At 32.5% G+C, this 72089-nt stretch overlaps 2 protein-coding genes across 2 annotated transcripts; one reads left to right on the top strand and one right to left on the bottom strand.

Annotated features, from left to right (window-relative positions):
• Positions 1 to 31400: 31400 nt before the first annotated feature.
• Positions 31401 to 33246, bottom strand: LOC133196584 (putative nuclease HARBI1). The gene is made up of 2 exons (XM_061332449.1): positions 32567 to 33246; positions 31401 to 31782 (listed from the first exon to the last, which is right to left on the bottom strand). Exons 1-2 carry the CDS (start codon positions 33109 to 33111, stop codon positions 31488 to 31490), a joined length of 840 nt encoding a protein of 279 aa, XP_061188433.1. The 5' UTR covers positions 33112 to 33246; the 3' UTR covers positions 31401 to 31487.
• A 19661-nt stretch (positions 33247 to 52907) lies between these two features.
• Positions 52908 to 55281, top strand: LOC133196070 (protein draper-like). Its single transcript, XM_061332017.1, has 7 exons — positions 52908 to 52999; positions 53088 to 53140; positions 53352 to 53516; positions 53963 to 54016; positions 54095 to 54191; positions 54286 to 54322; positions 54607 to 55281. The coding sequence occupies exons 1-6, from the start codon at positions 52908 to 52910 to the stop codon at positions 54290 to 54292; spliced, it is 468 nt and encodes a 155-aa protein (XP_061188001.1). The 3' UTR covers positions 54293 to 54322; positions 54607 to 55281.
• The last annotated feature ends 16808 nt before the right edge of the window (positions 55282 to 72089 follow it).

Raw genomic sequence — 72089 nt, 5'->3', positions numbered from 1 at the left:
TATCATTTATTTAATTAAAGGTCAAGATAAATGCATCGAAAAAAATCTTCTCTAAATTTGAGGTTAGATTAGATTGAAATTCATCAAATGAACTAGCTTTTGGAATTAGTATATACGCATTGATGACGTTTCTAAAATTTCCTGGTTTTGAAAATTAATAATTCATTAAATTATAATCAAACATCGCAGGAATAAAAGTGTTAAGAATAAAATTTGGGAATTTTCGGAAATCAGATAATTTGTTGCACTTCCTTGTAAAATTTGAAATGAATTAGTTGTATTATTCTGCCATGAACGCAAGAAAGGAATAAAACGTACGAACACATCGATCAGTTGTGAATGTTTTGATTATTCTGTGACTTTTCAAATTTTAAATGTAGTAATGATACTTTAGATACTTACTTGCTTGTGCTCTTTAAACAGTTTAAGGGTATTCTGTCAAAACACATCTGGTGTTTGCAAAGTAAGCTAAGTGAATGACCACTTTAATTTTGTAATGAAAAAGATGATAAAATATTTATCTCTTTGTGCTTTAACAAAATAAAGAATCTATATATCTTTTAGAAAGATCCGTGAATGCTGCAAGGACTACAAACTCATTGAAAACATGTGTGTTGGTATATACCTTTGATTACGATAAGCAAGTGTAAAGCATACATCTTCTGTTAATTCTAGTAATATTCTATGTAGATATTGACACTTAACGAAAATGTTGGTAACATATGGCTTTTTTGATAATTCAAAATTTTTAGTGTGTGAATTTTTCTTGAAAATCTTGCACACGCTAGGATATATTAAAAGTTTTGTTTTCAAATGAAAGTTTCATGTAATACGGAACTTTCAGAATGTGATCCTGGTAACCGGGGCTATAATTGTACCTTGACTTGTACACCCAACCACTATGGACGAAAATGTTTTAAGAAATGTGACTGTTCCCCGTAACAGTATTGTAATAGAGAAAAGGGATGTCTGTGTAATAGCACCAGTGGTAACTGTACAGATCCTGGTGATAAACCCTTTCATTTGTTTATGCAGACAAAAGGTAGATTCTTATTTCACATTACTAAAAACAAGTGAACACTTAGGAAAAAATACATTAAATACTATCACATTATTATAATAAATAGAATTTTATCTATAGAATCTCTGCTTGACATGGCATTTAAAAAAATACAAACAAATGCTTAACATTCCTTAAGGAGGTTCGATCCTGAGCTTTTGGGCAGACTTTGGTCTGGACCTTTATTTATAAAATTCTGCATCATTTTTTAGTGCAAACATTAAATCTGGATTCTACAATGCAAATTAAACTATGTCCAATGAAAAAAACCGCGATAAAATTCCACTAAGATAGGATTTAGCCAGGAACTATATTTTTTGGCGGAAGGTTTTTTATGGAGAAAATGATCAATTTTTCCCTTTTGAAATATATACAGTACTATTAAGTTTAGATTCCTATTTTTCCATGCTGGTTGCACACAGAACTGTTTTTGCAGTGAAATGTTTTAAGATGGTTCTGAAATACCTATTAAATCATTTCTTATGAATTCTTTCATTATAATGTGACAAATATAGTAAATATATTCTGAAAGTCCAGGAAAAAATTTAGCCAATTTTTACATAAAATTAATACTTTCTTAGCAATATCTAAAAATTTACATCATATACCCCCACTTTTGTTTTTCTTTTCTGAATACATAAGATAACTTTGTTCAATCTGCCTAAATTCAGCAAAAGTTTGAGACTTTAAAATAATTTTCTTGCTTGTAAAAATTTCTAATGACAGATAAATAGGATATTTTGAGTGCAGAAAGGTCAAATAATTGATTATGTGAAGCAATTTGAAACTTTTTCTTCGTTACAATTTTAAAGTGTCTTTTTTAAAAATACTAATAATTTATTTTGTCCCATGATTTATGTGGATAAAATCATTGGAGTGAAAACGTCAAAGATATGATTTTTTATTAAGACACAAATTTCAGTGCAAAAAGGTCATATTAAATGTACTCTAGCGCCAAAAGAAGCATATTGACCCCCATTTTTGGTTTTGATTTTTAATTAAGCTATGTGTGTAGAAACTAAAATATACTTGACAAAAAAAGTTTAAGACTTTAAATATCAGGATCCAACCTCGTTAACTTATCCTTCACTTGATCCGTACATGAAACATCATACAAGTCCAGAGGAACTTGGTCAAAATCCGAAATTATGCCCTGAATCCTACATTGACTTTCCAAATGAACGAAAGGTCGTAAATTAAATTAACTGTGATCTTGTCAATATGTTAATAACGGGGTTTTCAAAGAAAAATATTTCCCTCTTGTTGGAAAGCATAATTTCGTTAAGTACTTTCATTATACAATTAATTACCCCTCGCTGACCTGACCTGACCTCGGCCGCTACGCGGCCTCGATCAGGTCAGGTCACCTCGTGGGCCAGGTCTCGGGTCCTTATTTCACCACGTTAACCTTATAAGGGGTAATTAATTGTTTTATTATACCGATATAAGTTAAGACAATTTTCGTAGGCTTAATTACTAAAATAATCAATTGTGTATTAGACCTACGAACTGTTATTATCAGTGTTTCATCGGGATCGGGATTCGCTAGTGAAGTTGTTTACTTTTCGCCTGCAAGTCTTGTAAGTTTTTGCACCACCGATTTATTAAAACACTCTTTGATTATCAGTAATATGCATTTTTATAAATTCACAAATACCATTCCCGAATACAATGACAATCTGGTGCAGACTTTTACTATACAAAAGAGCCGAGTCTGCATTCGTTGAATTTGACATTGTAACGAAAGTTTATATGAAAACGATAAATTTTATGAGGCATCAAAAGGACAATCGTATTCCGTATCATAAAAAGACAATACATATTTTTATTACGGCATTTTCTGGAATGAACAGTCATTACTGTATGCATTAATTTTTTAATTTGAATGGAATTTAGATTCACAGGTCATTTTTAAGCAGTCATTATTTATAATGACCGGGTCATAATACCCTACGTGCAATGATTCTTAGGTCATTATTGCTGTAAATGGTACTTTTTGGAGTCATAATTGAGTTAAAAGCCTTCTAACAAGCCAATCAAATTTGAGTATTTTTAATAGACGTATACTAAAATGATTTATGCTTGCTTATTACATTTTGTTTTATACAAAAGTTAAATAGTAGTTTGATTATTGTATAATAAAATTAAAAAAATAAGCTAATGTTAACTTTCCGGGGCTTTGTTTGTTTGTTATTAAATTCCTTCTCGAGAATTTTTCTCTCATGGAGACGCAACCATTTGCCGGCGGAGGGCTGCAAATTAAAACCTTTGCACGGCACTCAGGGCCATTGAGCAGTGAGTGACCTTTATCGTACCAACACCTACTGCGACACGGGTCCTCGGTTTATACGGTCTCATCCGAAGGACCGGTCTCCACGTCCCGCAGTGGATTCGAACCCGCAACGTAAGGATCAGCTACTTACTCCGCGACTCAAGAGCAGACGCCCTAACCACTGCACCACGCAGGCGACGTAACTTTCTGGTTAAAAGAATTCATAATACATCGCTTATCCTTATGTTATATTATCTCCAGATAGCATAACAAATACACCGCTTATTATTTAAGCGGTAGCTTAACCGAGGACCCGTGTCGCAGTAGGTTTTGGCACGATAAAGGTCACTCACTGCTCAATGGCCCTGAGTGCCGTGTAAAAGTTTTAATTTGCAGCCCTCCGCCGGCAAATGGTTGCGTCTCCATGAGTGAATACACCACTGTAATGAAAAAAAAAAATATTTGTGACCGCTCTCAATTGATCCAACCAATTTAGGAGAGAATGGTCATGTTGTTACTGAAAGAGAGTTGAAAATTTTCTGCTGTTAAAAATTGAAAATATGACTGATTTTCCTTCTCTCTCTCTCTCTCTCTCTCTCTCTGGCTAAGGATGATATTGTCGTCCTCCATAAATCATAATCTGAATTTTTATATTTGAATAATCAGTAACATTTCAGTTATTGTATCAATACATCTAAAGATTCACAATTCTGTCGTGAATGTATTTGCTTGTCTTTTATTTTTGCAATAACAGTGGCTTTCATATTGTCTCTTCATTCTTCTACATTTCAATAGAACTAGAAACTGTGAAAACAAGAGTTGGGACAACAACAACAGGTGCTTATATATTGAAGACAGTATGTTATTTTTGAAAGGAAGGCAAACAGTTTATATATATATATATATATATATATATATATATATATATATATATATATATATATATATATATATATATATATATATATATATATATATATATATATCGAGAAGTAATTTTAGCAATTTTATAATGTCAAGAAAGATAGCTATAAAAACCGATACGGAGTAAATTTTTAACGATATTCAATTCTAGCGATCTCAGAACCCTCGATAATAAAGCAAAAATTAAATCCACGCCAAAAATACTGCTTATACAGTATTTTGCATGGAATGATCCTTTGTTTAACAATTTTTTTTTAATTCTGTGATCATGAATATATCAAAATTGATAAACAAACTGAAGGTGATACATTAAATAGTATTAATATTACAGAGCAGATGAATTTAAACCATTGATGTGACGGTTTATACATTTTCAAAGATAAAGAGATTTAAATGTCACCAAGTAAAATGATTATAAAATTTTACTTCAATTAGTTCGTGATTCAACAAATTTTCTTCCATTGCATTTTTTGATGAAGGTGTTCAAGGCCTTAAATAGAAATAATGTCAAATAGTACATGACTTAATGTCTAAAATAACTTATAATTGTAGCTTACAATAAAACAATCCAAACCAATCATTTACTCGCAGTTACTATGTCATCGGTAATATCAGGCGTTTTCTTGATTGCTACTGGGATCTCCTGCTTAAGGTATGGTGTGGACTAATGAATAATTTCAGAAATAGATTGACTGATTGCATTTCACCATAAGATATTTCTTTTAAATATTCTATTTCTTTACCATCATTTTTAAGTATTTGGTTGAGAAAAAGATTAAGAGAAACAAAGGAAGGTAAAGACAACTCAATTTACAAATTTGTTTTTATTTCATCAGTCATTTAATGTTCTTTCTAAATAGCATGAAATAAGTGTTCCTATATTAACGTAATTCTTACTGTACATTCCAGATGTGGGAAATTTTAACATTCATTTAATCTTCAAACTATTAATATATAAATAAAATCAATTTTGATACGCAAATGATATATGATTATGACTGTTTGATGGAATTGCAACAATTTTCCTATTCAGTATTTTACAGATAAAAACTCGAAAAGTTTTCAACTCTTCTTTTAGTAGTATTCTTTCAATGTAAATGAAATGACCTAAAGTAAGGTGTGAATTCGTTTTATTGAGGTCAAGGTATTTGTAATGAAATTGTTCTGACTTTTTATTCACAGAGAGATATATACTGGGAGACCAACCATTGTTATACGTCGAAGAAACGTCCTCTGGTACTGCTCCACAACCCCATCAGACAAGAGATGAGGACATATATGCTCATACAACATCGGGAATTTATAACTATTTAAATCTCAGAGTACAACTTAGCAGTTTATCTGATAGTGACAACCAGAATGAAATACCGGGTCTGTCTCCAGATACAATTTCTGAACAAAGTCAGGAAAGAATCCAAACAATAGAGAAAGAATCACAAACAGACATTCACACAGACAGCGAGAACTCAGAGGACGTTTATTTTGATGTGAGCTACGCAGGGCAAATTTTAGATTTTTTGCATAAAGGCGAATCATTTGAACGAACGTGTTCCTTAAAATCAGACACAGACGTAGATGATGGCGAGTACTGTGACGTGAATTACACAGGACAACATTCATTTGTTTCATACGGAAGTGAATATCATAAACAAACCAATTCTTCGATGTCTGAATTAGCCGTTGATAACGACAGTTTAGCAGAGTATGTAAATTGTGTAAATATTTCACAGATTAGTGAATCTGTTGACGATGTCTATTCTTCAGTACAAAAAAACATCAAAAAGACACAATTTCAGTGAGAATTTTAGAAAAAAAAATGTTAAAAAATATTTAAAAAAAAAGAAAATTAAACGATACGAAATGCAAAAATTAAGATGTTTTATAACAATCAGTGCACATGCGAAGTAGCATAGACTTACCTCTTCAATGTCAAAAATATGCTGAACATGTATATTGACACTATTAACTATTTTGTAAAATTGTTAAAGTTCAAGGTCAAGGATCACAAGGTCAGTAAACATGGCAGTTGACAAAAGGCATAGTGCTAAGCAATATATGTAAATTATTGTCAAACAAGTTGATGAAACAAGAATATCAGCAGTCTCGTTTAAAGTCATTATTTCGTAAGTTCTATGGTCGATACAATTACCTTGTCAGCAAATGCAATTTATCAATGAGTCAAATGCTGACTGACGTTTTTCATACTTATTGTTAGGCCATTATTTACACACTGATTTTGTCGGCGGATTTTTCCGTTATTTCCCGATCATGACAAGGAGCACACGGCGGGTGTGACCGGTCGGCAGGGGGATGCTCACTCCTCCACGTCTGCTCTGCTCCTATTTTGTAATGTTTTATGGACTTTTGAGCTTGAATACTGTTCGTTATCTCCATATATTTCATGTACCAATCCGTATCTCTACTTGAGATACAAGGTTTGACAGACGGACAGCTAGACAGACGGACAGCTAGACAGACAGAAAGACGCCGAGTTAAGTGATCCCTAAGAGTCGCTCTGCTCTGCAATGTAAATGCCACTGGGAACAGGAAAACCATATAAACTTTATCTGCATGGTTACATTCACTTATTAACAAAGAATTACCAAACAATAATAGACTACTTTAAAGCTTACGTTTTTCAATTAGACGGAGAGGTGAAGAGAGATTATGACAAATTAACAAATACTGTATCCCCCTCTACCCTAAATACATATTTGTTGACTATGTTTTGTTTTGATGGCAAAGCGGGAAAGATCACTCAAACAAGTTTTATATGAAAAGGCTGACAATAACGAAAAGTAAGTGATCTAAAAAAAAAAGAAAATTACAAATAACCAATTTGTGAGCAGGGCATGAAACATAGACCTCGGGAAATTCCAGAAACGGGATAAGGTGCCTAGGAGGAGTACGAATCCTCTGTTGTATGGTCACAGCAGTCGTAAACCCTATATATTGGTCAGGTAGACGGAATGTTATTTATCATCTTTATAAGCTTGAAATGCGTCACTAATGTCAAGTACATCTATAGAACGGAAATGTTAATACGTGTTTTAAAGATTGACATGCATGTTTGTTCAAGCATGAAGTAATTATATTCGTATGATGGATTAAATTTTATATAAAACATTATATCATCATGCATACCTTATTTTTTTAACATAATTATATAATTGATTGATTGTATGTTGTTTTACGACTTGTTCGAGAATTTTCACTCATACAGAGAAGTCACCATATACGGTTGGTTGGTTGTATTTTGTTTTACGTCCCATTCGAGAATTTTTTTCACTCATATAGAGACGTCACCGTATGCCAGTGAAGGGCTTAAAATTTAAACTTGTATTCAGCAAGGCCATTGAGCAGTGAAGGATCTTCATCGTGCCAATAAACAACGAAAATTGGTCTTCATCGCAAATGATGAGACAAAATTATAAGATAACTTAAACTAAAGCAATAAACTGCAAAGCTGCAGAAAATTTTGGTGGAATAATAATCGACTTTATATTTAAAGCTTGCTGGAATAAATTTCAATTCGATTGACGTTGTTACGGGAATTTTCCTGTTTCCTCCTCCATTCTATAATATTTCCTGACATGTATAATTTTCTCTTCAGTTTTAGATCATACAGGAAATACAGCCACATTCAGGAAAAAAGAGTTTATTTGGTTGTTTACACCAAAGTAAGAGGTCACTGCTAAACTGTGAGAAGAAAGATAGGATTTCAAAAATACAAATACTGAGCTTTGATAGGTAGCCAATTTATGAGTTATTCTGCAAATATTGTAATCTAAGAAACTTAAAATCTACCATAAACACATACGCAACGTGTGACACTTAATGTTCACGTCACCATGATAAGCAATCCTTCCCTTAGAAAAACTACTATAGTCAACTACAGTCTACTATAGTTAAATATAGTTTATCATAGTTAACTATAGTTTATTATAGCATCAATGTTTTTACTGTAGAAAATCAAAGTTTTTACTATTGTAAATCAAAGTGTTAAATTATGGATCTCAGATTTTTATATTTTATGCTCTCCATTTCATACATTCACTTTTTTTTTTTTACTTTAAATGACACAATAACTTGTATATGCACATATTATTTGCAAATTTTACATTAAAGTTTTCGATTTTTAAAACTTTGAAATCCTAAAAGAAAAACCTTTTATAGTAAAGTGTCATAGTAAATGAAAGTATCAAACTATATTTACTTTAGTTAACTATAGCAAAGTTTTGTTAGAGTTATGCTAAAATTTAGCAATTTTTAGATGTTCATAATATAGGACTGCTTTTGATTGACCGAGTGTTTGTATCTTTACGTTTCTTGGAAGATTATTTCACTCATATGATGCCGGTGAAGGGCTTCAAAAGACCTGTACCGGGCACTCAGGGTCAGGCACTCAGGGACATTGAACAGTGAGGGATCTTTTCATGCCAACGCCTGCCGGCCTCGGTTTTTAAGGTCTCGTCCGAAAGACCTAAACTTTCACTTCAATGTTCCGACAGCTTTGCAAAGGAATAGATGCTTCCTATTTTAAATGGAATTAGGTTAGTTGGCCGGGACTTGAACCTTAACATTTCGATCACGGAGCAAGCGCTCTACCGACTGAGCTAGCATGACAGTTGACTGCTTTCGCTTCATATAAGAGTATGAAATTTCAATGCTCATTTCAAATATTTATAGTTTAGTAATAGAAAATATGTGAGGCAAATAGTCTCAGGATTTTTTAAAAAAAATTATTATACTTTATCAGATCTTAAAGAAAGTGTCACTATCGTTACTATGTACAAAGCTTAAGTTGACACATGGGCATTTGTGCAAAGTGAATTATATCATGCTGCAATAAATAAGAACAGAATAGGAGCAAAAGTGCTGCTGCTACAAAAGTTCTCTCTCGGGTTGGGGCTTACATATGGAACCCAGAGCCTAGAAAGGTGCCTATTTTTTTTTTTTTTATTTCAGAAGGATCAGTTTCACTTGCCTGACTGAGTGTTTATTGTAGAACCTTATTTAATGACATAAAATCGTACCTCTACCAGTTGATGAATTAAGGAACATTGCAAACTATATTATATAATAACTCTGAATTATGGTAATTTTCAGTACTTACTTAAGTACATGTAAAAAATAAAAAAAAAATCATTTAATTTTTTAAACAAAGATTTTGATTTTTTTTGCAAATTTATTTAGTTGGCAAAAGCTGTCGTTTTGATCAGAAATCTGGATAAAAGGAATTTATACTAATATGATGAGTTTATTATGAACAATAAACAATAAGTAAATAAATAAATAGAATAATGAATAATATCATCAATCTATAATATATGTGATAATTTTAACTTTTGAAGGCTTGGGATTCTACTACAGCCTCTGGATGTTGGGCAGAATATACTGTGCGTGTACATAAATTAGCGTATTCAAAATTTAGCGCAATCACTGGGTATGGAGTTGTTAGCGAAATCATGAATTAGCGCTATACATGTCCGTACAGTATATTGTATTTATAAATGATTTCTTAGCGGCATTCATGAATAAGCACATCGTTGTCTGTGCCAAAGCCGCTAAAATATGAAGCCCGCTGTTTAAAGTACACATACAGTAATATGTCCGTGTGTCGAATTCTTTGTCTAAATATCAATATCATTTTGATTATCGGTGATATGATTTCAATTCATGACCATCCTGTCAAAAGTTCACAGTTGCCTAGAGCCTTACAAATTGTTAATGTGTAGTAACTTCTACTTGTGCTTTAAGAATTATAGATAATCACATCAGTTATAAGGACAGGACTGACTTAATATTAGCGTTTTACTTTTCCGAGATGACTCTTATGATTGGGATCTTTCTATTATCATTAAACTAATTCCGATTTACGTCCTGTTACATCTATTTATGCTGACATTATTATGACCATATTTGATTATACTTTTTAATGTCACTTGTTCCCTGGTTGGAGGAGTTTGGAATGATAAAAATTGTCTTTCCATCAAAAAAATATTGTACTAGGTACGAAAGCGTCATTTAGATATATATACAATGTATTTAAGGATCATTTTACATTTCGTCCACTAGAGTCGCGAAGTAAGGAGTTGATCCTTACGTCGCGGGTTCGAATCCCACTGTGGGACGTGGTGACCGGTCCTTCGGATGAGACCGTATAAACCGAGGTCCCGTGTCGCAGTAGGTGTTGGCACGAAAAAGACCCCTCACTTCTCAATGGCCGTAAGTGCCGAGCATAGGACAAAATTTGTAGCTCTCCACCGGCAAGTGGTGGCGTCTCCATATGAGTGAAAAATTCTCGAGAGGGACGTTAAACAACATACAAACAAACAAACAAACAAACATTTCGTCCACTTGTCATAATATCAGCAAAGGTGTCTGACTGAATTAGCTATAAACTTTTTACTATATCATTAACACTAGATTGTACTAAGTGCAGTTAAGTTATAATAATTTCTAAAACGAGACAAGCTATTGACAAACAAGTTGATGAAACAAGAATATCAACAGTCTCGTTTAAAGCCATCATTTCGTAAGTTCTATGATTCATACAATGACCTTGTCAGCAAATACAATCTATCAAAAAGTCATATGCTGACCGATTGTTAGGCCTTATTTACACACTGAATTGTCGACGGAATTTTTTGTTATTTCCCGATCGTGACAAGGAGCACACGGCGGGTGTGGCCGGTCGGCGGGGGATGCTCGCTCTTTGCACCTGATCCCACATCTGATGTTTTTGGAGGTCATTGTTTGCTTTGCTCCCGATTTGTATTGTTCGAATGGAATTTGAGCTTGATTACTGTTCGTTATCTCCATATTTCATTCATGCTAATGAAAGAAATTTACACGGTCTACAAATAGAAATATATGTAAAAAAAGTAATGAATTGATTTGAAATACAAACTATATTTAACAAAGTAATGATGTTGACTGTTCCTAACATGTCGTAACCTATTGTTCCAAGAGTAATATTCAAAATATTGTGTCCTTGCATTGATATAAAGATTATCAATCGAAAAAAAATTAGAGGCACGAATACAAAAATGCAAATACAATCTTCATGGGCTCTTGCATAGTGCGAAACATCAAGAAATTCTGACATTTTAATGATGTACAACATATGTTCAGAACTAAAATTATTACCTTCAATGACAAAGTTTTTTTTATCACTAAAAAAGCATTTTTCCACCCCATTTGTCTGTCTGTATACATAAGTTCATCTCTTTTTTATGTTGCCGTGTAAAATACTTTGAAGGTTAATTTCGTAATATGAGTATATGACTTTGAAATAACAAATTCTATATACGTATATCTGATATAATATGACATGTCACAAAAAAATCTAAAAGTAGACTTCAGATTTCCTGGCCTCAAGACCATAAATTGAGAACAAACTTAAGTCAGTTTATGGTCTTTGGGCCTGGTCTATGAAATGATTAATCACAAAGGTTTTTTTCTATATTGAGAAGTTAGGAATCTTCGAAGATAACATGGGCATATCTATAGCAACAACGATTTGGAATTCCGAACTGAAAAACAACTTAAGCCAGAAGTGAGGACACAACTACGCCCTCAGAAGACCATTGTAACTTTGCACCATACATTGGATTTTACTGTTATAGTAACCCTGAATTGTTTTTATTTTCACAAAGGATCTCATATATATATATATATATATATATATATATATATATATATATATATATATATATATATATATATATATATATATAATCTGTTTGTCTGGGAGATATATCATTATTGATGGCGTATTTAAAAAAAGCAAATCAGAGATAGCTCATATGTACTTAACATGGATACTATCAAGCAAATTAATGTGATTTTGTTGACACAAAATGAATGTCACCTATATATATTTTAGAAAGTGTCGCACATTTCGATTGACTAAACTCAGATAAATACACAAAAAAATCACTTAGAAATCATTGGTACATGATAAAGGTTTTTCTGAGTTTAAAACAATATTACCTGATGTACTTTGATCCGATGAGTATAGTATCCACTTCCGAAATCCAAGAGTATCATTAAACAAATGCATATTGCTTAAAACATCTATAATCTATTTTCCATCAGTATTCTAAAATTTTCTTTTATGATGAAACAGCTGGAGTTGCTTTGTTGTATATGTTTTTTATGTATTTCAATAATGTCATGTCCAGGGATGGGCACGATTACTGAAAAATGTAATCGATTAATAATCGATTACTTAGAGGAATTTTGTGTAATCGATTATTAATCGATTACACTCATTTTTGTCCTGTAATCGATTGTAATCGATTACTTTGGAAGATGTAATCGATTAATAATCGATTACTGCCAAGTTTTTATCCCTTCAAATATCAAAGCAATATTTAAATGGTAATGTTGATGATATATTCCACTGAAGTTTGAATGTGTTCCTGCAGTTTCAGTGCAGATTCTTTTAAGGTTTTATTCTGGCTAACATTCTCACTAAATGCCCAAATGAGGGATTCTGTACCATGAAAAGTGGAAACATGATTCCTACAATAAAATATGTCAAGGAATTAATCATTCCTTTCAACCTTGGATCTGAACCTCCATATTCAGATTTGACTTGTTGCAAAAATTATTTATTATAAAATAATTTTATTGTGAATAACTTCATTAGAAGTATTTGGGCTGCCCGTATGTTGACAGTACACATTAAACATTCTTGTGTCTTCTTTAAAAAAAAAGTAAATTAGAACTCTTAGTAATAAACATGTAAATCAAATGTGTCTTTAAGTAATTAAACTAATAGCACAATTTCATTCTGTATTGAAATAAGTGTTTTGAGAGCTTTTATTTGTTTTAATAATATTGTTTTCTTCAATAGAACTATGAATAATAAAAGTTAAATACTAGGTAGTTCACAGTTTACACCTCATTATCTGCAAGTCAGGGATGTCTCAGTCAATTAATTAGCCAAGATAAGCAAACACAGTGACACTTACTCCCTCTCTTACAGACACTTATAACCCCTCACTGATACAAAAGAAACCTTACAATTTTGAATGAAAACATGAGAATGATTTTGCCAATTTTAAAGTCACTAAAGCAACAAGTTTGAAGTTGTTTAAACATTTTCAGATATGAATAAGTATTTCCATCTTTTTTTCGAGTACAATGTAGTTTATTTACCAAATTATTTATATTTAATACAGCACTTAAATCTGTTTTTGCTATTTATAATTTTCTATTACAACCACAAAGTTTTTCAGTATTTGAAATATGAAAAAGGACATGCAGCAAGAGGACCATAGGTCAAATGTAAAATGCACACAAAAAATCTATATATTTTATTAATAAATAGTTGAAATACACTTCTGAATTATTTAATACTAGACCAGTAGGTCTATAATGGAAATTTTATTGAGAACATTATTAAACTTATGATAATAAAAGTTAGGTAATCCAAACATTACACTAGGTTGTTTATATTTGATATTTGTGTGTGAATGACAAGAAATAATTCTCCAAAATAACATCCATTTATATATAAAATAATCGAAAGTAATCGAAAAAGTAATTATAATTACATTGAAAATTTTAGCTGTAATCGATTAAATTACGATTACAAGTAATCGGAAATCTCTTCGTTTACAGATTACTGTCGATTACTTGAAAAAAAGTAATCATTACAATCGATTACGATTACTCGATTACGATTACCCCATCCCTGGTCATGTCAAAGGCTTACTGGTGGTAATATATGCTCAGATAGTCATGGGTAAGTACATTTATCTAATATTGTCATGTCTATTAATAAAATTGGAATTAATACCTGTTCTAATTATGATACAAAAACAAAGTATCTGTACATATATATTGTTTCATTTTTATAGCTTCAGGACATGCTGTTCAGATTATGTTCAACTTGGAAACATTTGTGTTGGTAATGAAGTTTTTTTTTTTTGAATGATAAATATTACTAAGAATCTAAAAGAAAAGTTTGCTTCTAATGTGAGTGATACAAGGATATGTAAAAAGATTCAATTAACTACAATAGTATAATATATTTTCCAAAGCATATATTCAGAGAGTCTTCGTAAAGATGCCGCTACAATATAAACAGGCATCTAGGTAATTAATAATTGTTTGCCAAAGAAGAAGAAATGATCGAAAGAAACGAAATCCATTTGGCAACTTGTTTTCAGAATGTGAACCAGGATATAGAGGTTTTAACTATTCCCTAACCTGTCCTCCCAATTACTATGGAAAATATTGTTATCAGAGATGTGACTGCTTACAAACACAGTATTGTGATAAAGGGAGAGGATGTCTGTGTAACGAGACCATTGAAAACTGTGCATATTCCGGTAAACGTATATTTTCCATTCCAAATATTTATTTCTCGTATTTAAGTGCAGCTGAAATGTTTTAAAATCCAACCTGTAGATATAATTTTAAATGTTAACATTGACAGAACTCTTGTCTCCAATATACAACTGTTATGATATGATTTCCAATGAAGAATTTGCAATTGGAAAATGCGTTCACTTATCGGAGAAAATTTCATTTAAAGACAGCATGTATGATATAAAGAATGCATTGTTGCCAATGAGAACGACAAATTTAAAATCTTTAAAAGAAGTTTAAAATTTTCCTCAGAATCATCTTTCTAAAAGGCATGACATATTGTATATTTGCAGGATATTTAATGTTCTTAAGTAGGATACATAATTTATTGCACGAGTGGGATAGGATTTTTTTCTCATACTTTCAAATTTCCAAACAATCTTGTCTTTCGAGAGAAATGAATTCCATATTCAACTGAAAAACATTGAATTTCTTGTATTATATTTTTTCCCCTAAACTTTCCCTCTGCCACCGTCACTGTGTCGTAGACTGTGATGTCATAAATGAGCGATTGTGAGACGTCATAATTACACGACTGTGCGAATGAAAATTATAAGCATGGATTTTAACAACAATTTGAAGGAACTAATGAAAATTTAGTCTCTGTCAATTACCTCTCGAAATTTTATAACAGGTTATACATTTTTTATAACACACTTCGTTAAGGGAAGGAAAATCGAAAGTTTTAATTTGACACTTTTTAAAAAAATATTTTTAAAAAGTGTAAAATACCACTTTGATATTATTTTCATATTGTAAAAATATCATTTTATTTCATTGATAAATACAGTATTTCATTATTCAAATGAAATAAACCCTTCGAATTAATTTATTGCTATTTGAAAGAGCTTCTCTTTATCTTATCAAAACATGAAGTGCTCTTATTTTGTTTCAAATTTTTTTATGAGCATAAATTAAAAAAGGAAATAATTTATTTTTGTTTCATAATGGTAAGAATTCAGTTAAATTTTTGAAAGGGATAAAGTAATCATTTGGTATGTTACTTCTTCAGAAACATATTTTTTATCTGACTATCTGTTCATATTTAAATATATACAAATATGTAAACACTTTACAACCATATAGGCTCAAGGGTATATATCAGGGACTTTCCTCTTTAAAAACTAAAGAAATTAACATAGAGAAATCTAAACCTTTTGGCAAATCAGAGTCGAGAAAAAAATCGAAGGGTCTTTCGGAGACTTACTGACAGACAATCATACACAATACACGTAGCTGAGATTCAAAAATCTACAGCGCACGTTGGGTTAGGTTATAAAGGAAGAAAAGCATCGACTGAAAGCTTGTATTTTTTTCAATTATTATAGTCAAAAGAAAAATATATGATTATGTTTATCGACAACACGTGATTTTTATTGAGCTACATTGATTCGTATATCATAGTTTATGTTTCATGCAAGATTGATGATCAGGAAATATTTACATTTCCAATGTCTTTGTCCGAGATAAAATTACAAATTGTAAAAATACTTTATTTCTACATAAATCTACTGGTTCATCGATAGGCGCGGTTAAAAAAAATCACGTACGGGGCGGGACAAACAGAGACAGAAGCGGGGCTATTAGCACGGGAATTTGCAGAATCAGGAGCATGTAAATATAAGGAATAACTGTCAGATTTTTTGGATTCATGATGATGATCAATCGATTGGCTTGCGTGATAATTTTATGCATAAACGCCTTCGGCGTTTATGCAAATTATCACGCAAGCCACTCGATTGATCACATCATGAATCCAAAAAATTAGACAGTTATTCCTTAAATGAATCATAATGCTAAGTAGATAAATTGGTATATCACAGTTTATATTTTATTTAGGATTCAGGATCAGGAAATGAATTATAAATACTAAGTAGATAAAGGACCAAAGAACAAATACAATTGAGCAATTACATAAAACAAGTATGAACCAGACACGATTGTTATGAAAAAGAGCTGAAGATACTGCGACAACAGTAATCATTTTAATTTCTATATATTTGTAACGGTGTCTTTCCTTTGTTATAATGTTCTTATGAAACAGGTATTTACATTGTGTTGTATATGCTTCTTGAGCATTCCAAACATATCATGTCAAAAACTTACCGGAGCTAATATTTGCCTAGACAGCCCCCGTGGGTAAGTGTGCTATGTTTCTTTTCATGTCTATTTAAGGAAAATAAGATTTATAAGTATCACATAAAACATTTTAAAAATTCAGGTGTTTTAAACGCATCCAAATGTAAATTTCAGAAATTTCACAAAATGTTGCCGAGATTACATGCAAGTTGAATACGTATGTGTTGGTATGTTTCCTGTTCAAAATTAATAAACCTCCAAATATTTATGATTGATTACGATGACTAAGAAAGCATTCGGTATATCATCTAATAAAGATTCATCTTCATCTTTTAATACACTAGCCGTAGATGTAATTTAGTGGGATATTTTTATAAATGCTATAATACTTAAAACTCAAAGTTGATGGGGATGAAGGCATGAGATCAAAATAATCATTAAATTTACTTCCCCCCCCAAAAAATATTAAATTAAAAAAAAAAAGAAGAAAAATTAAACCACTTGAAAGAATATTTTGATTGGAACATATAAAATTAAACATAATTAAATTTAATATGGTAATTTTGAAGAATACAAAATTAATGTACTTGTAGCAAACCATTCACATTAATAATTTCCAGAGTGTTATCCAGGGTACAGAGGTGTAAATTGTTCCTTAACGTGTCCCCCAAACTACTACGGAAGAAGATGCCGTGAACTATGTGACTGCTTACCTTTTCAATATTGTGACAGAGAAAGTGGCTGTCATTGTAACGAGACTACATCTAATTGTCTTTATTCTGGTGTGTATTTATTTCTTATAATATTAAGGATTATAAAACTTTTAGCTTTAATTTTTTTTGATAAAAAATGGCAAAATTTTTAGAGTATTACAGTGGAAAGCATTGACATCGCCATTTACATTTGTTAAACTAATGAATTATATCATATTGATTTTAACAATGCATAAAATTAGAGATTTTACAACGATAAAAAAAGCCCCTGATTCAAGGTTCATTGAATGTTATTATGAAACATTAATATTCTCTGCAAATATCTTTTAAAATTTACTTCATAAGACAATAGTATTGGTTTCTTTCAATCCTCAAATTTAAAAAGCGCTTAGTTGAGAAGACGTGTAAATAGTCCAGCTGTTTTCTTTTATTTTTTGCTGAATATTTCTGTATGTGATTTTCAATAAACCATATTTAAGGAACAAATATTATTAATAATAATAGTACATTGCCCACTGTATAATGCGGCACACTGGACTTTCTGACCTCATATTGAATTCTCAAAAAATTATTTATAATTTCTATAGAATAAAAATTTGTATATTCCACTAATGCTCAGAAATACTTAGCACTGGGTAATCAACACACCGTCTAATCCTACATTGAAGTTATTTCCCGCAGCATGTCGGATAAGACAGGTTTCACGGTAATAAGGGTGCCATATCGTTTATAAAAAACAACTACATAAAAGAACTAACATAACCTCATGTAAACTTCATAATGCAAACAACGTACAACGATGCGCCTTATTTTAGTAGGTAAAACATAATTGTCATAAAAACGATGGTTTTATTTTACTGTTAATCGTAATTCATCCATACAATTACAGAAAACTCAAAACTTAACTTGAGCAGTGACAATTATGCCGGTATGTATCATGTTTTGACCAAATCCTGGTAAAATGTAAAAAAAAAATATAAAAATACAACCTGACACGATGATTTATTATACTCTATAGCTGATCAATTTTGTACTAGTAACTCATAATCAAACGTGATAACTGCGGCATATTCAAACACCGAAATGGAAAGTATGTTTTCTTGTTTTACCCACATAATAAAGTTATGCTGTTTTTGAGGTTAATAGAATGATTAAGTTACCCAAGGATTAAGCTATTCAACGAGCCTGAAGAGCCCGAGGGGCAAGAAGAATACTTTACATTGAGAATTACTAAATTATCATATTGACTGAAAAAATCTGGCAATAATTGTTTTTTTTTTCATGATTCAAAGATACAAGTTGATCTACCTGTCTCAATTGTCACTATCAGTGTGGATGGGACCTTTTAACAAAATACGGAGACGAAAGCATTGTCAGGGACATCGGTCTTACAATAAACACGATATCTCTTTTGATTCACTACTAACTTATGTACATAAACAAGTCCTCATCACATTCGCACCAAACGTTACTCTGTCTCGTTGAAAGTTTTAAAAAGCCTATAGGAAAAAGTAAAGGAAAGTCCATATTTGGATTCTTGGACACTAGAATACAGACTTGGATCTGTGATTATGGATTTTGCATATCATACGCTTTTTTAAACCGCCACGTTTTAATACAGAAAATAGTGCTCAAACATCCCGTTTGTTTCTTAAACTTCAATATGCCGACAAAGGAATCGACGTGATTAATATAGATAATATTCTTAATCACAAAATTGTCCAGTCTTGCAATCCACAATATTTCAAGTTCACACTTTGTATTTTTTACAATTATACATCGACTTTTGCTTACAAAATTTTTAATTACAAAAATACTCTTTAGTGCCTAGATATCGAACATCTGAAACATAATTATCCAACGTGGCCATTTTCTTCCTCAATCTACGACTATAGTCCTTTGGACACGTCATTAGTGGTGACGTAAATGTAATTAATAATGTAGACCTTAAATCGCTTATTTTTTAGAAAAGCGTAAATTTACGGAGTTCCCACAGGATGAAGCTCTGCCATTCAGCTTACTGAAAGGTGACTAAAAGTCACTGAAATGTGACTGAATGGCAGAGCTCTGCAATTCAGTGACCTTTCCAGACCTTTCAGTCACCATTCAGTTCACTGAATGGTGTAGGTTTATTCCGAGCCCGATCTTTCAACTGGCGTCATAATTTCATACATATATTGAATTTGTGGAAGATTATGCTAGGCAATATGCCAAACATGAAAAAGAAGACCTTGACATTTTGTCAGAATTGATTAAATGTATCAGATGGATATAGAAATCTCGCATTAAGCGATTGAGAGACAATATGAAAACCATTTATCCTTTGTTCTTCAATATTTCATAAGTGAAAAACGAATTAGAAAGGTTACAGGATCAGTATGTACTGGTCTCAGTGACAAAGCAGGTAATAACATTTTCTTGGTTTTTCTTTGTTAGGCTAATTATTTTAATCGTATTCTAGAGGAACTGAGTATAAATTCTGCAAGTGGTAATCCTACTAATACCCATACCTCCCTTTTAAAGGAGGAATTTCTTCAAAATTATGTCAGTTTTGAAAATTTCCCAACAATTTGAATTACCATTCGTATACTGAATTCCTGAACTTCATAAAAATCCTTACAAACAAAGATACAAAGTGGGTTCCAGTAAATGTTCTACCAAGCCTCTTTTTTACTCCTCAATAAAATATTAACAACAGTGAAGGAGAAAATTCAGAAGTAATGTACAAGAATATATTCAAGAAGTGGTATAAATCAGGTGTGGGTGCTTAAACACTCCAATGAACATTTACAAAATTTTACTAGAATCAATAACTTCAAAACGAACGACTATTCAACACTTTATACAACCATTCCCAATGATAACTTTGTGTCCAGGTTTTTTGACATCAAACACAGATGCTTTTCAATAAAAATGGAATTCGTACGTTTATTTACCTTGTCATAGGTCATTTACAAGAATATTTCGTTAAGAAACATTCTGATTGTACACTGAAGTTGAAATTAAAAAGATGCTTGATTTTCTGATTGACAATATCTGTGTGGCTTTTTGGAAACACGTATCGAATCAACTAAGAGATATACACCCCATGTGCAGGTGATAAGGGTCTACTGCTGCATAAGTATAAGGGAAGTTGGTAATTGAAAAGTTAAAGTCATCCTCTGTGGTATCTTTTATTTCAAGCTAACTGGGATATATCTTGTCGACATATAAATGGAAATAACTATTGTTAATTGATAATATGTCGTCGATATACAGCGTATCTAAATGTCGAGTTGAAGGCCACAGCAAGAGATTTCTTTTTCTGATGTATAAGATTTTGAATAAGTTTTTCTTCATATGAATTCAAAAAAAGGTCTGCTAACAACGGGGCGCAATTTGTACCCAAGGGAATTCAAAAGATTGTTGAAAGACCTGTTCACGGGGTCATGAAGCATCTTTAGCTTAAGTCAAAAATGTATATATACGGCGCTAAAATTATTTTAAGTTAAACAGTCCAAAATGAAATTGCTTTACAATATAGCATATACAAACTGCTGTTATATCCAAATTAAGAGTTTCATTTAATAAGTATTAAACATTTTATAGATGAATGAACTTTTGACTTAAATTTAAGTCTGTTTCATGATCATCGTGACCTGGTCTCCAAAAACACATAAATATTGTCAATTAGAAACTCAACCATCTTTCTAATATCATCTTCAGAGTACTTGTGTGTACAATTAGAACGTTTTTTTTAAAAAGTAATTTTGCAAATGACCAATGACGAGGTAAGTAAAGTAACGAGTTCCATTTTTATTGAAAAAGCAGCTGTCAATGATGTCAATAAGTCTGGACTTTAATTTGTCGTAAGAAATGGTTGTATACGGAGTTGAAAAGTCGTAAGTTTTTATTGTTATTGATTTTAATCAAATTTTGTGATTTCACATTTTCCAAAAGTTCCTTGAAATTTTTAAGTATCCATATCAGATTTACACCACTTCTCGTATATACTGTTGCACAGTACTCCTGAAGTTTCTCCTTCACTGCTGTTAATATTTTAGTGATGAGAAGATTCTATAAATTTCTAAAGTTAAAAAAACATTAAGGAAAAAAATCTAGATTAATAAAAAGATTAACATAGTGTATTAAAGCTTCTCTTATACGATATTTGAGGAAGAATAATAATAAGATATTGAGATCGAATTCATTGTTTCATTCATCTGCTGAGATATTCTAAGTCTAACTAAGATCACTATCATTGAATGTATGATATATTGAAGTGCTTTAACGCAGTTGCCACAAAAATAGGGTTAACGCATGCACATGTAGAATCCCCGTTACATTTAATTTATATGACGAGGAAACATTTTTGGTTGACAATATTAAGCGAAAGAATTGAACTAGAGTATTAATTATGAATTTAAGGATATTCTATTTTCTATTTTCTCTATGTATTTTGGTTTCTTGTCAGAATTTAACAGGAAATAATGTTTGTATAGATCCTTTTGGTACCAGGTAACTTTACTCTTATACAAATGATATCCAATCAAGTAAACTAATTAAATTGATGTTTTGTTAATACATGTAGTTGGTAAAGAAAAGGTTTTGCATACTGAAATTTGTAGAAGATGCTGCAAAGACTATAGACAATCTGGAAATGCATGCGTTGGTACGTATATTTTTCGAGTTAAAGAAGTCGTTTCCTGCTTAAAACTTTTCTGTGGTTTGCATCGTTTCTAGAGAAGTAATGGATTCATCGCACAAGAAAAGAAAAAGCCATTTATTAACTTATGAAATAGGTTTTTTTTTAGAAATATTAATATACAAAATTACATAACAACAACAACAAAAACAATAATAAAGTGAAAAACATTTTTCTATATTAATTAAAGACATAATAATTATTTATAGCATTCTTTCAGGGTGTGAACCAGGGTACTTTGGCATTGATTGTTCTTCCACTTGCCCCTCTAACTATTATGGAAGGAAATGTCTCAAGGAATGTCACTGTCTACCTTTTCAATATTGTAATACACAAAGCGGCTGTCAGTGCAATGAAACCAGTAACAAGTGCTCAAAATCAGATGGTAGGTACTATTACATTTTATGAAACTGTTGATGACCCAATTTTGACCTAATTATATGCTACAAAAATACTTTCACAAGAATAAAAGGAGACATTGTAGGTGCAATTATATAGCAAGAACGAGGGCAAAGTTGATAGTATACAAATTAATAATTGCGTCTTTACCAGCAGCACTGAAGGAAACTGTTACACACTCCATATGAGTCAAAACAGGAAAGGGTTTCATGAGAAATGTCACTCTTTTGGTTTTAAAGTAAAATGCTGAGTCATGAATCAAGAAAATATTACTTTCGGAATCATGGCTTATCAATAGTTCCTTTTATCTAAATTGATTTGAAATACAAAAGTTATTTAAAAGAGTAATAGTTATGTGAGTTTCTAATATGCCATAACCTATTATAACTAGACTAATATTCAAAATATTGTGACTTTGCAATGATAAAAATTATTAAACAAGAAAAGAATCATGAATTAAAATATACAGTTCCAATCTTGATGGACTCTGAAACATTCAGAAATTTTGACCTTTTCAATAATGTAGAATTTGTGTTTAAAACTAAACTTATTACCTCAACTGAGTAATGCAGTTTTCCCACACCGATACTCTGCCTTTTGTTGTCATGTAAAATACTTTGAAGATTAATTTCGTGTATGGTTATGACTTCAAAATAACATGGTTTATGTTTCTAATTTTATAAATGTAAATCCGAAATATAAATGACATGTCAGAAAAAAAATTAAAGTATCTTTAAAATTTTCCGGTTTATAAAATGATTTATCACAAGTTTTTTTCCCCATATATAGAATATGAGTCTTTGGGGGAAAATATGGGCATATCTATATCAGAAATAGTGTTGTCAAATCGGACAATTTTTAGTAACCGGTTACTCGCTTACTGTTCCGATTAAGTACCCATATACTCGGATGATTTCTCGTTACAGTTACCATATCTATTATTTATCTCATCCTTTACATATCGGTAGAGATAAAAAAAAAAACCAAATGTACTGTATATGAACTATATTTACAATGAAAAACTCAAACACACCACACTCATTATCTTCAAACAGTTTTGATCTTAAATGTTACTCGAAATGGACGGTTTGTTTTTGTTTAACAAAATAATTTTATCGACACACGAAGACCGATATGTAGTCGTCAATCTCCATTTTCACAATGGCTTTCGTTACTCGTTCCTTTTCAGCCCCTGATATTTGTCGTGATCAAGGAGAATTAAAATACTCGTAATTACTGGTTGATTTGTAGAGTGTCCAGTAAATTGCTGGTTTTCGAATAATGTTTTAATATTAGGTGATTTAACATATTTGTAGTCCAACTCGTATACAATAACTCAGATGCACATAATTTACATTTTATGGATCTCGGATCAGCTGTTCTTTTAAAATACTTCCAAGCTTTATATGTCTGCGGCAGCATCTTATTGAATTATGTTCCTTTGACTAGCACAGATGTAAATGAGTTAATTCTAACTCAGGTCTTCGAAACTTTTATACCCCTGGCAAACAAAGCTATCAATTACATAAACTGTGAAAACTAATCAAAGCAAATCAATACTATTTGTGAACCACTAGATCAAGTCTAACGGTAAATAATTTTAGGGAAATGTGTTATTATATATTTATTACAGATTCCCTATCAATCAAACAAACAACACAGATATCATTTGTTTGTATAATTTGGCGCTTCTGGCAGCGGTGATCAATTTGCTGGGGCTACCGCAGGGCTGCTCCACAATCAACAATCAATACAACAAATGTGACGACCCAAATCGGGCGGATCATGCACTGGGTAGGTCACAAGTGCATGATCGTCACCAATTCAATTATCAATCAAGTTCAATCAATCAATCAATTCAATATCAATCAAGTCAACTGCTTGTCAATTACAAGCCAATACACAAATTCAAATCCTGAATTTCAATTTACATGTGCAATAAGATAAACAATGGAATGAGCGTAAGAATATGTGTTGCATCCCTCCAGTTGCGTTGAGGTGTGACGGAATACGCCACTAGCAGGGGCCATGAATACTCGTGTCTGCCACGAGTAATCATGGAACTGCAACCGCCACCAATAGGGGTGCCAAGAAATCCCGGTGAATGTCAGAGAAAAATGAAGATATCAAACAGTAATCAAGCTCAAAAGTCCATGAAAACAAAGCAAACTGTGAGAGAGCAAAAACTTCAGATGTGGGATCAGGTGCCATGGAGGAGTAATCATCCCTTTTAACAGGTCATACCCTCTGTGTGCATTTTGTCAGTCAACATTCGACTTAACTAAAGATTGTATTTGCAATTGCTAACAGTCACTGCATCGACCATAAAGTAGGGAACTATAGGTTTCCTCTGCGCCTGTCCGTCTGTCTGTCTCTCTGTCTCTCTGTCTGTCTTTCAGTCTGTCCCACTTAGTTTTCCGCACTTTCTTTTCTAAACGCTTTCAGATATTGAGCTAATTTTTGGTATTTGAGTGTATCTTGAAGGGTTACAGATCAGTTTGCATTTTGTTCCGCTTCATTGATTTTTGACGGAATTACGACCTTTTCAATTTTAAGGGTTTTCCGGGATTGTTTTCTAAACGCTTGCAGATATTGAGCTGATTTTTGGTATGTGATTTTACCTTGATGAGTTACAGATCAAGTTTGCATTTCGTTCCGCTTCAGTGATTTTTGACGGAATTATCATGGCATTTTCAATTTTAAACGGAAACAGATTACACCTGCCGGTAGGGGACTAGTATTGCTTATGCAATACTCTCAGAATGCTTGTTTATATAGTAATATCCCGCTTTCACTTGCATTTGGTGTTTACACCTCCCAACTTATTCCATACTCAAGAGCATGCTCTTAGTATGACCAATTTTTAAAGCGAAGGAGGCCACTGACAAATAAGTTGATGTTTCAGGTATTTCAACAACCTCGTTTAAAGTCAGCATTTCGTAAATTCTATATTCGTTTTAATGACCTTGTTAGCAAATGGAACCTATCACTGGTTTGAGTTTTAGCTAACATGTTTCATACCAAATGTTAGGCCTTTGTTTTATACGGATTTTGTCTAAAAAAAAGTTTATAGATTTCTTAAATATCGACCACCGATCGCTATCTTTACCTTTCTCATGGTTTAATATCGAGCTGTATTGAAAAATTGTTGAATCCCTGTATAAGAATCCTAAAGCACAGGTCTATAAAAACATCAGATACAATGTATTTGAAGTCCGTTATATATCACATGTATATGGTATTGAACATCTGTCTTTAAAAAATGGACATCATCATCATATGTATGTATTTAATTTCATATCTTTCAGTAATAACTCTGTATGTCTATTCATAAATGACAACAATACCTTGAATACTTACCTGAGAAATTCTGTAAATTTTCTATAACATGCTCATTGTTAAAAAGAATCTTTTTATTGAAATTTGAAAGAAAAAATCAATTGCAAGGAAACAAAGTGGAAATTATGTAATGTGTATAATTATGCATGATAAGATTATATAACATCAAAATCAAACTTTTTTTTCAGAAACACCTACAAAGTCTACAAATAAGATGTCACAAACTTCTCAAACACCTGCATTTACGTTAAATACACGGGAAAAAAATTCTGATTCTGTTTTTTTAAACTGGCAAAACAACTTTTTATTATTACCAACATTTAATCAAATTTTCTAATTGATTTTACAACGCAATGGTGCGAAATCGGCGGTTGACGTATATTAATATCCGATTTTCCTTCAGTAGCTAACCGCACTTGTTAAATTTTTGAAAAATCCTTGTTGATTTTACTTTTACAACTTCTCTGCTGATAGTAAACGAAACTACTGTACAAAATGAAACCTGCAAATTCAGAATACACTCAAAATCATTTTCACGCATGGGTGAACAAAGCAGTCCAAGAAAGCAGTCCCTGGGACTGCTGGATTTGATTTCTAGAGCCGTCCCGCAGCAGTCCCAGGGCAGTCCCAGAGCGATCCTAGAGCAGTCCCACAGCAGTCACAGAGCAGTCCCACGGCAGTCCCAAAGCAGTCCCGGGGACCGCTTTCTGGGACAGCTTGGGTGTCAGGTTGAGTCTGGTTGGTACTGTAAAAGTAATAGTTTATACACGATAACGGCACAGCTCGGGCAATGCCCAACATGTGATTGATTGGCATAAATATATTCAAATAGAAAGATGGAGAAATAGTCATATTTCGTGAACGAAATACCTTGATTGTGTACTTTTTCTATTGTATTTTACATACTTATGATATAAATGATTACAAAAATATATTTTCACATACATAGTATGAATTTGATTTATATTATAATTGCATGGCAAATGCTGGATTTCTTTTTCTGAGTTTCCCCCTTTGTCTCATTAATTACGGTAAATAATTGCAGGAATTTAATTATGTGTAATTAACCTATGGATAGGATATCCGAACTACAACTCAATTCAGGAAATTGTGTGCAAAATGTAAGTGATGCTTTCCCATACTCTTAACTTGGATCAATGTGCCATACGTTATACGTAATATATATAAATCACTCTGATACCCTGATTTATATACAAATACTCTAAAGTTGATAGTTAAAGATACTGAAGTTCCTCATTGACAACATCTTTATAGCCTTTGGAGACCTGGTTCGTATGCATAAAACATCTAAGCATTTTTCTTAAGTACTATGCTTATCCCCAAATCAAAATGCTTAACTAAGAAACTTACTTAAAGTTTGATGCATAAAAATTCTAAGTGCCTTACTTAGTGAATCTTAGCTAAGCATATTACTTCTTGCTTAAAATATAACGTCACAATAGTGTGACATCATAGCGGGTTTTGACGATACTGGATCTCCCGTTTTACGTCACTCAAAGACATCATCATCGTCTGAATATGGCAGATAAAAAAACGCAAACCGAACTGGACAATGGAAGAATGTTTACATCTCACGCGCTTATTCAATGATAATAAGAAAATTTTGAGGGCTAAATTCGGCACCGGAGTGACTACTCAAAAGAAGAGAGAAATTTGGAAATCCATAACTGATAAAATTAATGCTAATAATAATTAATTGCCATGCAATTATAATGTAAATCAAATTCATACTATGTATATTTTTGTTATCATTTATATCATAAGTATGTAAAATACAATAGAAAAAGTACACAATCAAGGTATTTCGTTCACGAAATATGACTATTTCTCCATCTTTCTATTTGAATATATTTATGCCAATCAATCACATGTTGGGCATTGCCCGAGCTGTGTCGTTATCGTGTATAAACTATTACTTTTACAGTACCAACCAGACTCAACCTGACACCCAAGCTGTCCCAGAAAGCGGTCCCCGGGACTGCTTTGGGACTGCCGTGGGACTGCTCTGTGACTGCTGTGGGACTGCTCTAGGATCGCTCTGGGACTGCCCTGGGACTGCTGCGGGACGGCTCTAGAAATCAAATCCAGCAGTCCCAGGGACTGCTTTCTTGGACTGCTTTGTTCACCCATGCGTGAAAATGATTTTGAGTGTATTCTGAATTTGCAGGTTTCATTTTGTACAGTAGTTTCGTTTACTTTCAGCAGAGAAGTTGTAAAAGTAAAATCAACAAGGATTTTTCAAAAATTTAACAAGTGCGGTTAGCTACTGAAGGAAAATCGGATATTAATATACGTCAACCGCCGATTTCGCACCATTGCGTTGTAAAATCAATTAGAAAATTTGATTAAATGTTGGTAATAATAAAAAGTTGTTTTGCCAGTTTAAAAAAACAGAATCAGAATTTTTTTCCCGTGTATTTAACGTAAATGCAGGTGTTTGAGAAGTTTGTGACATCTTATTTGTAGACTTTGTAGGTGTTTCTGAAAAAAAAAGTTTGATTTTGATGTTATATAATCTTATCATGCATAATTATACACATTACATAATTTCCACTTTGTTTCCTTGCAATTGATTTTTTCTTTCAAATTTCACTAAAAAGATTTTTTTTAACAATGAGCATGTTATAGAAAATTTACAGAATTTCTCAGGTAAGTATTCAAGGTATTGTTGTCATTTATGAATAGACATACAGAGTTATTACTGAAAGATATGAAATTAAATACATACATATGATGATGATGTCCATTTTTTAAAGACAGATGTTCAATACCATATACATGTGATATATAACGGACTTCAAATACATTTATCTGATGTTTTTATAGACCTGTGCTTTAGGATTCTTATACAGGGATTCAACAATTTTTCAATACAGCTCGATATTAAACCATGAGAAAGGTAAAGATAGCGATCGGTGGTCGATCTTTAAGAAATCTATAAACTTTTTTTAGACAAAATCCGTATAAAACAAAGGCCTAACATTTGGTATGAAACATGTTAGCTAAAACTCAAACCAGTGATAGGTTCCATTTGCTAACAAGGTCATTAAAACGAATTTAGAATTTACGAAATGCTGACTTTAAACGAGGTTGTTGAAATACCTGTAACATCAACTTATTTGTCAGTGGCCTCCTTCGCTTTAAAATTGGTCATACTCAGAGCATGCTCTTGAGTATGGGATAAGTTGGGAGGTGTAAACACCAAATGCAAGTGAAAGCGGGATATTACTAAAACGTTGTGCACGGTGTTGGTACTATAAAATCTGACTATTTAGATGTCGTAAAGAAAATGGCGTTTTCAAGATGTTAAAGTTACTAGAAATTGAAAATGAAAATAATTATTTTATCCAAGGTAATAAATTATCCTAAAAAATTTCTTTTTAATAATCTAAAAATATTTTAGTTATGATAGGGCTCTATTCATTATTGGTTATTACGGCGAAATTCCCGTGTCTAACGTTACATATTTTACTGTACGCGCAACTACAATATATAAAAAGACCCACTTCCAATCCTCTAAATTAAATGAAATTTAGGAAATAAATAATTTGTATGCATTCTTTGTGATATTGTGGAATTTTTAACATCATTTTCTCAATTTCATGAGTTTGGGCTGAATCTACAGTGCGTAAGTAAAATGTCCAACAGAAAAAGAATCGTTTCCTTAAGTTGACATTAGCCCACATGGCGATGTGTACTAGACATAAATGCCAAACAAAGATAAATTTTGATGAATAATCCTTAAGTACATATGTTTCTTAGATTAGTTATGTTGATACATGTCATATTTCTGCTAATACGTAAATAATAGTAAGGCTTTGTTAAGTGTAGCCATTCTGTTGTACACGTACGAGTCGCTGTACTATTACTTAGATGTCTCAGTTACATATCAAATATACATTAATTAATGTCATATATATACCAATCATTACTGTAGCTTGAAAGAACATTTCGTACTGTATTAGATAATAACATAATTTTTACTGTAATCATCTACATGAAATAAATGCAAGCATCAATATAAATGTAGCCATTTTGTCACAGGTACGAAAAACGTCATTTTACACACTACATATATACAAATGAAGTCGGGAGCGTCGAATTATTATCGCCGTGCTCTTTTTTTTCCCAATTTTCTGTAGGTCCGGAGTACCGGTAAAAGGTCCTTCTCCAATTATTTTAGAATAATCTTGTGTTTTAAATTTTCTGAAAATTTTCATTCAAACGCCGGTACCCCTTTTTTTATTTTGTTGCAGCAATATCTAAACATATCACGTTATTATTCTCCCTCCCTCTCTCTCTTTTTTGCTAAAAATGAGAATGACCCCCCCCCCCCCCCCAAAAAAAAAGTAATAGGATTTCTGAATTTGGCTATAAGCCAGTTTCTTTTTTTTTGTCAGTTTGGTAGGGTTTTTAATGGCGAAACGTAAAAAGTAAACTGAAAAGTGAAAACACTATTTTCGTAGAAAATCATTGATTTAAAAATTCGATATACATTTTCCAGTTAGAACCCCCCCCCCCCCCCCAATTATTTTCCTTATTTCATGCTTCATTTATCCATTATTTATTTTTCATTCATAGTTCACACAAGGTGACAAGATGCATTGTGGAGAGAACCATAGGGCAATGGAAAAGACGTTTTCACGTACTACATTCTGAGATAAGGATGTGTCCAGAGAGGGCTTGTAGGATTATAATGGCTTGCGCCGTACTTCATAATTTAGCAAAATTGCTCAACACGCCAATCATTGATGAGGATGGAGAAAGTGAGGATGATTTTGATGAGAACAGTGATGATGATGATGATAACAACCATGTCCCTGACAATTTGGATGGTAGAGCATACAGAAACCATATCACAATGAATCATTTCTAGAGTTAACACTTATTTATTATAATATTTCCATTATCGAATCTAAATTACTGTATTTTCAGTAAACATTAACATGAATTTTTTTTTTACAAGTCTTTTTTATTGAAACATTTTTTTTTCCGTTTACAGAAAAATTCATAATTTAATTCATAATAAATTCATAATTCATAATGACGTTTAACACTTTCAACAGTGGTATGGAAGACATCCCACCTGGTTCTCTGCGAGGGTAAGGTTTTTTTTAAGAGCCAATCAACTATATAACTGTTTTATCTCGATATCGCCTGTCCATAACTGATTTTTTTAAATGGGAAAGCGATCATTTGGAGGTCTTATTGAATTCTTAGAAAAAAATAAATATTTTTAAACAGTCTTATTGAATTCTTAAAAAAAAAAAAGAAAATATTTTTAAACAGTCGAGTGGTGGAGGATTTCCAGCTTGATCCACAACTCCCAACATACACGAGTCAAACTATTATCCAAGAAGACGTGTCACTGGGTACCTCGGGCTTCCAAATGCCGCCAACTTCTCCAAGAGAAACCACTACAGTTACATGCAACTTAGCAAGAGAGAAACTTCAACTTGAAATTGAAAACCTCCGAATGCCCTTCTGAGACAGCAATTGAAAGATTTCAATAAAAAAGACTTGTAAAAAAAATTCATTTTAATGTTTACTGAAAATACAGTAATTTAGATTCGATAATGGAAATATTATAATAAATAAGTGTTAACTCTAGAAATGATTCATTGTGATATGGTTTCTGTATGCTCTACCATCCAAATTGTCAGGGACACGGTTGTTATCATCATCATCATCACTGTTCTCATCAAAATCATCCTCACTTTCTCCATCCTCATCAATGATTGGCGTGTTGAGCAATTTTGCTAAATTATGAAGTACGGCGCAAGCCATTATAATCCTACAAGCCCTCTCTGGACACATCCTTATCTCAGAATGTAGTACGTGAAAACGTCTTTTCCATTGCCCTATGGTTCTCTCCACAATGCATCTTGTCACCTTGTGTGAACTACGAATGAAAAATAAATAATGGATTAATGAAGCATGAAATAAGGAAAATAATGGGGGGGGGGGGGGGAGGTTCTAACTGGAAAATGCATATCGAATTTTTAAATCAATGATTTTCTACGAAAATAGTGTTTTCACTTTTCAGTTTACTTTTTAGTTAATTAATTTTGTTGAATTAATTTATTCCTGAGTAAAAAGTAAAATTCAATATTGTCAGGGCCGTAGGAAACAATTTCAGGTTATCAGCGTAAATTAGAATTGAACATATATCAGTATCGTATACCTTTCCTCATCGTCAGAACCACTCAATATTGCATACGCGCTTACTTAGTGGACATATACAAGATTTACCATGGGTTTCCGAAAAAAGGTTTTCTTATGGTCTCGGGTTTTTAACACGACTTAACAACTTTGATAAAATTAAACGATTAATAAGAGAATACAGATCACCCCCCCCCCCCAATCCGACGCATGTTTTCTATCATAGTAAAATAGTAATAGAATATTATAGTAGGTAATGATTGATAGGAAACCTGTGTTGATAATAATGACTTAAAGTTACAGTTTCTGGACACATTTGTAATAAATAATTTCACATGGTATTGATTACTTTTTCTTTCAAGAATAATTCTTAAATCGCTTGTAATAAATGAGAAAATCAACGACCGTGAAATTTATAAATCAACCTGAAATGTGCCGACATAGAAAACCGTGAAATTAAAAAAAAAACATAGAATGAAACAAGTTTACAGTATACATGTATGATTAAATAAACGCATACTTACCCATTGTATCTTCTTTCCTGTTGGGTTGCAGGGTTAAGGAATGGAGTCAGTGACCAGTTCTTACAAGGATAGCCACTGTCGCCGAGTAGGTGACATTTAACAGGAATTATTCCGGGTGTTTGAAATAATTGGCTTATGTCACTTTCTCGCAAAATTCTTGCGTCATGTGTTGATCCAAGCCACTTGGCGACTATGTCCAGTATATGGCAATGTGCATCGACGACAATTTGCACATTAATACTATGGTAGTTTTTGCGATTTACGAATTCTTCCTCATTAACTGTAGGACGCAGTATCCTAACATGGGTCCCGTCGATAGCGCCAAGCACTCCTGGAAAACTGGCAATTGCGTGAAAGTCTGTTTGATGCCGGTGAATTGTCTGAGCGTCAGTTGGAAATTTTATGTACCTTCGTATGATATGCGGTCGAGTTAAGGCTGTAGAAATCCTCTGTACAATTCTGGACACAGTTGATTGGTGAATTCCGAAGTCATCCCCGTTACAAAACTGCATTTTTCCTGTTGCGAAATAGCGAAGACCTATCATGACTTGTAAATTAGTTGGTATGCTACAATTTCGACTTGTTGCTGGTGAAACGAAATCGTCAATCAGCGTCCCGATATGTTCAATCCCTTGTCTGTCAAAACGACAGCGTGTGATAAGCCCTACACAATTATATTCTGTAAAGGGGTCCAATCTCTGCTTAAAAACGCGGCGTTGTCTTTGCTGTCCGGCAGCCATTTTGCTATGGTAAGCAAAATGCTTAAAAACAAGGTGGGGTGTTGTTTAACTTTAAGCATATTCTAAGACATATAAGTAAGAATAAGACGCATCATGCAATCCACTTACAACGCTAAGTGACGTGCTAAGTAAAAAACGTCACTCTACTTAGCGTAAATCGACACTTAAGAATATGCTTAGCAGAACAAGAATTTTTATGCATACGAACCCTGGGCTGGGATTCATAAAACTTCTTAGTATAATTTTAAGTTTAAAAAATCACTTAAGTTTTATTTTTTATACTTAAGTCCCCTAAGTATTACTTAAATTTGGTAGAAATACTTAAGTGTAATTCACATTTAGTGCTAAAGTATTGACTTAAAGTTAAGTGTCCTCAGGAGGTGTCTTAAGTAGATAAGAAATACTTAAGTTTTTTATCAAAATAAAAATAATGCTTTACAGAAGACATTTTACTCTTTCAGTAAGAAACCATGCTATTACATCCAACTAGAAACTTGTTTTGACTTTGAGATGTTTAGCAACTGGTAAGATGCAGTATTGTGCAATGTTGATGACAAAGTTGTATCAGTTGTGATGCAATACACATGGAACTAAATACCTCCATAACAAAAGAGTGCGCTTTTGTTCGGGAAATAGTATGCGTTGCTAGGGTGACCTAACTTAAGTGCTCTAATTTTCTCAGAATTAAACTTAGCTATGAATTGCACTTAGAATTTTTATGAATATGACTTAAGAATTTTTTCTTAGCTAGGAATTTATTTTATACTTAAGTGTGAAACTTAGCACATATCTTAAGTATGTTTATGAATCCCAGCCCAGATCTTCCAGTGAACTGTTGGAATTTAGATGGGAACTAATTGTGCTCCTTCATAAGCTGACCTGTTCTTATAATCCTATGAAGCAGAATTTACTCAAAAACTTATATATGAGAAGAGGAAAAACACTTACTGTGGCCGTCAACTCGACCTTCAGATATATCGATGATGTTTAATCAATTAACAATCGTTAGTCCATTTAACATGTCGACTTGATATATCCCAGTGAACACGAAATAAACGACACCACAGATTCTGTCACATCTTTTTCATATTTTGATGTTTTACTGGCTATAGACAATTAGGGTCAACTAAAAACTAAATTGTATGACAAACGAGATGACTTCAACTTTGCAATTGAAAAGTTTTCTTCTCTCTGTAGTAATATTCAGCCATCACGTGCATATGGTGTTTATGTCTTTCAACTATTTCAATATGCAAGCGCATGCTCTGAGTACAATTAATTTTTAAACCGACGCAGGCTACTGAAAGATAAGTTGATGTTACAGCTATTTAATTACCTCATTTAAAGTCACCATTTCGTAAATTTTATGGTCGACATGATGAACTTGTTAGCAGATGCAATCTACTATTGGATCGTATTTTGTCTGATATAATTGTATTTCATACCATTTGTTAGGTCGTCGTTTTGATTCCACCTCTGGAATTTCCAGAGGTCCGTGTTTTACTGGAATACGCATGCTCGACTTCAGGGTACAGCATTCAGTGAATACTACTATAGTTAAACTGTACCATGTAAAGTTTGTTTTATCATCTGAAAAAAAAAATATCTGAAGTTTCGTGTTTTGCTTTCTAACCTGTAAATGTACAAAAAGTAGCAGTAACATAGGTCTTATAATACCATGACTGTAGAGATTGTAGAGATCAGTTATTTCTAAAGTTATCCTGAATACCTAGCTTTTCTTCACTACCTTCCTGAATTCGTCTGGCAAGCTCGGAAAAACAACTTCGGGTATGTTTTCCGGAAAGAACAGAGAAGATGCAATTTCTACAAAGCAGTACTATGAAATTAGGTGCTCATTAATTCTACTGATTTCTTGTTTTTCATCTTTGAAATTACAGTAAACTACAGCATGCTTAAGACATACTTAATGAATTATACCAGTACCGATTTGAAGCCCACTCTAGATTAACCATTCTGAATTGAGACACCCCCCTCCCCCAACGCAACACTCAGTGCACCATTGTACCTTCCTATTGATAATTAATCGATTCAGCAACTTAAACCAATGGATCAGATATCTGCTTCTGTGTTTTGAGGGCCACAACGCTAGCTCACCTAACTTTTTATGAGAATCTTGATGTTCATATATCCTACTGTGCCAGATGTTGTAAATAATAATAGAAGGATGTGAAGAATGAAAGTTTATACAAAGCACTTAAATGATCAATGACATGAACTATAGAAATTGTCAAAAGTCCATACCGTATAAACCGCTATATTGATGAAAAAGCGGCAGTACACGACAGACAAATACAGAATGGTTCCACTAGAAACCTCATACCATTCCGTCCTTAAGAACATCAACTGTATTCATAAAAAGAACCTGTCATTTCTCTATTCTGACAAAAGAATGGCAGAGGTCAATAAGGAACACCCATTGGCTGACTTTAGGTATCCAAGGAACCAAAGGATATGGTTGTCAGAAACAGTATAAGTTTCCCTTATGGTCTCTATTCTCTTATTTCTATAACCATTTGAAAATGGAATAATCGAAAGATATGTAGGAAATGAATCAGAAATTTGATTGAATCAATGAGATTTAATCAATTTTAGATTATTAACTCTATAAAAATTATGTCTGACATTTTAAATTATAAAACAGAGAGTGTACTTGTTTTAAATTTTAGTTTCTTCCTTTCCCCCTTTATAATTGATGCAAGTTGATACATGTAAAATTTCCTGGTTTTAAAACAAATTCGTTGCTGAAATGTAATCTGATGTAGAGGGGAAAATGTTGAATAATGAAAGTATACGTCAGAAGGATATACAGACATTTCCGAAAATGAGTTGATTCATTGTACATCGTTCTAAAAGTCAAAATCAACAAATCAGATTGTGCAGCCTGTAGCATGGACCTGTGAAATCAAAGGAAACCATTCTCCTACAAATATCTGTTCTACATGAGCATGTTTTTTTCGTTCTTTCGTTCGTTTTCGTTGTTTCCGTGATTTAATTTGAAAAAGATGAACATTTTATTGTGTTTCCTGAATAATTTAATGGTATCTAGTCAAAATTTAACGGGAGATAATATTTGCAAACATGGGTAAGTGCATCATAATCACTACTGCAGCTTTGAAATATAATATTTAAATAACTAGTAACTATATTTATTTAATGAAATAATGGAATTCATATTCTAGAGATGTTCGGCAATGCTGCAATAACTTTCAAGCCATTGGAAATATGTGTATCGGTATGTATATGTACTTTGCACAACGATTTTGTCTGCTAATATTCCAGCAACTTTGAATCCATGATGGCTAAAAGGTTATTAAATAAAATTTAAATAAAAATTATGAAATTCAGAAATACGAAACATTAGGAGTTTTCGCAACGAGTACATACACTAAAATTTAACTTTGTTGAAAAAATCTTAGAAATGGTTATGCATAATATGGAATTTTCAGAATGTGATCCAGGGTACTGGGGTTTCAACTGTTCTTTTACCTGTCCAAACAATTACTATGGAAGACTATGTCGTGAAGAATGTAACTGTTCATCATTTGAATTCTGTGATATGAAACTGGGATGCGTGTGTAATAAGACTAGTGCTTATTGTACATATCCAGGTGAGAGACACTTTCAGACATAGCCTATTTTTTTTTTTACAGAACAAGCAAACTTTAAAAAATGTAAATCTTTTTATTCTGATAAATATGTTCTATCAATATCATTCAACTTCTTTTATTCAGGGAAACATGTGGATGTGCTTTGCAATTTCTGTATATCAAATATCATATTGTATTTCATTTTTCCTGCCGTCATAGTAAACTATTTTAATACAGACATTTGAAATCTTCTGATTGATAAAATCATTGGGTATTTAAATTCAATATAACATACATCTTTCAGGTAAATAAATTTCCAAAAAATTTATACATTCTTGTTTTTTTAAAAAAAAATATATATATATTAACCAAGCCACCAGTATGCAATTTTTTGAATAATTGTCAAACTACCCCTCAAAAGACCCCAGTAAGTAGCACGTTGAACAAGGGATAGAACTCTGCAGTTGTCCTCCAAGTAAACTTTCAGAAATTTTCTGATTTAGGTCTAAATAAGTAATAGAAAATAATTCTTAAAAAATGAATTAAGAAGTCATGTCTGTTGATGAAAATTTTGTATATGCGTTTAAACAGCTAATCGGTTGCAACGAGCTTTAGTTCTTCGGATAGCAATTGCATGTAGGACTGTGGTCATAATATATCATGATACTAGAGCGGCGGAGGAAACTTTATAACAGAGCAGGTCTAAGGTAGCGCAAGTGCATACACTCATTACATTTCTCAGATTGTTTGAAAAACATGTCTTATGAATAAAAATCTTTGGAAATGGTAAGGGTGCAAATTAGATCAAGCTTATTTAATATATAACTGACAAAATTTCCAAACGATTACCATTTTTTCCTTTCATCTATTAATCAGTATCACAGATCAGAATTACCATTTCTTATTAATTGTAATCTGCATTTCAAACCATACTATCATCAACAATTCAACAACCATATCAATGTAAGTAAAACCTAATATTTCCTAAAGTATAATTTTCCTCTGATCTCAGATTATAGGTGAATGTTGTTTCTTTATTCACACAGAACCAGAAACTACAGAAGCATCAACAAGTGCTGACATCTTATACAGTATGTATCTCCTTAATTGTTTTAAAAAGAGAAGACATTTAGTTATGATTCAACTGGAGAACATCCAAATAAAACGAATGGTTTACTTTTTCTGCATGGAATGGTAACTCGTAAACCAAGGATGGATCTTTGTTAACATTGATTTCATAATTTTTAATAGAGATATTCAAATCGACAAATAAATTTGCAGTGATGTCAATTTTACATATGAAGTAACATCCATAAAACACGTTTATGATTAGGTAGTTTTTTTTTTACATGGATGAACGATTCATACATTTCTTAGACAGAAAAGATTACTGTGTTATATACCTAAGAAGCAAAATATATTCTCAAACTACTACTTGAAAAGAGGAACATTCAAGATGTGGCCTTCAACTCGGCATTTAGACATATGGACGACATTCTATTAATTAACAAAAGTTACTTTCATTCATATGTCGACTCAATATATCTCAGTATACTCGAAATAAAAGACATCTGTTTCACATTTTGATATTTTACTCGAAATAAGACATCTGTTTCACATTTTGATATTTTACTAACTATTAATGATAATGATCAGCTAACAGCTTAACTGTATGACAAACAAAATGACTTCAGTTTTTCATCATCAAATCCTTTATTTACATGTATGTGGTAATATGACACTATCATCTACACATGATGTTTATTCGAGATGCAAGAGCATGCTCTAGTACCATCAGTTTTAACCGAGACAGACTACTAGCTAATAAGTTGATGTTATTGATGTCACAGGAATTTCAACAATTTCTTTTAAATTAAGCAAAAATTCTATGGTTATTTTTTATGACTTTGTTTGCAAATACAACTTATCGTCGCTCATATTTTGACTGACGTGTATCATACCAATTGTAAAGCCGTAGTTTTTATACTAAATTTGACTATGGATTATTCGTAATACATAGGACTCACTCACAGTAGATGTGACCGGTTGTCAGTGACGACTACTTTCCCTATGCACCTGATCCCACCTCTGGTGTTTCCAGGGGTCATTAAATGAGCTGTTCTTAATTTTGCATTGTTTTTAAGATTTATGGGATCGATGATTGTTTGATTTCTTTACCTTTTTCATTTTCAAATATTATCCTTCAACAAATTTCTATTGCAAATTTTGGTTGAGGTCAATATAACAACTGAATAGTAAAAATGTTATTTAATGTTACTACGTACGATAGCTTACAACTTTTAATTTTACTTAATGCTAAAACAAACCAAATATATTTACTACAGTTGCTTTTTCATCGGTAATACCCGTCACTTCTCTGCTTTTTATTGGAGTTTCCTGCTTTAGGTAGGTTTTCGACTTCTGGATATCTTACTCAGAACGAGATTGTCTTACAAATGTGCCTAATGCATATTTAATTTCATTGACGTTATCTTTTTAAAGTATTTGGATGAAAAAAAAATTAAGAAGAGCAGAGGAAGGTAAACATAGTTATGCATATATCTCTGTTCAAAATTGAGAATTCATTTTCTTCGGCACACAATATGAAATAAATGTACATGGACGTGTTTCAGTATAAATGTGTTCCTTGTTTTACGTTGCGTATACATTTTACAGTAAAATCACTCAATTTCCTTTGGTCAAATTATCGTGATTGGAGAGAGAAAATATCGTTTCGAGGGAATTTGTTTTCGTGGCTGAATTGAAGAAAATAAATTAAAAAAGAACCGATATTATAAAATATAATTTGAGTATGTTTAAGGGAAACGAGTTTTTGGGTCCCTGCATAGCACAAAGTACAATGAAAATTACATCGCTACAAAATTTAGTGATTTCACATTGTAGCAAATTTCAAAGATACATTTGATCATAAGATAGATATTGTGGTATGAAACCAACATGTAATTAAAATGACGAGAACATTTATTAACTCTTTCCTAATCTGACAATACCAGAGATTAATTTTCAAGTCTTATTTATTCTTTCAAAATGTAAAAAAAAATGAACAAAAAGTTTTGAATTCGGTTTATAACGGTAAAAGTATCTGTAATTATATTATTCTGACTTGTTATCCACAGAGACACAGACGCCAGGAAACCAGCCATTGTTAAACGTCGAGCATACGTCTCCAGGTACTCTACGATCCCATCAGACAATCGATGTTCCTAGCGAGGACATATATGCTCATACAACATCTGGAATTTACAACCATTTAAGTCTTAGAGTACAACTTAGCAAAATATCTATTGAAAACAGCAAAGGAGAAAAACAATCTCACTGCCCGTGTCTGTCTCCCGATACAATCTCTGAACAAAGTGAGGAAAAAATCCAAACAATAGGAAAAGAATCAGAAACAGGCATTTATACAGACAGCGAAAATTTAGAGGATATTTATTTTGACGTCAGTTACACAGGACAAAATTTTAATGTTTTACATGAAGACAAATCATTTAAAGGCACGTGTTCCTTAAAATCAGGTTCAGATGTAGATGATGGTGAGTGCTTGAACGTGAATTACACCGGACAACATTCCATTAATCTAGACAAAACTGAATTGCTTGAACAAACAAATTCTTCGAATTCTGAATTATACGTTGATGACAATTTCACAGATTATGTTAATTGTGTAGATATTCAACAACTGAGTGATTCTGTTGACGATTTATATACTTTAAGAACAAATTTAAGCCCCTTTTAAGCCGCCATTAGGCGAAAGCTTAAGGATGGTTTTTCATCCTGTGTCTGGGACATTGACAATAAGCATTTTGCATACTCGTTCCCCAGCTGTTAACAGCAATGCAGCAACAACCATAATTGTAAATAGTGTATCTGTCCTTTTTCATTGACACAAGATACGAGGGCCTTGCATGACCGTAGGAACCAGGGAATGGGCACGGCGGGCCGTGCCCCCCCCCCCCAATAAATTTTCCGATATATAGGTTACTATAGAAACTATAGCTACTATATGCCTGTGCCCCCTCAATAAAACGTCTGATGACGTTTTATCTTACGGGTCTGCCTTGTGCATGTGTTCTCAATTGTACACTTTATCTGTTTATGTGTATTTAATTATAATCTAATACATATTCGTGAAGAAATGGTATTTATAATTGTATATAAGAAATGATATATGATTATTTCACAAATTTTCTTTGATTAGTAAGTTATAAGTTGTTATAAATGCATCATTTATTTCACAAGAAATTTTAAATATGCAATTTGCATACTCAGTATCCTGCATATCTCCAAATTCAAAGTTTTGGACAGCTCTGTCGATTTATTTGAAGTTTTTGACACCTAATAAGCACATGATATATGAGATCTAGCAACGATAAAATGCAGATGGACACAAAACTGGACTCGGAAGTTGTAAATATGGTATAGTGGTATAGTTGCATTTATTAAATGGGTAGGGGGTGGGGACAAGAGACTGTTACCCATTTGATTTATTTAATTTGGGTAACAAGCCTGAAAGATAACTCTGCTGATCGATGGCTGATGGGATGTGTCGGGCTTGGACACCACTTGTAAATAGTTCAGCTTACTCTTCCTGCTTTTTACTTTACCACCAAAACCAGTGTCAGTGCACGTTTTTGTTTACCTTCTTCAAATTGCCGCGCGAAGCCATCTTGTTGTCAAAGACGCTTTCCTGGTAGAAGTTGGCACTAAAATAGCTCGAAAAAACTGTAGTATTCATAAGTTTTTATGTATATATATATATATCTAAAAGTAACTATAAATAATTATCATTTTTCACACTAGTCAAAAACTAGAACGGGGCTATTTGAGTCATGTACTGGTTTTTCATATGACCAGATAAATAAATCTTACAGTTACAAAAAAGGTTTTGTCAACGAAGATTAATACAGTATGCCGTGAATAATTGATAAACATTCAAGGGAGATATAAATTCTCGGCCTTATTACTAAGATCAAAGTAAAGTTTCTGTTTTCATCAGCTAATGATAAAAGTTTCTGTAAACGTTGAATCCAATGAAGTCTATCATTCTTATATTCGCTCAGAACCAATTCATCACTTAGCAACAATAAACCACTTTAAAACTTATATTTTTACAATCTTGCAAAAAGACATAGATGTGTTGTGAGAAATTGGAAAAAAATTAAAAAATCCCGATAATATTTTTTATAATTAAAATTCAAACGTCAAACCAGATGTGCATTTCCGTAGATTATAGGTGTAAAACCACTCTCACGATTGCTGCACACAGGTCGTATTTTGGCTGACTTGTTTCATACCAGTTGTAAGGCCTTTGTTTTTGTACCGAACTGACAACGGGTATTTCCGTCTACCTGATCAATACATAGGGCTCACGGCGGGTGTAACCGATCAACAGGGGATGCTTAGTCCTCCTACGCACATGATCCCACCTCTGGAATTTCCAAGGGTCCGTGTTTTATGATCACTTCACATACTTGTATTGTTTGTTGATTTTTTGAGATTGATCACTTTGTTATCCTTTCCGTTAACATTTGAGCAACTGGAGATATTTTGGTGTGCACTTTGATAATGATGAACAAAGTGAATTGTATCTTGCAATGTACAACTTTTATTAAATGAATTTAGTAAATGATAAAAAAATGTATAAAAAAAATTATTACGTTTAAAATGTAAAATTGTACACCTAACGAGTGAATAACATATACATGTATTGTACATTATGTAGAATTCTCTCAAAATATCGTCATATAACAATTGAATAACTATCGTAAGTAAAATGTAAATGATGTTACAGAATAAGAGAATAATAAAACTGAATCAACATTTTTTCCCTTAGATACAAATGTTGATTGCTATCAATGCCAAACCCTAGAATAAAAATTATATCAATACTAAATACGAATATCATACAACTTTTAATTGCATTTAATGATAAAACATATCCAGCTTATTTTCTCACACTTATTATTTCATCATTAATATCCGTCACTGTTCTCTTAACTCTTGGGACCTCCTGGATCAGGTATTTACTTATGATATATTATTACTGAAATAGCCTTCTATTAACATATATTTCTACTGAACAATCAATTTTATTAACACTGATTTTTAAGCATTTGAATGAACATAAGATCAAAAGCAAAATGGTAACCAGTTTCTGTATACATCTTTCTTAAAATTCTACCAATCAGATAATGTTCTTTAGGATGACGTATGAAATAAATGTTCCTGTATAAACGCGTTGCTACTTGCATATTCAACAAATTCAAAAGCACATTTGTTTTTCAAATAAATAAATAAAACAACAAATTTGACATGTAAAGGTAAACAACATATTAATAATTGGACTTTGCTTGACAGAATATAGCATTTAATATTTTTTTCCTATTTTAATTCTTGAAAAGTCTTATCTATTCGTTCAAGTTGTTTATAAAATGACCTAAATATTTTAATTCGTTTTCTTAAGGTAAAAGTGTTTGTAAAGAACGTGTTTGACATTTCATTCACAGAGAGACAGACGCCCGGTGATCAACCATTGTTTAACGTCGATGAAAAGTGCTCTGGTACTACTCAATAACCCCATCAGTCAATAGATTTTCTTAGTGAGAACATATATCTGGACATCTGGAATTCACAACCATTTAAGTTTCAAAGTACACCTAAGCAGCTTATCGGATAGTTACAGCTAGAGAGAAAGATCCTCTCACAACCCGAACCTTTCTCACGATATTTTTTCTGAACAAAAGTGAGGAAAGAATCCGAACAAACGGGAAATTCAGAGGAAGCCCCTTTGATGAGAGGCACGCAGGACAAAATTCAGTTGTTTTGTATGATTCATTCCTAGAATCAAATTCAGACGTAGATGATGTTGAATATTCTAACGTGCATTACACAGGATGGCATTCTATCTTTTTATACCGAAATGAATTAATAGAAAACACAGATTCCTTGAACTCTAAATTTACCTTTTATGATGATGCTTTAGCAGATTATGTTAATTGTATAAATAATAAACAAAAATCATTATTTAAAAACAATGAGGCGGGATCAGGTGCCACGGGGGAGTAAGCATCCCCTGTCGACCCTACACCGTCGTGTGCTCTTTGTCAGAATCGGGTAAACGAAATCAAACATTTTGAAAACTATCTGAATATTTTTTTCATACAGAACTAAAAAAATATCACTTTTGATTTACCTAAAAAGTCCGATATTATGATAAAATACAGAAGTGTGAATGACCACTAAAGTAATTCTCTAAAGAATGCAGGCTTCAATGAAAATACTCAGTATTTAGGGAATCAGATACACTGTAGTAGGAATTTAGTAATTTGATACAGAGAGTAGGGACAAAATTGTTCTTCCTTAAAAGAATACTCCGTGATTGGGAGGTCGTGAGTTCGAATCACGGCCACGACTGACCTAAGTCGATAAAAAAAAAATGGGTAGCAACTGTTCCTTCGCCATGTGCTTTGAAGTGAAAGTACTGGGTCCATTAGATGAGCCCTTAAAAACCGAGGCCCCGTGTCACGGCAGGCGATGGCACGATAAAGATCCTTCACTGTTCAATGGCCCTGAGTGCTGAGTAAGGGTCAAATTTAAAGCCCTCCACCGGTATATGGTGACGTCTCTATATGAATGAAAAATTCTCGAATTGGACGTAAAACAACATACAATCAATCAATCAATCCTTAAAGAATACACGGAACTAATTAAAAAGGAAAATGCAGATGTGACATGATTTGGACTGAACAATCACAGAAAAGCAGATGGTGAAGGTATATTAGGCCATTCCAAGTTTTTTTCCTATGTTTAGCGTCCGCATGTGCTTTGGTTTTTGTTACTTCAGAGCAGAAAAACAAACATAATCCAGGAATTCATTATATTGATGGAAACGTTAGAATCCTGTCATTTTCTTTCAATATTTGTAGAGAGTCTGCGAAATTAAGTATTTTATTATCATAAACTACCTCGATTTAGTAAAGGTATTCATCTCTCTATGAGAAAAATATAAAAATGAAATCAAATTGTTTGAATGTTATTCTTTATAGTCTAAAGTTCATTTATCAGCTTGTGTTGTTGTTGTTGTTTTAGATAGGTAGATAGGGTTTCGAAAGACACATCTGTATATGGGGTTTTTGTCTCCTAGTTGATTCGATATGCAAGAGCATGCTCTACGTATGAACAATTTCTAAAACATGGCAGGCTATTGATAAACATTGATGAACCAAGAATATCAACAGTCTCGTTTGAAGTCATCACTTTTGCAAATTTTATGGTCGATACAATGACCTTGTGAGAAAATACAACCTATCATTAAGTCAAATGTTGAATGATGTTCTTCAAACTAATTGTTCGGCCATTTTTTACACCCTGAATTGTCTACGGATTTTTCCGTTTTTTAGCGATTGTGACAAGGATCACACGGTGGATGTGACTGGTCGACAGGGATGCTCATTCCTCCATGTCACCTGATCCCACCTCTGAATTATGAGGCTCCCGATTTGTTATTTTTTAAATGGATTTTGAGCTTGAATACTGTTGGTTATCTCCACATTTCATTGACGAAATATATATCCATATTTCATTGTTAGAGAAAAAAAAATTTAAGTGATCTTTTCATTTACAGACATTGAAAATTAATTTTGAAAAAATTGGATGTGTAATGAATTTTGTAAGCAGTAAAACTCTTCCATTGTTAAAATGAAAGATTTACCAACCAACTCTGTTTCTATCTCCGATCATAATTATTCAACCCAGATAAGGGAACCTGTGATATATGGCCGGCACTGATTGATTGATTGATCGTATTTTGCTTTACGCCGAATCTACAGTATCACGGCCATGTTTTGGAGGGAAAGATCATTTATATAAATTCTTATTTATAATTCATAAATATGATTAATAATTTCTTGTTATTTTTTTTTTTCATTTTTAAGTTTCTCTCGGGGCCCCCAGTAAGCCTACTCTTTTTCGAAAAACAGAAAAACGATTTTGCGTATCAAGGAGGTAGAAACATATCTTAAATAATTTTCCTTCCTTTACGTCAGTAATACAGAACGGAGGAAACCTTATAAAATCTACAAATTCTCACAAAAAGAACCTTTTATCTTGATTTAATCAAGAGGCTAAAGGACCACAATGCTTTTCTGAGTCTCGTTAGCCCAGAAGATGTAAAAAAGTAAAATATTCTGTACTCTTAAACATTTTGACTCCATTTTGTGGAAAAAAGCTAGATGTTAAAGGAGTTACAATTTATTCAAAATCAAATCAACACGGCATTGGGATGCTTCAATATCATTACGATCATCGAGATAATTTGAAGATTTTTGTCCAGTACATATGTTTTTTGTAAATTTTGAATCTATGATTTCGGCTCAACTCTAACCCCAGGGCCTATATTTTTCAAAAATCTACATTATACAGCTTATGTATGTTTTGCTTATTTGTAACACATGTGCTTGTGGACAGGATCCCCCCCCCCCTTTGAGTATTCACCCCAAGGATATTTTACTTGTCTTCTTTCATATTCTAGTACATATCTACGATTTATTCCATATGAAAAATCCAAAAATATCTTAGAATTAACGTTTTATGTAGAAAAAAATCATTCCCGCAGTAAAATAAAATACCACAGGTATGTTCTTTAAAAAAAAATAAAACGTCAATTCTCCGTTATGTTTGGGATTTTTCATATGGAATACATTATTCAGGAGTACAAGTGAAAAATGTAGTGTTGCCAAAAAACATTGATTTTATGGATGGCAGTTTATAACTGGTTAAGCAATAACTCTGTCTGAACGATGGTAATCGGTTAGAAAATATGTAAACAGTTAGTCGGAAGAAACTAAAATATACCGGTATTTAAATTTGAACGTAGTTTTCTTAAAATTCATTTAAAAGACTGTAAATAAAAAGAAATAAAATTAAAAATATAAAAATAAAATTTATCGTTTTACCTTAACTATTTAGGCTGATTTTGGGGTAATTATTGCTCTCCGGATTGAGATCGCGGTGTAATTGGTCAGTTTATGAAGTATTAATTACTGTTTTAAAAAACATCACATGTGGCATCTAGAAATGCCACATAAATTACAGAGACTCTCTCCATATAGTGGTGAATTGTTTCTGTTATAACAAATGCTGCTTGTAAACTTCCACATCCTGGACAGAAAATTTGCTGAAGAGGGTGTGGAAAGTTGGTTCAGTGTTGATACTTTTTATCCTTGAGTATGATATATTTTTTAAATAGCTTTTGTAGGACGTTTAAGTTATATCTGTCTTTTTTTCCTCCTTTGAACAAAGTTATAGTTACTCCCCTTTTTAAGTGCATCGGATATTTTTCAATGTCTAGGATAACGTTTAACAACTCGACAAAAAATTCTAGAATAATATCTTGCACAAAACATAGGTGTTCAATGACAAGTTTGTCAAGGCCAGAAGCTTTACCGTTTTTCATTTTCTCCATTGCTTATGTAACCTCTCCTTTCCTTATTGTAGCATCACCAACTTTATCAAAGTTTCGATAGGATTCTTCCTTCATGTTAATTACAGATAGTTCTACGTGTTCTTCGAACCTTTGATCAAACAATGGGTCGTCTGTCTTTGCAGCAAGTGTTCTGTAGTGTTCGTACCATGCTGTACGAATGATATCTGGATCTTGAATGACTACCCCGTTGATCTGCAATTCATGAGATGTCCATGATTTCTTATTCTGGTTTTTGATAGTGCGATAGAATAAGCCCATATTCATTTTTACTTATTTCTGTAGTTGATCAAGTTTGTTATTCTAATTCGTATTGCCTTTTGAAGTGCATTTGTAAACTCCCTTTCTGCAGCTTTATAATCTCTGTAGGATTAACATTTCATGCCACGTGGCCTGTTCTGTTCAATCCATACTGCTTTTTTCTGTCCATTGATGACATGAAGTTTCTTAATATTTCAGTATTTCCAGTATTGCTTCAGATATGATCGATATTTCTTTCTTGGAAGTGATTGTTTGGCTTCATTCAAAAAGATACTCTTTAGGTCACCTATATACTCATCGATTTCATCTGTAGTTTCCCCCATCAAATTGGTTTTTAGATCCTGTAACCCTTTCTAGATACACTGTGTATATTATAACATATGGTCATGTAACTCCTTTCCAATTTTTGCATGTACGTCTTTTTTTCTCTTAATTCCATGAAATGTTGGAAGTGCTTTCGGTAGACAGATATTCTAAAATATCGGAAGATGATCTGAGCAGTTAAGATGATTTCTTCTCAAGAATCATTGGGCAGATTATCCCCAAACTTACAAACAAGGATGGAGATATGTTGTAGATTTATAATTGTTCAAGGCATCACCTTGGGGCAAAGGGCATGGTCTCAAGGTCACTTCAAATTTGACCAAAAAGTACGTTTTGTTAAATCTTCGATATTTTCTTACTTTAGGGACAGGGATCATCTCTTGTCAGTTGATGCATCTTAGGACCTCAGACATGTATCATGTTGACTTAGAAGTAGGTCACAGTGACCTACTCTTTGAATTTTTTCGACATTCGTTTCAAATTGTTTAACAGGCATATTTTAGAACTTAAAGACCTATGATCATCAACCTTTTTGTCGCTTGATGCATCTTGGGTCCTCGGAGTATGTATATGAAAAGTAGGTCACCTTGACCAACATTTTGAATTATATGGCTTATTTTTTTCAAAACATTTAAGGTATTTAGATTTTAGAATTTAGATTTATTCTAGACCGATAGAAAAGTACATACACTATTTAAACGGTTAGGAAATTTAATTTATTTTTTAATCAGTAATGAAAATTGAAATACAATTCTTTTTTTTCCTTCTCTCATTGAACATCTTAAAATTAATGTAGTTTATTTTATCAATATTTTGTGATCTTATTGATAATTTAAATAATTTTTTTTAAATCAAATCAATGGCCAGCACTTATCATCTAAATTTAAACTGAGTTTGCGGAGACTATGTGTTTGTACATGCTTGACCACAGCCTATTGTTCCCCTTAGGTAGAAAATCCTTTCAAATCACATAGAATATACAAAAAAATGCACAGTCACAGGTGTCTTCGCGACACATGTCTCCATCTGTGGCACGTGAGAACAGGTGCCCGCGATTACAAGGATCAGCGCAATGATTAAATTTTATCTGACCAGTTTACACTGATTTTTCTAAAATTAAATGTTGTATTAAATCTTCTCTATTAATTCTAATTCACGTGTCTTTATGAGTTTTACCGAGACTAAAATGTTAAAAATTATTTGATTTGGGTTTACGGTCACAGAGTATTCAATCTTATTACACAGAATTACACAAAGAGTTTTTTTTTTTATTATTCTTTTGATTCATATTTCCAAAATGTCTATTACATGTATCTGGAAAATAGGTGTAAACCACAGCATACGTGTTTACGATATCTGGGAAACATGCGGGAACTTACAGGTTGATTGCTTCCATATTGGGAATCCAAGTGGAAACCACTACTGCATGTTTCCACGGTTTCCCATATTGGGAAACTTACGGGAACCACAGGTTGATTGTTTCTATATCGGGAATATATGTGGAAACCACTATGTGGTTTCCATAGAATGGAAACTATATGGAAACTACTGATGTCACGATTCCCATATGTTTCCATCGGGTTTCCAAATTTGGGACAGACATACTTTATTTCCTCTATAGTATAGAGATTGGTTCTATCATATTGAAAAACATTTAAGGTCAACAGTGCATAAGTTAATAATATATTACAGGTGCAGTGAAGACAAAAAGTTCACGTTTTTTTTCTTTTTCCCAGTTTTGAAATTTCAAAGAGTTTTTATCTTTCACTATAAAAGATTTTTCGTGTCCTTAAGCATCCCTGTAATGCCGGTAAAAACCGACAATATAAAGGTGGTCCATTCCTCTTCTGGGATGATTCCATCTTTTCTAGACCTTAGAAGATTATTCACTATAATAGTTTCGGACTTGTGCGTGAAATCGACATATATGTTGACTGGTAGGAGTTAACAATCAGGGTCATAAGATGTTCACGGCTTTTAAACAGATTTGGACAGTCTAAGATAAAATGTAAAACGATATCCTGTGTACTTTTTTGCACAATTTGCACACTACTTCTTCTTCCGTCTCATACGTAATTGAAAGATTTATGAGTTCGAATAGTTTCCAAGTAAATTCTGGGTGCTGGAGGCTAAGCATCCAAAGTGGATGGGGTGTAAGTCCTTGATGTATTTCCTCGAAACGATTTAGTTCTGGTCGGCCTCCAAGTGAGGTTCTCCATTCATCATAAGAAGAAAGGTTTACAAGATTGCTGATGTACTGATTCCAACTAAGTTTTGACGGTGTTTCTCTGTTGAGGAGGTACCTCGCTGAAGAAGTACTCTATATTGTAACTTTTCATTATCTTATAAATACAGTCTATAGATCCGCGTTTCCTTTGAAGTGTATTATCAGAGAAAGAACACAACCTTGCAATAAATAGACGCTTAGAAAAAATGTGTAGCTAGATCTACAAAGACGTTTCCAGAGAAGTAGCTGGTTCTTCTGAATAAGCTTTTTGAATTTTATGAGTCCCAACGAGTACATAGTGCATGGTGATGGAGATTGTCGATCGAATCCTTGAATCCTGCGTGCTGCAAATCTTTGTAATATTTCAAGATTCTCTATTGATTTCTTTGAAATAATTGTCCTCACCTCGCAGCCATATAAGACGACTGGTACAACAACAGTATTCCATAGTTTGGAACTTAATCGTATTGTTTTCAAGTTTCACTTCATGCTCTTGCATATCGAATCTACTGAGAGATATACAGATCTTGTACGATTCTCCAATTCAATAGGAATACCTTTATCATGGATTTCATTGAACTCAGTGTGAATCGTGTCTAAAATATTATTTGTTCACGTCAAAGCCAATGCTCTGCAACAACAAAAAATATCGCTTTCATCTAACAATAAAGGCAATGGGAATAAATTCCTTCGTTTCAGCATATATCTCTTGATATTGTCGAAATAAATAGCCTCAGAAGAGTCTTTATGTGTCTGAAAAATTCACTTTTTTTAACACATGTTTCACCTAAATCAATGTAGACAGCATAAAACTGTTTTTTTCCTCCTGTAAAAGACCATTCTCAAAGCTTTTGAATACAGTTTTAACATCTAGGGTATTGAAAAGTTTTTTTTATCTATTAAGGATTTATATAGCATAAAATAAACATTTCATGCTGAGGCAATTAAAGTCATGAAAACATGAGTTGAGTTATAAAATATATATTTTGTTCCGTATCTGCCTTTTTTGTCCCCCGCTTTCACTGAAAGTGGAGGATATTAATTTGGATCTGTCTGTCCGTCCGTACGTCCGTCTGTATTTCTGTCTGTCTGTAACACTTTCGTTTCCGCGCGATATCTCGAGAACCCTTTGAGCTTTCGCAATGAAATTTTGCATAGCAAATCCCTATGGACTAAAGAAGAACTCTTTTAATTTTGAGGTCAACAGGCCAAAGGTCAAGGTCATAAATTCATAGATTCTGTCTGTTTTAACACTTTCGTTTCCGCGCGATATTTCGCGAGTTCTTCAAGCTTTTGCAGTGAAATTTTACATAACAACTCCCTGTGGCCTAAGGAAGACCTCTATTGATTTTGAGTCAAAAGGTCAAAGCTCAAGGTCGTAAATTCCCAAATTCCGTCTGTGTGTAACACTTTCGTTTCCGGGCGATATCTCAAAAAGCTTTTGAGCTTTTGCAAAGAAATTTTATACCATAACTCCGTATGGTATCTCTCGCCCCTTTCAAAGTGTCCCACCCAAATTTTTTTTTTATTTATTGTATATTTAAAAGTCGCTTGGCACTATTTTTAGCACAGGGGCATGTGGAGAGTTATTACGTATAATACAGGTTGTCGGCCAACTTTATATTCTAATTACATCTATTAGAACTATTTAGTAAAGGCTAAAATAGACAATATGTAATGTGTAAAATCTGACAATATCGAACGTGAATATAAACATTATATGTGACCTAATGTTTGCATTTAATCAGACTTAACTCAATATGAGTCATATTATGGAAATGAGTAGATCAACCTTCTTGTTACAAAGTCAAAGAAGCATAACTCTTATGACATTATCATTATTGACTTTGTGTGTGACCTAATGTTGGCCTTTAATTTGCTGTATAATCAAGTGCCTCCGTGGTCTAGGGTATGTTGCTCGCTTAGCAAGCGAGAGGCCCGGGTTCGATTCTATTTTTCTTTTGTTAATGTTTTTTTATTTTTTTGGATTTACTAAATGATACTATTCAACATGTGAAATGAAAAAGTTATGATGTCTGGCGTGTACAAACTCATAAAATCATTATTACAGTGTTATAAATATTCTGTATATTAAAAAGAAACTTCTATACACATATTAAAGAATAAGCAATCAAATCTTTATATCCATATTGGCATTTTTTTTAAATTTGCTTCAGTATACATGTATACATTTAATAATTCTACAAATACAGGGGTCAGTGCCCCCCCCCCCTCCGAACTGCGCATGCTCTTCTTTTTTCTCTAAGCAGGGGACACAAATTCTCTGAATTAGCTTGTTTAATTAGATCACTATATAACAGAAAAAATATTGAATAAATGATTATAGTTACATGGATCTATAACGTGTTGAAGATTTTTGTTTGTAAACGTTTTCTCCTAAGTACCTTAGTGTTTCCTCATAATGAGAAATGTAAAAATAAAGGGAAATAATCTAATTATGAAATAAGTGTTGAGATAGCGATGTATTAATGAGTTAAAGAGAATATTTCTTAATTTAGTATGTTTTGGAGTGATTCTAAGGAAATATCTAAGTTTCATGCATTACATACTAAAAGCCGATTTCCGGAGATTAAAACAAGGAACAGCAAATAAATTCACTTAAAAAAATTGTTCCTAAAACAAATAAAATCCAGTATTTATATTGTAGTCATATAATATAATGCGACTGAAAGTTTTTTGTTTTGTGTACTCTTTAAGTGTCTCCATGTTTTCTTGCCAAAACCTAACCGGAGATAATATATGTCGATATGGGTAAGTGTAGTGTTTTTTCGCGGTAACTAGTTTTCAGTATACAAGCATGTCTTAAAAAAATATAGTTATTATCAACATTATTTTGTAGAATGACCATGGTTTGTTGTAAGGATTTTAAGCAAGTCGGAAATATGTGTGTAGGTATGTGATCCAACCATCAAAAAGATCTATGTTTACTTTTAGACTTATAATATTTATATTCTGGTTTATGTCTCTGAAATGATATTTATTATGAAAAACAGATAACTTCTGCATGAGAAAAATAGGGAAATCTCACCTCATCGCTTTAATTGAACACATTTTATTTTGAAGAAATATTCGATAAAGTTCACAAGATAAAACGTATTTTCAGAATGTGACCCGGGTTATAGGGGAGCTAACTGTTCTGTGACCTGCCCAACCAACTACTTTGGACAGCGATGTAGCCAGAAATGTGACTGTTTGCCATTTCAGTACTGTGATGCTATGAGTGGTTGCCAATGTAACGAGACCAGTGCACGTTGTCCAGATTCTGACGGTATATTTTTAAAATCCATAATTAGTAAAGAAGTAAAAAAGAAAACGACTCTGAATTTTTTACCAAGAGTTTATTCTGACGATGCAAAACACTTGCACCTTCGGCAATGCTTCTATAGGACAGACTTTGCAGATACTCTGTTTTAAGCATCGCTTATTAATTTGCATATTAATCTTAGTTGTTTGACAAAACATAAAAAAATGTTTGATTTTTTCCTCTTTGACATTTATTGCATGTTTACAAATTTGAAATTTAAACTCCTTAATCTTAGAAACACCATAAAAATGAACACGAAGTGTCCATTTTTTTTCTTGGATTAAAAATATTGATATCGTAATTGAAAATTGATTTTTACTAATAATTGACCAATAAGGATTCGTCTAAGGAAAATTAACTTATCTCCAGTGGCATTGATGTAATTTCTTTTTCTCTTTATTAAAAAAAAGAAACACAGTTGAGAACAACAGGAGAAGGAAAAATAGGAACCAATTACCAATACAGTGCGTATTTCACAACTTAAATGAAGGTAAACCTAAACATTATTAGGTCGATTTTTTAAATGAAGTTTTTAATTGTAGATATTGCCCCTACTTCCAATACCTGTGTCATCCATGGAGCAATATCATCAACTCCGTCTTTTATTGCCTTGATTTTTATCGCAATCACTTGCTTAAGGTATCTTGTTTGAAGTTCAGAATTATATGAAATATGAAATGAATCCATCTAGATAAACGTACATTTGAAAGTATTTTTGCATACTTTTTTTTAGATTTTGAATGAAGGATATCAACAATGACTGAAGCAAGGTAAACATAGATTTAGTTAAGTTGATACAAACATTATATTTCCCTGAATGCATTCTCGAAACCGAAATCTCTGTGAATAAAACATCAGTTTTCGCTATGTATAGAATCCTTATTGACAGTGATATGCGATGAGGATATAACACCATTTTATAGATATTTCTATGAAAGAAGAGACTAATTACTCTTTTTACAATATCGAAACAATGATGTTTTCTCCCATGCATATCTCAAGTATTCACAAAACATTGTAATACAAGGGTAAAATGTGACTTTTTTATTTACAGAAAGAAGTTAGGGATGATCTTTCTTTTGTGCTATAAAACTGACAGACAGGATGTGGAGAACAAAGAAAAACAAATAAAGAATCAAAGAGCTGAGAATGACTAAGCTTTAGGTCAACTTTGATTTACAATACTTCTTAAAGTAACTTTTAAAAGCAATCAACTCAAAATAGACTAGTATTTAAGATATGTTTTCAGTGCAATATGTAGTTATCATTCCAAACAAAATGACGAAAGTCCCATCTCTGAACAAAAGGAAAATATGTCCAAGATTTAAACTTGTCAGTATTACATGCAAAGCTATTTATCAGAGCACAAAAGATAAACCCTCTACTAATTGAACGATGGCAACAGTTGTTTGTATTCGTTTGTTGGAATAATTTATATCTTTCAGCAAGAATGATATTATTCAATTAAATTTCCAGCCCTTGAAAAGGAATGGATGAAACTCTTTATAAAAGGGCAACAATCTGAAATAGATCTTCTTTATATGTGCTTCATACAGCAATATTGATTTTTATAACAGTTTTCGGAAATTCGAAAGTTTACAAAGATGCTTAGGTGCTCTTACACAACATAGTTCCTTATTTGTATAAAATATTCAGTTTTTTTTTTAAAAAGGAACTTAACATCAAATGTGCAAAAAGATACAAGTACACACATATCATTTTTTGTCTTAAGCGATATTTGTTGTGGATTGCTTTTTTAAAATTGTACTTCATAAAAATATTGATTCAAGTCATTTAGTCATTTAGTCAAATAGTGAGTATTTCCTCATTTTTCCTTTATATAATATTATTTTTATAAAATGATCAGGAATTTTGATGTTTTTTGATTGGTCTATACTACTAGTATCTTTCCTGCGGTGGACCACACATTGAGTTCAATTCAGAATGAAGTTCCAGGAGATTTATTTTGGTTGTTCATCTCAACCAAACATAGACTTGCTTACATGTATATTTTTATCAACCAATCAAATTGCATGTTTTAAAGGTTAGGTTGTGAACGTATCCATGACAGACCGCTAGTTCAAAGAAACTTTAAAAGCTATTGTTTGAATATTTATTTTTTCATAATATTGTTTTCTACTTTTGAAACAGTTGTTTAACTGCCGAAATCTAATTATGCTGATTGCTTCTATTTGCTATATAGACAGGAACTACAATTTGAAAAATGTAAAATTCCTGATTATTTCTAATTAATAAAATGATTATTGACCTTGAATTCGGTGACTCGTGAATGTACTCTTCACTATATATACAGACCTGGTCAGGTATTGGTTGACCCGGCCTTCGGTCTCGGTCAACCAGTACCTGACCAGGTCCGTAAGTGCAATTAAAGTAACATTGATTCTATTATGTTCTTACACAACCTAGTTCCTTGGTTGTTTGAAATATTCAGGTTTTTTTTAAAGGAAATTAACATTGAATGTACTAAAAGATGCTATATTGCAGGTAAATTGTATCTTGCAATGAATTTCAATAAATTTATTTTTACTTGAAATTTAGATTTGTCATTTTATTACTCAACTTAACCCACTACCATGTGATCTATTATTGGCAAGATGGTCATTTAAAACTGTCAATAAATGCTAAAATGAACTTTAATTTCAGTTGCAATATCAGCAGGAGAAAAAAATTAATCACTGAGAATGATATTTATTACACATACGTGTGGTATTGTATTATCACTATTTTTTTTCTGGAATATAACGATTGTTCAGTGCTTGTTCACTTTCAATCCAAATCCCATCCAAATCCGACAAAGTTTAAGCACAAGGTATGAACAATGCTGCTGTATGCAGTGCAGAATGCATAGACTGGTAAACACTAACAAATGTTCTCTGCCTGTTATGTTCAGCTGAAGGACCATGAACCCTGACAAGATAACTTTATATATTTATATATCCAAAGTCTATCAGTCTATGAGCAATAATAATAATAACTAGATGCGTTTCTTGTTGCTAGGGCAACAAGTGGTCTTCCGACCGAACTTTTCTCCAGAACGCTATGCTATCTCACTTTATTTAATACTTTATTGAAGGTATTTTTTGTTTGCGTTTATGTAACACAGTCTTTCAACATAGATCATAATTATTAAAGGATTTCTGTAGAATCTCTGTTAACAAAGCTTTAAAAAAAATAAGCAAAAACTATCATACATGTCGTCACGGAGAAAAATATTATTCATAACTGAAAAAAGAGAGAAACAATCTCCCGCCCCAGCAGGATTCGAACCCGCAACATTCGAGAAAGTTTGGATAGGTCATATCTTTGCAATAAATACATCAATCAAAATGATGAAACCATACATAGAATTCTTGGAAGACTTTCTATTAACCCTGTAAATATCAAAGAAAAATATTGAAAAACAAAAAAGTTGCAAATTTAACATTTTTGAATTCACTTCCGTTCGCAACCGGAAGTCCGAACGACGAAAAATAAAGGTCGATCACCATATCTCCATTTGATGCTTTATCACGTCAGTGAGTTTCAATTTCATATCTTTAGCCGTTCTCGAGAAAATTAACGGACAAAATTCCATTTAAAAAAAACAAATTTCCCCAAAAATCGCGAACGGAAGTGATTTTTCAAAAAATGAAAAACATGTCTGGAGATATTCTCACGATGCATCTTCCCTGAAAAAATCTTTGAAATCCGTCCACTCACAGCTGAGATATCGGCCGTACTATGAAAAAAGAATAATAATAATAACTAGATGGTTCTCGTTGCGAGCAACGAGTGGGTCTTCCGTCTCATTTTGGATAAGATTAGTCAAGATCTTGACTGAGATATTCGTCTGTAAAAATTGAAAGGATGCTTATTGTTTAAAACATTATTCTGAACATCTTTTGTTCATTATTGCTTATCAAAATATTTTCCCTTGTTGGAGGTGTCAAAGATTTAGCATTCTGGCCCCTTATTACGTAACATATGATCAAAATTTTATAATATATAGTTGCAGAATGTAAAGATATACATTTTTGCTTCAGTAATTTATAACAAAATATTCATCATTAAAAAGTTATAGATGAAAGACTTTCGGCCCTTCTGAGCCCCTAATTTGAGGGGTCAGCCCCTTTTTCTTGATATCAAATGAAAGGTCTTGTGATTTTGAAGTTTTTTTGTTCAACAACTATTCAGAAATTTCCTTTCGTTTAAGAGTTATATAGAATAACAATATTTAGGGGCCAGCCCTCCAAGTCCTTAATGGGGATGTCTTGCAAAAAATAAAAGGGTGTATATTGTTTAGAACATTATTCTGAACATCTTTTGTTCAATATTGCTTATCAAAATATTTCCCCTTTTCGAGATATAATGTGTCAAAGATTTAGCATTCTGGCCCCTTATGGCCCCTTATTACGTAACATATGATCAAAATTTTATAATATATAGTTGCAGAGTGTTAAGATGAACATTTTTGCTTCAGTAATTTATAACAAAATATTGATCATTAAAGAGTTATAGATGAAAGACTTTTGGCCCTTCTGAGCCCCTAATTTGAGGGGTTAGCCCCTTTTTCTTGATATCAAATGAAAGGTCTTGTGATTTTGAAGACTTTTTGTTCAACAACTATTCAGAAATTTCCTTTCGTTTAAGAGATATATAGAATAACAATATTTAGGGGCCAGCCCTCCAAGTCCTTAATGGGGATGTCTTGCAAAAAATAAAAGGGTGTATATTGTTTAGAACATTATTCTGAACATCTTTTGTTCAATATTGCTTATCAAAATATTTCCCCTTTTCGAGATATAATGTGTCAAAGATTTAGCATTCTGGCCCCTTATGGCCCCTTATTACGTAACATATGATCAAAATTTTATAATATATAGTTGCAGAGTGTTAAGATGAACATTTTTGCTTCAGTAATTTATAACAAAATATTGATCATTAAAGAGTTATAGATGAAAGACTTTTAGCCCTTCTGAGCCCCTAATTTGAGGGGTTAGCCCCTTTTTCTTGATATCAAATGAAAGGTCTTGTGATTTTGAAGACTTTTTGTTCAACAACTATTCAGAAATTTCCTTTCGTTTAAGAGATATATAGAATAACAATATTTAGGGGCCAGCCCTCCAAGTCCTTAATGGGGATGTCTTGCAAAAAATAAAAGGGTGTATATTGTTTAGAACATTATTCTGAACATCTTTTGTTCAATATTGCTTATCAAAATATTTCCCCTTTTCGAGATATAATGTGTCAAAGATTTAGCATTCTGGCCCCTTATGGCCCCTTATTACGTAACATATGATCAAAATTTTATAATATATAGTTGCAGAGTGTTAAGATAAACATTTTTGCTTCAGTAATTTATAACAAAATATTGATCATTAAAGAGTTATAGATGAAAGACTTTTGGCCCTTCTGAGCCCCTAATTTGAGGGGTTAGCCCCTTTTTCATGATATCAAATGAAAGGTCTTGTGATTTTGAAGACTTTTTGTTCAACAACTATTCAGAAATTTCCTTTCGTTTAAGAGATATATAGAATAACAATATTTAGGGGCCAGCCCTCCAAGTCCTTAATGGGGATGTCTTGCAAAAAATAAAAGGGTGTATATTGTTTAGAACATTATTCTGAACATCTTTTGTTCAATATTGCTTATCAAAATATTTCCCCTTTTCGAGATATAATGTGTCAAAGATTTAGCATTCTGGCCCCTTATGGCCCCTTATTACGTAACATATGATCAAAATTTTATAATATATAGTTGCAGAGTGTTAAGATAAACATTTTTGCTTCAGTAATTTATAACAAAATATTGATCATTAAAGAGTTATAGATGAAAGACTTTTGGCCCTTCTGAGCCCCTAATTTGAGGAGTCGGCCCCTTTTTCTTGATATCAAATAAAAGGTCTTGTGATTTTAAAGACTTTTTGTTCAATATGTTTTAACAAAATACTTTTATTTAAATTGTTATTATAAGAAATGTCTCTAAAATTCACTCATAAATCACGTCCTAAATTTTGACCCCTACCGAGCTTCCATACTTCGCACTTCCGGAAAATTTGAAAACCAAGGTGCACAACTAGAACATGTCCTCTATCACCACTGAAAGTTTCAGCACTCTAGCTTTTGTCGTTCTTGAGTTTTTGTGCAGACACGAAGTCTATCAAAAAATCGATCAAAGGGCGATAACTTCCGACCGGAAGTGATTTCTCAAAAACTGAAGCGGCGTTATAAACTTCAGATAGCAACGCATTAACCCTGAAAATTTGAAGCAAATCGATCGAGCGATCTCCGAGAAATCTTCTGCACAAAATCGGTAAGGAAAAAAAAAAGAATAATAATAATAACTAGATGCGATCTCGTTGCGAGCAACGAGTGGGTCTTCCGTCCGATTTTTGATAAGATGAGATACGAATTTGACTGAGATTTTCGTTTATGAATATATAAATAGTGAAAACATACAATTTGCTTCAGTTATGTTTAACAAAATTTTGATCATTATGCCACCAAAAACGCAATATCTGATGAAGATTTTAAAATATTTATAGTAGCAGATCGTGAAGATGAACATTACTGTAAAAAGGTTATAGATGAAAGAATTTTAGCCCTTTTGAGCCCCTAATTCGAGCGGTCTTGATATCACATGAAACGTCTTGTAATTCTGAAGACTTTTTGTTCAACAACTGTTCAGAAGTTTCGTTTCGTTTTTGAGATATGTAGACTTGAAATATTTAGGGGCCGTCCCTTTAAGTCCTTATAGGGGCTGTTTAGGAAAAATTCAAAGGATGCACATTGTTGAGATCATCATTCTAAACAACTTTTGTTCAATATTGCTTTTCAAAATGTTTCCCCTTTTCGAGATATAAAGCTTCAAAGATTAAGCATTCTGGCCCCTTATGGCCCCTAATTACGTAATATTTGATGAAAATTTTAAGATATAAAGTTGCAGATTGTGAAAAAGAACATTTTTGCTTCAATAATTAATATCAAAATATTTAACGTTAAGGAGTTATAGATGAAAGACTTTTGGCCCCTCTGAGCCCCTAATTTGAGGGGCTAGCCCCTTTTTCTTGATATCACTTGAAAGGTCTTGTAATTCTAAAGACTTTTTGTTCAACAACTATTCAGAAGTTTCGTTTCGTTTTCGAGATATGTAGACTTGAAATATTTAGGGGCCGTCCCTTTAAGTCCTTATAGGGGCTGTTTAGGAAAAATTCAAAGGATGCACATTGTTCAGATCATCATTCTAAGCAACTTTTGTTCAATATTACTTTTTAAAATGTTTCCTCTTTTCGAGATATAAAGCTTCAAAGATTAAACATTCTGGCCCCTTGTGGCCCTTATTTATGTAACATATGACGTAAAAATCATAATATATAGTTGTAGTTTGTTAAGATAAATAATTTTGCTTCAGTAATGTATACAAAAATATTGCTTGTTTAAGAGTTATCGATTAAAGACTTTCGGCCCCTATTGGCCCCTAATGTGATGAGTCAGCCCTTTTTTCTTGATATCATGTTACAGATCTTTTTATTCTGCACAAATATTGTTCAACATGTTTTAACAAAATAATTATACTTTAAAAGATATGATACAAAATGTCTCAAAAATTCACTCATGATTCGTGTCCTAATTTTCGACCCCTACCGAGCTTCCATACTAGGCACTTCCGGAAAATATCTAAACCCAGGTGCAATATGGCAAGATGTCCTCTATCATCACTGAAAATTTCAGCGCTCTAGCTTAAGCCGTTTTTGAGTTCCATCGCAGACAAGGAGGTGCTCTGAATTTTAATAAAAGGGCGATAACTCTCGACCGGAAGTAAATATCCCTTCACGGACTTGCCGGAATTAACTTCAGATGTCAACGCATCTACCTTGAAAATTTGAATGAAATCGAACGAGCCATCTCCGAGAAATCCTCTGCACAAATTTTGTAAGGAGAAAAAAGAATAATAATAATAATAATAATAATAATAAAGGTAAAAAAGAAACCTAAGAATAATAGAAGGGTCTTCCGCTGAAGACGGAAGACCCTAATAATAATAAGAAAAGTGAAAAATCAACAATAGAATAATAGAAGGGTCTTCCGCAGAAGACGGAAGACCCTAATAATAGAAAACAGACGGAAAACAATAAGGTCTTCCGAAGGAAGTCGGAAGACCTTAATAATAATAATAATAATAATGGTGAAAAAACATTATAACTCTTTCTGAAATATTGCGGCCGTGTTTATCAGTCGTGTTTATTTAAGGTAGGTTGTGGGGTTGAAGACTTCTTGAATTCGACTGTAAACAAACCATAAAAATTTGAAAATGAAATCCCAGCTTTTACTTAATATTCTTAAAATAATTTATATAAATCGTCTGCATCAATTTTGTGTAATTAAGCCCTAAACGTGCCATTATGATCGCAAGGTTTTCGACGTTATTCTATTGCATTATATAGGGAAAAGATATTTTTGACTCGTTTTCAGAAAAAAAAAAACTGCGTTTCAAAGAAATATATGGCGATAACGAACAGTATTCAAGCTCAGAAGTACATTTAAAACAATGCAAATCAGGTGCAGAGCAAACATGGACCTCTAAAGCATCAGAGGTGGGATCAGGTGCCATGGAGAAATATAAAACAACTGAGAAATATAAACCCCGTATGTAGGTGATAATGGTATATTGCTGCATAAGTAAGGGAAGTTGACGGTTAAAGTCATCACATTTTTCATAAAGCTTTTTTTTAAAGTTACAATTAACGTCTCTTTCTAGTAAAATATCCAAACATGAAACAGACGTGTCAGACTCTCTGGTATCTTTTATTTCAAGCTCAAGATATGTCATTGACTTTTAAATGATGCAGACATTTAGCAGAAAGATGATTTCAAATAAATCGATGTAAAAAATTATATGTATTCATATTAATTTTCTCGTAAATTTAAAGCATTTTATTGCTTTTGTATCGCCTATCACTTGACGCTATAAAAGCTCGCTACATCATGCTTGATTTTGTGAATAAAGGTCTGATATATTGTCCATACCCCCCCCCCCCCCATTAAAATGAAAAAAGAAGAATAAAATTCTTTAAAGATATATAATAAAATAAAATACATGAAAAAAATGACACCAGAAAACACCAAAAGATCTCCGATGTCCATTATCACGTATTCTCAATAAGGAGAATTCTGATATTGAATAAGAAGATACTTAATTTTATAATTAGTTTTTTTTCAAAGCATGAAATACTTAAATGGACTACACGCAGATTTTGGAAAGTTTTAGAAGTTTTACAGAAGTTAAATGACAGTACAACGAGCCATATAAAGCTCACTTGAAACTATGATCAGTATAACATACATATAGATTGTTCTGCATTTGTTTATAGAGTGGTTTCAGGAAATGAGAGCTATTCCCGTCAGATTATGACCAAAGTTTATAGTACTGAACATGAACCAAATGATACATAGCTGCTCGTTTTAATACGGATCTTAAATAACAACAATTAGCCTCTTATTTTCATAATGTTAAAGCTGGTGATGATTTGTTGTGTAAGCTCTTTATGTTTTTCAATTACATCATGTTCAACTCTTATTGGACATAATATTTGCGTAGATGTTAATGGGTAAGTATAAAGTTTGACATATTCATTAATATATAAAATTTATATATACTTTTTAATACTTGCTCACAAAACAATGTCTTTTAACGAATCTATTTTAAATTTTCAAAGCGTAACGAGATGTTGTAGAGATTTTATGAAAGTTGGAAACATTTGTGTAGGTATGAGTTTTACCTTTTTGAATATCAAACTAAGAATTTCAATATTTTATATTTTATAGGATTCATTAACCTTTAACTCCAATGTGACACACGTTGAAGGTTACAAATACATTGAACTTTGACAAATATGCGTGTTTTTAATTCGTGAATAGATAAAAAAATCTTATACGCTTGGTTTTTTTTCCTCGATCTTATGATAAGTAGCTAATACTGAGTAATATGTCTACAAAAACGTTTTTACTGGGTGGGTAGGATTGAGGGTTACGCAAAATATGTTTTTTCTCGTATTGAGCCCCACATGTAATTACCTAAATTTATAACACAACAAATGAAAAGTAAAATAAAACTCAAGGTTATGTTTTTTCTCGTATTGAGCCCCACATGTAATTACCTAAATTTATAACACAGCAAATGAAAAGTAAAATAAAACTCAAGATTAATTTTTTTTTAGAATGTGAACCAGGGTATAGAGGTTTTAACTGTTCCTTGACCTGTCCTCCCAATTACTATGGAAAATATTGTTATCAAAGATGTGACTGCTTACAAACACAGTATTGTGATATAGAGAAAGGATGCCAGTGTAACGAAACCATTGAAAACTGTAGCAGTTCTGGTGAATCATTTTTTTCTCTTTTAAATTCTAAGTAGTTATATCAACAAAAATGTTACTCTTTATCACAAAATCAGCTGGAAAATGTTTGATAATCTTTTTAAAAACTAAACTTGTAATAATACTTTATAAGCAGACTTTTAGGAAGGATGCAAGCCTAACACTTTTGAGAAGATTGTTGAAATTAGTTGAAAATGAATATCACAATTCAATAATGAAGATAAACGTAATCTTTTTTTTTTTGACATAACGAAATCGCTAAAATTATATACCAATCTTTAAATATAAATAGCTTTATTTGTGTCTCGCTGAAATTCCACTTACATTGTACAAAAACTAATATAGTCTCTACCTCCCCCCATTCGAATTATTCAGTTTGATTTCCAATAAATAATATGATATTGGAAATTACAGTCCCTTGTCAAAGAAGTTTATTGTTTTTAAGGAAAAGAAAACTGTTAATATTGTTCCATGGTCATTTTTTAGTATTAAAATGGTTATTAAATGGTCTTGAATCCAAAACGAAAAAAAAACTATTTAAGTTTTACAGAAATATTTTTTACTGATAAGAAATAATCTTACTTTGTACAATGCAGTATCAGGTTTCCAAAAAAATATAATTCTTTATGATAACTTAAAAATTGCTAATTTGCGTTTCCAGTTCTTTCATAAGCACGGTACGAAAACTACCTAATTAAAAAAAAAAAGAAAGAAAGAATGAAAATAGACACAATCATACATGTGCATAAAGGATCAGCAGTAAAGTATTGGACTCCGTAAGGTTTGTACGGTTTGACGTCTTGACGTGCATGCTCTGACTGCTCTGGTAGTTGGTTGCAAACCGTTTCTTTACTGTTTGACCTTAGTCCTGATATCATTCTGGAAGTCATATGAGACTTTTGTAAGTGATTCCTGAAGTGTTTTTGACGAATGTTATCATGAGGTCACACGAGGACGTCCATTCTAAATTTTCCAGCGCTACCAATTTCCTGATACTATCTCCACTAAGATTATGTTGAATTTTGACGCATAGAATTTGCATAGAAATTGATCGTACGTAGAACATGCTCTCGCATATGCAAACAATTGGGAGACCTAAACACTATTTGCAGGTGATAATAATATATAGTCGCAAATTAATGGAAGATGATAGAAAAATTGAAGTTATTCTTTTTATCAAATTTGAGGTTTCATTTGCCATAAATGTCTATATCTAGTTTAATATCAAAATATGAAGCAGATATGTCAGATTCTGTGTTATCTTTTGAGGTCGATGGGATATCTTATATCCATGAATTAATGAAACGTGATCGATGTAGGCCCTTCTTATGGTTAAAGGTCACAAATGTTACCCAACAGATATACAAGTCTCAGTATTGCTATTAAATACTGTTCACAAATCGTTAGAGTACAATAATTCATGGATCGGTTTGTCCTTTCGTGGTATACAATTTAGAAAATAGTGTACAATAAACATCTAATTTCAAATTTCATCATTTTTATCCTTGTTGGTATACGTGGGAATAATGCAGCTGAAATTCTTCTAGTCCATTTAATTATCGTGTTGTATTTTGGGATAAATTATAATTTGCTTTTCCTACCGGTCACAGTAGCCTAGTGGTAGGGCACTCGCTTCGTGATCAGGAGGCCAGGTTCGATTCTCGTTCCCCGCGTCGCATTAAACATAAGTTGCTAATGTGGGTAGTGACTGTTACTCTGCCAAGCGCCCGACTTCAGAAGTGAACGTCAAGGGTCTGTTGGATGAGACCTTGAAAACCGAAGCCCCGTGTCAAGGTAGGAATTGGCACGATAAAAAAACCCTAACTGCTCAATGGCCTGAGTGCCGAATATAGGTCTACATTTGAAGCCCTTTACTGGTATATGATGGCGTCTCTATATGAGTGAAAAATTCTTGAAAGTGACGTAAAACAACATTCAATCAGTCAATCGCTACCTCCCCTCCTGTAAATTTTAGTCGGCACTTAATTAAGAAGTTTTACGCTATCCCAGAGAAGTCATATGTAATGTCATTTGATATTTTCTGGTTTAACGTTACATAATCAAGGTTAAATTTTTTTTCGAAACACAATGGAAAATGTTTTCGACCAATAGGACAGAAATTACATAAAAGAGCCTCCAGGATGTTGCTGTCAGAAGAAATCACTGGCCTGTGTTGTGCTATCTTGTGTTTCGTGTTTCAGTTTGTTCTGGAACATGCTGACATCACTTCCTGTTGGATAGAGGCGGCAGAATTTTTTTTTGCAAAGTCTATCCAAATAACTTTTATTTTTTTAATATAATCATTTAAAGTCATACATCATTGAGACTGTATAATATTATTTGATTATTTTGGTAGGTAAACGTGAATTAAATTGCATATTGAACTGGTAAAGTAAAGCTAGTTGAATTTTTGAGTCGACTCTGCTCATGCTGGTAGTCTGTTATTTGTAAGCCCCTTAGATCGGGGTTTAATATTTTTCTCTAATTTTTGAACCGTTCAAGTCTATTCTTTACGTTTGGCCTGTATATTCGACCATTGATTCCCTTTCCAATATACTAAGATTAAAGACCTCGTGCTCATCTGTAAGGTAAACTAAAACGTCTGGATAATCCTACAAACATATACAAATCTTTCCTTCCTATTAGAAGACAAAACACTTGCAATTGTTTGCATGTTTACGCATTTTATGCGATATTTAAAAGTGTTCATTAAATTTCTTTATATTTGTCTATTCAAAATACTAGCTAAAGCATTAGTGCTCGACGCTAATAATGTAATGATTTAAAATAATCAAAATTAAATCTAATAAACACAATCCATTCTAGAAATTCTTGAAATTTTGAAGTATCTATGTTTGATAAGAAACGCAACACAAGAAAGCTTCTAACATCTGCTTTAATTTGAAAAAGTGTTCTTGATTTGTTTGGTAATTTATCCTGGCTATGCATAGATAAAGATTTCATTTAAGACTGACAAAGATATAAGACTTTTTGATGAAAAATGTTGGGTTTGAAATCCCAACCTTACTTTAAGTGACCCTTGTCCTTGAATTAGAATATATATATATATATATATATATATATATATATATATATATATATATCTATATCTATATATATATATATATATATATATATATATATATATATATATATATATATATATATATATATATATATATATATGGAGAAAATAGACTTCTTTTTGTATGAATAATTGCGGCACTCATCTTACAATAAAGTCTATTAAAAAAGTCATTTATATCTTGGAGACACTCAATAACAGAAAGTCATACACAATGCATTGTGGTGATTCTGTTACTTGTGCGTAAAATTATATGGGAAAGTATATCGAGTATTGAAAATTAAAAAGAAATATCTGAAAGTATGTTTTTCTTCAAATCTATGACTTTAAGAAGGAATTAAAATATATATCTGTTAATGTTTATCATAAAAAGTGATTTTAATTAACATCCACTTGATCTAGGCTTATCGCTACGAATCAATTTTTATAAAAATAACGTATAAACATTTTATTAGTTTAATCTTTTAAGTACGTGGACAAAGCGTTTTTCTCAAAAAATAATGAGCGCACTAAGCTGAAATTTTCAGCAAATGTTTATTCATCATATTTAAGTGCATTTTAATTTTTTTGATAAAATATAGAGAAAAATAAAGATTTTATTATGCTTGAATGTGCACAGGGTACGGTCCTACGGCACACGATCAAAAAACCAGAGTTTCATTAGCAAATACACGAGTATTATTTCGAAATAAAAGTATTAAATAGATAATGTTGGGGTAAAAATTATCCTATTTTTAATCCTCTATCTAATATTTCGTCTTTTGTAAAATATCAAGGCATTTGCTTAATTTTTTTGCAGTTTACCGAGCATTTGAAATAGGAAAGTGGTAAACGCAACACACAAAAAATGGCGAGGTTTGGTGACGTTACGGCGCACCGGAGAGCAGTTCAGTTTGATTTAGATGTAGTAATGACGCCCTAAGAAACTTTAAATGACTACAGAAGAAAAAATATAAAAATTATCACTAGATCTTAAGTATACAAGTGAAATGGAAGTTTTCTAAGCGGAAACTTTTTGATCGGGTCCCCGGGTAGAACAAAACATACGGACAAACAGCTACTGGCAATATCAAAAGACGCTGTCACTATAGACTGTCGATATAAGATGGCCTATTTAGTTGAATGATAAGTAAGAGTACCGTCCATAACTTACTAATAAATCTTCAGAAGGTCCCATGTGTTTGCGAGATTGGTTCCTCGACTGTTTATGGAGGAATATAGGGAAATTCAAGTATGTGCATCAATGAAATCTCCGAATTTAAGTTGGGCTTATCCAACTTTTATTTAGCAAAGAGGAAACGTGACGCTGCTTTAGACACTTTGACGTTTTCATCCGTGCGCCGTAAGGCGATACCACACATAACATAAGGTCTCGTATTTTGAGCAGATATATATTTGAAATTTGCTATGTATATTGATGAAAAATGTACTAAAAAGTAATGAAAGTTTTAGAACGCAGTGATTATTTTCAATCTAGACAACTTGTCCACGATTTTACCGGACAACCCTCGTAGTTATTACTGTCACCTTTGTCTCTGTTGTTGTTGACATTTACATGAAACAACTAGTGATGTCTTGATGTGTATGCTTTTAAACCATCGCAGTGATATCTTGCCAGAAGCTTATCAGTAGTAGTTGCCTAAATAGACGTATATGTAGGTGAGTTTGATGTGATTCTTTTCTAATGCTATTGAGGGAAATAAGATTGATAAAAATGTGTCTTAGAAATATTCAGCTTCAAGAAATTTGACGATATGCTGCCCGAATACCACACGAATTGGACACAATTGTATTGATATGTTTATTCATCAAGATTGAATGTATGCTCCTTAAATATAATACAACAGTTTATAAAATTGATTTATCCGCGATAAAGAGAACAAAACAAACTGCAATATAAAAATCTAAAAGACATAATAACATATCTTGCTGGCAAACTAGGAACATTAAAATATAATCAGGATGTGATCCAGTTTACACACTGTCAGGAGTTTTTTTTTGGTTCCAGTTCGTGTCCCCTAAACTACTAAGAAAGAAGATGCCGTTGTTGATGTAACTTCATATTGTGATAAAGAAAGAATCCGTAACTGTAACAAGAAATCTTCGGAATGGATTTATTTCATAATAAGGATTTTAAAAGGATTTCTTTTATTGATAAACGAAAGAATTGAAACCATAAACATTAGTAATATTCTTAATCACAAAAGCGTCCAGTCTTGTATTCCACCATTTCAAGTTAACACCACGTATTGTTTTCAAATGTTCACCGCTTCCAAAATGTTTAAATACAACAACAACAACAACAAAAACAAACCTCTAAAGTGCCTAGATATCTAACATCTGAAATGAAATTTATGGAGATAACGAACATTTTTCAAGCTCAAAAGTCCATTTAAATGATGCAAATCAGGAGCAGAGCAAACACGGATCCAATACACATCAGAGGTGTGATCACGTGCCATGGAGGAGTGAGCATCCTGCCGACCGGTCACACCTGCCCTGTGCTCCTTAAAGGACTTATCGCATGTTTCTAAATTACAGGTAAACTTCGATGTCTCGAACTTGGCGGGACTGAGAAAAAACTTCGAGATATCCGAGTGTTCGAGACATCGAAGTTGATGAATTCGGTACCGATATTGTTATGTTGCATGTTCTATTAACAGGAAATTAACCCCTCCCCCTTTCCACCACGTGCATAATTTCATTTAAGCGGTAAATGTTTCAGTTCGTACTTACCGGTAGTGATATCTTTTTAAAAATACATTTGCATATACACTTATAATGCATATATTATTTTATTCAATACTGCAACACTTACATTTTACAAATTTCGATCGCTCTCGATAGCGATAATGATAATCATGCTGGTTTCAGATTTTCTGATACCCGGATTGTGTTACGCGTTGTAAATAATAAACCGATCACTGTAGTAAGGATTAAGATGGAAACAGGAATTATCGTTCTACAATAATTTATTGAAATTTCCAATATGCATAAACAAAAGCAAACTTTGTTTCGATTATATGAACTTTAAGTTTTCTTTTTACACCACGGTCAGATAATCTAACTATCCCCCCGGATTGGCTACCGGGTACTTCGTTAGATTGCTTATCAGACATGATGTGTACTGAAGATTTAGATTTTTGGTACTGACTTTTATACTCAAAATAATTTCTTGAGTTCACTTTGAGGTGTTCAGTGTTTACTTTGATATGTAATAATGTGTATTAGCGTGTATTTTCGATTAATTTAAATTCCTATTACAGTAATCGGCCCCAAGCCGCTGTTTCATTGTCGTGTCATCATATCTCCGAGTGTGCATATTATTAACACCTCCAAATCACTTGGCCTGTGTAATTGAATTTAACTATCAAAAACAACAGCTTGTGGCTAATAAGGTATGATTATCAACAATGGTCCAATGAAGCCTGTGCTAGACCTAATGGAAACGTTCAACAGACCGTAAAATTAGCATAATGAAATAATTGTGTACTAAGGTGTGAATTAAGCGGAGCGAGAAATTTGTTGGACTTCGAGATAATGCATGTATTTATAGCACTTGGGACCGTAAATCTACTTCGAGATAAGTGAGGTATTCGAGATTTCCGTGTTCGAGATACCGGGGTTTTCTAAAATCATAAATATAATAAAAACGGCCGTTACCGTTGATTCACTTCGAAATATCCGTGGTATTCGACATATCGGTGTTCGAGATACCGAAGTTTACCTGTATTTGAAATTAAAAGTGTAAAACGTTCATTGTGACTACAGTTTATAAATTTTGTGTTTTTACTGCGGATAAACCGCGGTAATTAACCAATTATTGATTCAAATGAAAACCCCTGAATTAAAAATCCAAGTTAATTAGATAGCGATCACGTGACCCTGTGACGTCAAAGGCGACAATGGCTGATCAGCTCTTCACGTAAATCTTACTAAAATATACGTGATACAACCTGAATTTTCTGCGTTATGGACGACCAAATCACTGATTTTATCGATATGAAATATAACATCCAACCTTATATTTTAGAATGTCAGCAAGAAAAAATCCGTTAACATTGTAAAAACAGCAGCGACGATAGCGAGGGAGACGCGGCGAAGACGAAGAAACTCGCCATAACAATACAACTTAATTTGTCATTTTATCACATGTATGAACTTATTTGATTCACAAATTTAAATTACATAACTTTGTTATTCTTAGTTTTTAACATAATGTTAATTTATGCAAGTATGCCTTCATATGTTTTGTAAAGGATGGCGGTTTTGAAAAATAATTTTCCGATCACGAAACATTGCCGTAATCAAACCTACAGATTCTAAATGTTTCGAATAAAAAACGAAAATATCTCAAAATTCTTACACCTTAGAACTAGTTAATGTTTCTATAGTAATTGAAAATCACGTTAGGAATTAATTTTTTCAGCATTTTATATAATTAAACTGCATTTGTCGTTGATAACTCCGTAAATAGTGTGCAACTTCTCATCTCTCTATCACTAAATTGTCGCCTATGACGTCAGAGCAGTATTTCGCCGAAATCCGACTGAAATACGCATATTGCCGTATTTGAATTTCAACTCTCAATATCTCTTAAAATACGCTTTCAACAACATTTATTGTATTCAGAATTTTAATAAACAAGGTTGTAGATAATATTTTTCATAAAAACAAGATTTTTGAAAAATCATGAGATAAGTCCTTTAACATGGTGGAGAAATAAGAAAAAAATCCGTGGACAATTCAGTGTGTGACAATTACAATGAAAAATGTCAGTAGGCATTTGACTTAATGATAGGTTGGATTTGTAGCATGCTCTTGCGTATCGAATCAACTGAGAGACATAAATCCTGCATGCGGATGAAAATGGTATATTGGTGCATAAGTAAGGGAAGTTGACGATCGAAAAATTAGTCATCACGTTTATCATAAAGCGTAATTGTTAGGTTACCATCTCTTTCTAGTAAAATATCCAAATATTAAACAGAGGTGTCAGACTGTGTGGTATCTTTTATTTCAAGCTCACTGGGACGTTTCGTGTAGACATATGAATGGAAATACCTATTGTTAATTG

The sequence above is a fragment of the Saccostrea echinata genome, unplaced genomic scaffold (genome assembly GCF_033153115.1).
Source record: "Saccostrea echinata isolate AGI-Se365-2 ecotype Australia unplaced genomic scaffold, CSIRO_AGI_Sech_v1 ptg000030l, whole genome shotgun sequence".
Classification (NCBI taxonomy): Eukaryota; Metazoa; Mollusca; class Bivalvia; order Ostreida; family Ostreidae; genus Saccostrea; species Saccostrea echinata.
Note: the sequence above shows the minus strand (reverse complement) of the source record. Positions and strands in the feature narration are given on the sequence as shown.

Bases quoted from the DNA above. Each gene is read 5' to 3' on its own strand.
- LOC133196584 (XM_061332449.1), bottom strand. From the start codon at position 33,111: ATGATAGGTCTTCGCTATTTCGCAACAGGAAAAATGCAGTTTTGTAAC. The intron at 31,783-32,566 runs GTAAGTATGCGT...TTTCATTCGTAG, and splicing joins CAGGAAAGAAGATACAATGG to TTCACACAAGGTGACAAGAT.
- LOC133196070 (XM_061332017.1), top strand. From the start codon at position 52,908: ATGCGACTGAAAGTTTTTTGTTTTGTGTACTCTTTAAGTGTCTCCATG. The intron at 53,000-53,087 runs GTAAGTGTAGTG...ATTATTTTGTAG, and splicing joins GATAATATATGTCGATATGG to AATGACCATGGTTTGTTGTA. The intron at 53,141-53,351 runs GTATGTGATCCA...ACGTATTTTCAG, and splicing joins AGTCGGAAATATGTGTGTAG to AATGTGACCCGGGTTATAGG.